This window comes from Miscanthus floridulus, chromosome 2, assembly GCF_019320115.1.
Source record: "Miscanthus floridulus cultivar M001 chromosome 2, ASM1932011v1, whole genome shotgun sequence".
In the NCBI taxonomy this organism is placed as follows: Eukaryota; Viridiplantae; Streptophyta; class Magnoliopsida; order Poales; family Poaceae; genus Miscanthus; species Miscanthus floridulus.
The window spans coordinates 167,266,769-167,338,276 of record NC_089581.1 but is presented as its reverse complement, the minus strand read 5'-3'; the positions used below and the strand labels follow the sequence as shown (position 1 = coordinate 167,338,276).

General features: G+C 47.8%; 3 protein-coding genes, 1 long non-coding RNA gene and 1 pseudogene across 7 annotated transcripts; 4 read left to right on the top strand and 1 right to left on the bottom strand.

Annotated features, from left to right (window-relative positions):
• The first annotated feature begins 9,681 nt into the window (after positions 1-9,681).
• LOC136540537 (uncharacterized) lies at positions 9,682-12,748 on the top strand. Its single transcript, XR_010779992.1, has 4 exons — positions 9,682-10,692; positions 11,140-11,216; positions 12,043-12,134; positions 12,466-12,748. It is a non-coding gene; the product is annotated as an uncharacterized lncRNA (long non-coding RNA).
• Positions 12,749-14,618: 1,870 nt separating this feature from the next.
• Positions 14,619-15,489, top strand: LOC136540536 (protein TIFY 11b-like). The gene has a single exon (XM_066532542.1). It carries the CDS (start codon positions 14,726-14,728, stop codon positions 15,278-15,280), a length of 555 nt encoding a protein of 184 aa, XP_066388639.1. The 5' UTR covers positions 14,619-14,725; the 3' UTR covers positions 15,281-15,489.
• A 7,772-nt stretch (positions 15,490-23,261) lies between these two features.
• Positions 23,262-27,619, top strand: LOC136540535 (protein WHAT'S THIS FACTOR 1, chloroplastic). Of its 4 annotated transcripts, XM_066532541.1 has the most exons (4): positions 23,262-24,479; positions 24,569-24,652; positions 26,498-27,195; positions 27,429-27,619. In XM_066532541.1, exons 1-3 carry the CDS (start codon positions 23,476-23,478, stop codon positions 26,595-26,597), a joined length of 1,188 nt encoding a protein of 395 aa, XP_066388638.1. In that variant the 5' UTR covers positions 23,262-23,475; the 3' UTR covers positions 26,598-27,195; positions 27,429-27,619. The 4 variants fall into 4 exon arrangements, with proteins under 4 accessions (XP_066388638.1, XP_066388636.1, XP_066388637.1 ...); XM_066532539.1 differs by having other exon boundaries at positions 23,262-24,652; XM_066532540.1 differs by lacking the exon at positions 27,429-27,619 and having other exon boundaries at positions 23,262-24,652; positions 26,498-27,311.
• A 2,205-nt stretch (positions 27,620-29,824) lies between these two features.
• Positions 29,825-33,488, top strand: LOC136535614 (3-ketoacyl-CoA synthase 10). The gene is made up of 2 exons (XM_066527938.1): positions 29,825-30,211; positions 32,022-33,488. Exons 1-2 carry the CDS (start codon positions 29,900-29,902, stop codon positions 33,237-33,239), a joined length of 1,530 nt encoding a protein of 509 aa, XP_066384035.1. The 5' UTR covers positions 29,825-29,899; the 3' UTR covers positions 33,240-33,488.
• A 1,279-nt stretch (positions 33,489-34,767) lies between these two features.
• LOC136537398 (probable inactive linolenate hydroperoxide lyase) lies at positions 34,768-65,727 on the bottom strand (annotated as a pseudogene).
• Positions 65,728-71,508: the final 5,781 nt, after the last annotated feature.

Below are 71,508 nucleotides of genomic sequence, written 5' to 3'. Positions count from 1 at the left end.
CGGGGCGGCGCCGATGAGAAGGTGAGCTCCATGAAAATTGCAGTTGGGAAGGGGCCTCGCTGGAGCTCTTGCGCAGCCATGGCGGGGCGGAGCTCCCGCACGACCATGGTGGGGCGGAGCTCCAGGTCGAGGTGGATCAAGGGGGCAAGCTTGGGCCGGGATTGTGGCGGCGCTCGCGGATCGGAATGGCAGCGGCTGGGCGGAGCTCTGCTGCTGCTCGGCGGCGCTTCGCACGAGCTCGGAGAGAGAGAGAGAGAGAGAGAGAGAGAGAGAGAGAGAGAGAGAGAACAGAGAAGACCAAGAAGAAGCTGCTCGCCTGCGTGCTGCTGCGCCACCACCGGACGAGAAGGCAGCCGCGCCATGGCCGGCGAGCGCGCTCGAGCAGGCCGCCATGCTGCTGCCGGGCAAGTGCGTGAGCGAGCTGCCGAGCCGCCGCCGGTCTCGCGCGCAGGGGCCAGGACGGCCTTGCCGACAACCGGAGCTGGCGCAGGCGGCGGCTATGTCCAGGCAACACACGGAGGATGAGCGAATCGACGACGCTCCACATGAGCCGCCCGGAATCGAAGAAGAATTGACAGCGCTGCACAGGAGCTGGCCGAAATCGAAGAAGATGGTGGCGTCCATGGAGTTCTCACCCAGCGTCGGTGACGCAGCCCATGATTCGGGAGGTGGCGAGGTACCTGGATGGCGGTGAGGCTGGCCGTAGCTACTCGTCGTCCGCCACTGCGGCCACAGCTCCGGCGATGGAGTTCCGGCGCGCTCGCTCTGCCTACACTGTAGGCCTCAAGCTGCGGCCATGGCGCCCGTGGAGATGTCCACGCCAGAGTATCACGAGGGCGCAGCCGCGCAGGTAAGGCCCCAGCACGGGTACGCGGCTCGTCGAGCAGAGGCCAGGGGCGACCTCCCGCGGGGTGGCTTGCTTGCGCTCCAGCCATGGAGCCAAGGCAGCCTCGCACAGTCGCACAACAGAGCCGGGGAAGAAGGGCGTAGGATCTGGGATTTCGAGAGCTCGGCCAAATTTCAGTCTTCTGTGTATCTAACAGGGGTACATCGGACATAGGGAAAAAAACTGACACGGTCAAACCAGTCAACCAACAGATGATCAATGAAAATGGACGGCAGTGCCATTTACAAAAGAAAATTTCAACTTGATGCCAGATAAGAAAGTTCAAATTTTCGAGTGCCAAATACGAAACACTGGCTTGTTTCAGTGCTAAATAAATAATTCTCCCTAAGAAGATTCAATCCAGCTGATCTTGCATCGTTGGTAATGCTATCAGGTGCTATGGAAGCATCTGAGTAGCATCTTGGCCCCTGAATCAAGCCGTCTCCGACAGCCCGAACCCAAATACGAGACGCATTCGTTGGTTTAGGTCGCGCACAAAGAAAAAGTCGCGCACCCAAAACTTCACGTTTCCAACAACGGATGCAAAAGTCCAACGCAGAAGGCCGCCCAGCCAAGCGTTGCATGCTCCTCGCCGCGGCGGCTGCTCCTCGCGACAGCCGCTCCTCGCCGTGTCGGCCGCTCCCCGCCGCGGGCCCTCCTGGCTGTCGTCCGAGGAGGAGCTTGAGGAAGAAGGGAGTGGCCGCCGGCGTTGAGGAAGAAGAGGAGCGGGGTCCGGGGCAGCCGTCGCCGTGCGAGCTAGCTTCATAGCGCGAGCTCTGGATCTGGCCCTAGCCTCACCGCGCGACTTCGGACTTGGCGTCGCTGTGCCCGACGAGATCTGGACCCGCCGCCACCGTGCGGGCGAGCTCCGGCCCCAGCCTCACCACGGCGAGCTGTTCCACCAACCCCACGGCGAGCTCATCCTCCAGCCCTACGGCGCGGCCTCAGCCCCTACCGCCGCTAGCCAAGAAGAGGAGGAAGAGAGGAGCGCACGGCCTCACTAGAGATTTGCGTCGTGGAACAGGACCGCCTCCTCCGCGTGCTCCTCCTCTCCTCCCTCCGCTCCGACCTCCCGAGCTGGAGCGGTAGACGACCTCGTCCAGCGAGTAGCGTTCGTCGGGGTCGCCGCCGGGAAGGGCTCATACCACACCGAGAAGCCCTACGCCGGGCCCCGGCTCCGGTCGCTCCACCCGAAGATTTGCATCATGGAGAGAGGCGGCGCTTACTTGCATTCTGGTTCGCTGGTACGCAAAATAGATCCTATGTTTACGTCTTCTGTTGGAGTCCATTTCTTTCACCTAAAATACTGTGGAGGACACATTTTGCGTTTACGTCGTGTTTAGCCAACTCTGTTGGAGACGGTCTAAGCTGCAAATATAAGTATTAGTAGCGAGGGCCAGATTGGTCTGATTTGGCAGTGGAATCAGCTGACGATCATCTCCAGTTGCATGTGAACCTGCAAGCGAAAACATTCCTTGTCGCCGGTTGATGTGGCTGTGATTGGTCAGACCAGCCTCCACATTGGCTTGTGGACTACTTGATTGTGAATCAACAGTAGAGACGTTGATGTCCGCCTCCACCGCGTGATGCACCTGCAAAACAGACCATTTCTTTCTTTGAAAACGCAAATCGTTCCTCGCCTTCCATATGTACCAAAGTGTGGTCATTATTCTTTGGAAGTCAGTTTCTGTAGTGTTTCTCCTGATGATGTTGGAAAGGATAACCTGCACACCATCCTGTTCAAAAGGCAGCAGAGAAGTGCGTCGAGGGGTTTTGGAAGAAAACCAAACAACTCTAGCAAAATGACAGTGAAAGAATAAATGGGAATCATTCTCAAGCAAGTTGCAAGTTGTGCAGTGTTTGCTTATCCTGGTAGACAGGTTACCAGCTCGCACTCCAGTGGCAATAGCTCTTCTGATGACCCTCCAAACAAAAGTTTTGATGTTCGGAGGAAAGAGTTTGTGGGCCCAAGTTCTTTTCAATATGTCCATAGCTTGGTTGCTGATACTTCTTGAGCCTTGACCTATGTTCTGAACCTGCACTTGAGAGTTAAGAAACTTGAAAGCTTCTTTAGCAGAGCAAACACCTTTCGCAGCAGGTTTCCAAGTGATAATGTCTGATCCATCAGAGGGGACAGTTTGAGTATTGCAGATAGCAGTGGTTGCTTGCTGATCAAAGATTTGAGAAATGAAATCATTGTCCCAAAGATGAGTTTCAGGGTTCTAGAGATCGGAAATTTTGAGGCATACTGGGAACAGAAATGGGAAGTTTAATGTGATTGTGAATTTGCTGCCAGATGAGGCACCAAGGAGTGGACCAGATACTGGAGTGACCATTGTGAATTTGGACAATGCAGTTCTCAATCAGGATATTTTTAACTTGGAGAATGGATGACCAGAAGGCAGATTTGGCAGAGGTGTTGCTCGCTAGCCAGAAGCTTGTGTTATGAAAATACTTAGCTTTGAGTATAGCAGAGAGAAAAGGATTCTTACCAGTGGCAACATTCCAAGCAGCATGGACAATAAGGCTGCGATTAACTGTAAGCAAATCTCTCACACCCAATCCACCCTCCTTAGGCCTGCAAATGTCCTTCCAAGACATGAAATGAAACGATGTGGTGGAGTTGTCCTCCTTCACCTCAGTCCACCAAAAATTTCTGATAATAGCAGTAATCTTTGAGATGAAGGTTTTGGAGAATAGGATGGTGGACATGTAGTAAATAGGGATCGAAGCTAGCACAGAATTAATGTAAACAAGACGGCCAGCATGGTTGAGCTTGTTGGCTTTGATGGTGGTTAATTTCGCCCTGAATATCTGGAGAATGAACTCATAGGCTTTAGTTCTGTCATTGTGGTTGAAGATGAGAGGGTGGCCAAGGTAAATAGCATTTGGTTCAAGGTCAGGGACTGGAAAAATAGCTTTGACAGCCGATCTGCTCTGGTTATCAACACACTTACTAAAAATGATGGAGGACTTGGAAAGATTTGGCGTTTGACCAGAGGCATTACAGAAAGATTGGAGAATTGAATTAATTTTAGTGGCTTCGTCGGTAGTAGCTTGCCCACATATAATCAAGCCATCAGCAAATAGCAGTGAGGGCCTCTTTGGTTCCAAATAAGTCACTTACTTATAAGTTAAAAAGTGAAATAAGTGATTAATTTTGTCAAACACCATCAACGTATAAGTCACCCCTGCTTATAAGAAATAAGGTGGTTCACCCCTACTTAAAACTTATAAGCCACCCTTTTCCGCGTGGGGCCCACACATTTCACTTAACAGGCATGAGCTTATAAGTCATCTACAACTAAACAGGCATGACTTATAAATCACTGGTTTTTAGTCACCTGACTTATGGAAACCAGACAGGGCCTGAATGTATGCGAGGACAATCAGGGCCAAGAGTAATACCTTGAATATTGTGATTACTTGAATGATGCTGCAAACACATTGAAAGCTCATTGACAGCAATAATAAAAAGATAGAAAGTAGGGGTGAGATCACCATTAATAAGTACAGAAAGATTTGTAGTAGCAACGGTGTCGGAGTTGGAGTTGCGCTAGTTTGGAAACGTGTGCTAATAAATCTATCTAGTATAGGTAGCAAAAATCAATAAAAATTAACCGGACCCCAGAAAAATCGTCCGCAACCACTTCACGGATCGAACGCCAATACGCCGCCAATTCACGGAGCGATCATCTCGCCCGATCGAGATGGTCAGATGGCCAACCCAGGTGTTTCCTCGTACGACCAATGGCTCGCTCGCCGCGAGGAGGAGCGCTGCAGGCGGCGATGACCGCCTCAGCGCCCTTCCTGACGACGTGATCCGCCTCATCCTCCGCTGCCTTGACACCCGCTGGGTGCTTGCCACCGCCGCGCTTTCCAAGCACTGGGCGCGCTTCCGTCGCGAGCTCCCCGTGCTCGAGTTCAAAGTCAGTGATATCCTGCCGGAGCGCTACCGTCGGTAACTCCGGCGCCGTCAGGACACCACCACCAGGAACCGCGAGAAGCTGGACGTCTTGATCAGCCGGTACGAGCGGCGGAGCATGCGCTCCATGGCCATCTCCATGAAAAGCTTCTTGGACGCGGATGAAGTTGACTACGGGCAGGGGCAAAACAATAATGCTCGTCGGAGTGCCCACGCTATGACTCTAGAGCTATTCCCAAACCACAACACTGGCCCGTTCAACCGCCTCACTGTCAAGGCCGTCGGTGATTGGGGAGTTCAAGACCTAGAGATCGTCGTGCTTGTCCCAACTTCATGCCACGACCACGACGTGAGCTTAAGGATGGCAACGGGTATATACCCGTCGGGTATCGCCGGAACGTTATCTTCCCCGCTACGAAGAATTCATCCCGTCCCCATCCCCATTAACTGTCTCGGGTATAGATTCTTGCCTATCCCCATACCCGTCGGGTATCGGTCGGGTAACAGATACCCGACGGGTACTGCATACCCGATAAACAAGGACACTTGGGGTCGTAGCTTTGCAATCGAAGACATTTCTTCTTCACCCGGGTATAAGTGTCGCAGTCTTGGAGATGCCGAGGAGAAGGAGCGAGGTTGCGAGGAGGACGAGCAAAGGTGGCAGAGAGACCGAACTGAGGAAGCGAGGGGCACGAGCGCTCGTGAGACAGGCGTGCTTGTGCTGCTGGCGGAGATGGTGGGGAAAAATTGAACGAGGATTCCTAGAACACACAAACTATATATATGACTGTTCAGATTTGGACCAAAATATCTATGTTGAGCTCCTTTGGCCCTAATACTCGCATGACAGCTCAAATAGTCGGGTTCCCCAACGGGTAACGGGGACGGGTAAACAGGGAACGTTCCCGTACCCGCTATACCCGTCGGGTATGGATTCTTGCCCATTTAGATGCCCGCGGGTAAAGATATGATCCCATCCCTGTCCCCTAATAGATCAAATACCCGTCGGGTATCAGGTATCGGGTCCCCGTTGCCATCTTTACGTGAGCTACAACTTCCCTCACCATTGTTTTGACGACGGCTTCAAATCTCCCACTGGTCTGAAGAAACTGAAGCTAACTAACTAACTGCACGCCGCTCCCGGCCCATAACACAGACGCCCCATTGCGCTCGCCGGCGGCGTTCAGTTCCCTCACCGTGCTCGAGTTGCAAGACATGCCCAAGTGGACGCGCGGCCGCGTCTACCAGCTCATCGTCCGCTCCTGGCTCGCAGATAATGGAGTTGGTCGTCAACGGTTGCACGTTCGTCTCCATAACCCTCCGCTCTCTACCAAGGCTTGAGCGACTGGCTCTCGTGGGTGCTCCCGTGGGGTTTGCCTTCGGCTCTCTGCCGCGTCTCAATCGCCCCAACCTCAGCATCTCCAAAGAATGGTGAGGGAAGTCATCCTCTGTTCCCTGACATGCGAAACGATTACTCTGGTTTTTCTTTCATCGATCCCTAATGCAGTTTCCGGGACTTGGAGAACCTTGTCGTTCGGTTCACGGGACCGGAGAATTGGGACGTGCCAATCGAGGGCTTCCCGCTGGGTAATGGGAAACGGCTGCTCCTAGCAGACATGCCGCATGCGTGGGACGTCTCATGGACATGCCGCCTCTTGGAAGCCGCGCCTTATCTTGAGACGCTGCATGTCCATTTCGCTGATCATCATCGTTATGTGGGAATGGCCGTCGATCCAGCGATTCCCAGGCCACCGTCCGGCTTCAAGAACCGTGCGCTTAGAGAGGCGGTGATCATCGGCTTCATGGGGACAGGGAAACATGTTCGCTTTGTGAGGTTTCTTATCAGGAACGGGTGCAGCACGCTGGAGAATGTTACGCTGCTGAAGCATGGACGCGTGCGGGAGACGGGGCTTTGGGACTGGGAACTGGTGGGCACGCCGGAAGAGGAAGAGTGCCAATGGAGTGATGAGGATAGGGTAGGGACGCCTTGTTGAGGGAGATACAGCAGGGTGGGAATGCTTCTTCGACGACGCGAATAGTTCTTGGATAACTTATTTTTTTATTCTTGTTACCGATACTGTATTCGTTACTTATGATTTTTTGGAACCATATTTGCTCTTGAGAAACTCCTGGAGTTTCATGTCCCAGTTTTTAGGACTCACACATATTATAAAGAGTGTAGACAAGTTCCATTCTTATGGAACTAATTTCATTTCATGAAACTTTTATTATTGTTTTTTGCATTTATACTATACCATGTCAGCTTATTTATAGCATATAAAACTTTCATGAAATCTACACAGAGACTGGCCTAATGACAACTACTGACTTGAGCGCGTAGAAAATTTGTAATTATGTCTGATAATTTGCATCGCATATCCCTTCGTCCCTAAATAGTTGTTGTTTTTGCTTCCCAAGAAACAACTTTGACTAAGTATATATAAAAATATTAATATTTATGGTACAAAATTGATATCATTAGATAGATCTTTGAATCTATTTTCATAATAAATTTATTTAGAGATATAAATGTTGCACGTATTTTCTATAAATCTAATTAATCTTATGGCACGGAAACAAAAAACGACAGTTATTTAGGGACGAATGTACTAGCAATTATGCTATACCAGTACCTAAAAAAGCTTCGAAAGCATTAACGAAAGATTTTTCCCTCCTTATGCTTTGGCTTTCATCCCCATCCGTCGCCTCTCATGTTGCCCAAGATAAGCCTGTGGACTAAACGTAACCATTCATCTAAATGAAACATGTTAGTGCACTAATTTTGTCACTTAATTACAAAAATCAAACCGGGACTTTCAACATCGCGGGCTACAACTTCTCAGACACGCCGCTGTTAGGCTCCTAGTGGCGGAGGACAGATGGGGTGGCACAACGCAACTATATCAACAGAGCTTCAAGGTTCAATTTGTGGTTAGACACGTGAGAAAACACTAGACAAAACTAGAATATAAAGGAGGAGAAAGTGACGCACTCAAATCGAGGTGTTGCGGAGGCCCTACCTAGCCATATTGAGCCCTCCACCACCGCAGGCTCCCCTGAGTTGGTCACGCCGCCTCCGATCACGTCACCGGTTATGAATGCTCAGGCACGCCGCACGAGATCTGCTGCATCGCTGCCGACGTCACGCATCATCGCACACTCGCACGCACTACATCAGGACACTGCAATACCACCTTACGTCTGTTACTAAAAGTTGACATTAACGTTAAACGGTAGGTCGCTAAAGCTTTTTCTCGGACCATCAGTTGCTAATATCAAATACTGTTATAGATGGTTCGTTGCTATAAATATTTTATTTTTTTATCGTCGGTCACTATATACCAGTAACTGAGTCGGATCATCCTTCGCTAAATAACAATATCTATTGACGCGATGTTTTTAGCCCACTCCCGCAAAAATTTGGCCCAAAAGTCACATGTGAACCCTAACCCATCCCACCAAGACCTAATACACAGCCTCTTTTTCTCTAGAGGCTTTTATATATGTGCCATTAAAAAAGTTGGTAATTACACATAGGTCATTAAAAAAGTTGACCGCACACATATGCCACCGTTCTGAATTTCTTTACTCTCCAAGCCATTCCGTCCGTTTTTCTACTTAACGGTGTCAAACCGACAGGTGAAATGACCATTTTACCCACGGTGGGGTCAGTTTGTCAGCCACCCAAACTCTATGTCGCGGTGCAGGCGGTGTGCTGCTGCTTCCCCTTCGCGGTGGTGCTAGGCAAGGTCCACGTCCTTGAGGCGCTTCACCGCCACGGCGGACCCGTTCTCCATCACCGCCTTGTACGCCATCCCGAGCGTGCCCTTGCCCAGCACCTCCGTAGAAACGCGCAGCAGGTCCTCCAGGTCGAACGGCGGGGCTGCCGCCATGGGGCTAAAGAAGATGAGCTTTTTAGACCCGGTCGACCCGCCGGTCTTCGCTACCGCCGCAATAGCCGCAGAGGCCGCGGCGTTCGGAACTACCACGGCCGCCGCAGCGCCATTGTGACCGCCTACGCCAGCTGCTGAGCCGTTCTGTCCCTTCGGCTCGACATCCATAGGCTCCATGCCGAGTTCCCGCCCCTTGTTGAAGTCCGGCGAGATCTCACCGGTGAACTTGTTCCCCATGATGTCTAGTCATCGACATAAAGAGCCGGCAGGGGTGCCTCCCGCGTCGCCGCGGCCAAGAAGAAGGAGATGGCGGAGAGCTGCAGCGGCAGCACGAGCCCCAACAGCCGCTGCGGGCGCGGGCGAGCTCAGCCCCGGACAGCCGCCGCGGGCGTGGGTGCGCGCGGGCGAGCTCGGCCCCGGCCAGCCGCCGCGGGCGCGGGCGCGGACGCGGGTGAGCTCGGCCCTTACAGCCGCCGCGGGCGCGGGCGCAGGGGAGCTCCGCCGCGGGCGTGCGCTGGTGAGCTCCGCCCCGGCCAGTCGCCGCGGGCACGGGCGCGGGGGATCTCCGAGAGAGAGAGGACAGGGGCGCGGGGGAGCTCCGCCACGGGCATGCGCGGGCGAGCTCCGCCCCGGCCAGCCGCCGCGGGCGCGGGCGAGCTCCAAGAGAGAGAGAGGACAGGCGTGGGCGAGCTCCGAGAGAGAGAGGACAAGGCGGGCGCGGGCGAGCTCCGAGACAGAGAGGACAGGGGCGGGCGCGCGCGAGAGTGAGGATAAGGATGAGAAGGGTATTACGGACGTTTTGATTGATCGGACCCACTTGTCAGGACTCTCAAACGGTAAAAAACGAACAAAACACCGACGGAATGGCTTGAAGAACAAAGAAGTTCAGAACGATGGTATATGTGTGCGGCCAACTTTTTTAATATCCTATGTGTAATTAGAAAAAACTTTAATGGCATACGTGTAAAAGCCTCTTCTCTCTGCTCCCGCTGCCCCTCCACACACGCCGTCTCCACAAGACCGACGCCCGCCCTCGCTCCCTCACCAAGACCGACGCCCGCGCCCTCCCGGCTTCTCGCCCCCGCCGGCTGCCTGGCCCCGGACGACTACTCCGCCGCCCCGCCTCCCGCCCCCGCCGGCTGCCCAAGCCCGGACGTCCGCCCCGCCGCCAGGCTTTCCGCCCCCGACCGTCGGCCCCCGCCGCCCGCCCAGACGCCCGCCTGCCGTGAGTGCCGTCACATCCGTGTCCCGGCGCCAGGACTGGACAGCCGCCTCCGCCACCCCGCCAGAAGCCGCCCCGACCGATTATTTCTGAAGATAAACTTATCGATCTGTTAAAAGGGTATAGATGCAAGTAAAGGCAATGGATGGCACCTAACATTCGATGTGCAGGATCTAATTTTGGGTTCCTGAATTCATCATCTTTTTTTGGGTGAAAAATTGTTTTCAGCCTCAAACTTGCTAGCACCTAGCAGGATCTATTCTCATTTTTCATTGCTAATTATTGGTCAATATGTCTTTGGGGAAAAATTGATTTCAGCCTCAATAGGTCACGTATGGCTGCAGTAGGTCGTGTGTGCTGCTTCAAGTGTGATAGGCGTTAGCTAAGTTATATGCTGGTTTATTTGAGATGACTGCTATTTTGTATTCTGTTAAAAAAAGCTGCTTATCTTTGCTGGATTCCACTTGTAGGCGTTAGCTAAGATATGATATATGCTTGTTCCTGCTCAAAATTCAATTTACCTTGCTAGCATACTGTTATCTTTGCTGGATTCCACTTGTAGGTCTTCTAATGTATACAGCTTAGTGAGGCAACCAGTTTGTAGTCCTCAGTGGTGCACTTAGCTCATATATAGGATACCATGCTGCTAACTTCGGGACACCATCGGTACCCTGTGCATTAACAGAAACTGTAGTGCCTCTGAAGCTCTTCTCACATGTGATTCAGCGAAGTATTCTGCACTACTGCTGCCTTGATGTTGTTTCAGGTAATCGACCATATGTGGACTGTCAACTAAAACTACCTGTACCTATTGCCAAATTGATAAGTTGTGTGTTAAGTTTTCTCTGAACATGTTTTTGCCTAGTTGTATTGGACATATTCAAAGAGTCCAGTTCTACACAAGAACTATATTTGAGCTTTAACCAAATGTTTGATGGTCTCCATGGACAAGACATGTCATTGAAAGTTTAGATTGGTCAGGTTGGATTATTGTCCTTAGGCGAGCTTAGTCTGTTAAAGAAAGAAATGACATACTTTTGGTGGTTTGGTTCTCGTCAGTTGTGATGAGCTGTGAAGTTCCCTTGAGATGTAGACAGCCACCAAGATGTTTTGATCGTATTTGCATATATGATGGTATAGTCTATAGAGTCTAGATAAACTTGAGTACCTAACCTGAACGTTGCTGTTCTATTTGCATGTACTCTATACTTAGAAGACAGCGATGACGATCAGAATGGGGATGTGGCAGTGTTGCTGGACGCTGTTCTCCCTGATGATCTCTTGGAGAAGGTTCTTTCCTTCTTGCCTGTTGCAAGTATTATAAGATCTGGGTCTGTTTGCAAAAGATGGCATGAGATTGTGGATTAACCAGCACTGCTTGCATGTTTATTCATCTCTTTAAGCTCTACTTTCTGCTACTAGATACTTTTGTCAACCATTAACTTCGCATTCAATCAGATGAGGTTAGACAGCAATGATATTCCTATTCCTCTGGTCTTGGCATTCAATCAGACATATGAATCCTCTTCGAGGAAGAAAAAGTACAAAGTATATTTTGAAAGATTATGGTAACATTTCGAGCACATCTAACTTATACCCTGTTTGCATTGCCGAACAAAATGAAACACAGAATTGATTACCCATAGATAGCGTAGATCCAATTAGATGCAATATTTTAAAAACACTGTACGTTAAGATTAGACTCTTAAGATTAAATCATAGACCTGCATCATGGGTTTTATATATACCCCCTAAGGGTGGAAATGGAGCTGATTATTGTTCCTCTTATTATCAACTTAAGTGGTAACTACATACAGAACTGTTAAGAGCGTAGTGCCCTCCAAAATAATTTCTAAACACTTTGATCATCGGAAGTGGCCTAAAAACAGTCAGAACAGCCTGAGTGAACTGCAGCAAAAGCAATGTAGCTACTATCTGCTATTTTAGGGACGCCGACTGGGACCCACCCACCTGAATTAGTGATCTAGAAGTTTATGACCGAAGCCAAAAACATGTAGAGCTTTAAGATGAAAGTAGGCAATCCAGCTTTGTTTCTGTTTCTGGTTTAAATTTTTATATTTATCGTATGCTGATTAAAATATGTTGCCAATTGCAGGTTCAGATATGCTGTGCACTGTTCAAGCTGTTGATATCCTAAGAAAGGCAAAAGTTATTGTTGCTCCAGCAAAGGCAACTGCTGCTGATGAGGTAATGCACTACTTGACTGCTCTTAGAAATACATTAATGCACTGCTTGACTGCTCTTACAAATCCATTCACATGTCTTGGAGTGAGATGATAGTAGAACAATTTTGTAGCTTCTTTTAGTGTAAAAAAAATTAAGAGCACCATTTTTCATGTCTTGGAGTTTAATTTGATGCAATTTAATTTGAGACTTGCACGGGCTCTCTACTAGTTCTCATAAGTGCATCATCTACTTCAGGCTATAAATGATGTGATCTTATAAGCGAATAATGCTCTATACATGATTTTGATCTCTGCTTTCATCTAGAGTTTCTAACTAATAATATTTGTGACAGCTGAAGGTTTGTAGCAGGCAATGGAGAAGTCAACTAAAGTAAAGATGGTTGTTCCTGGATCTTCTCAGAGGCGAGCTTGTAGCAAAGTTGTGGACATGAAAAGCAAAGATGGTTGTGTATTTTGAGCTTTAACCAAAACAGATGGTTTCCATGGACAACACATGTTAGTTTGCTTTTGTTCATCAGTTATATATATATGTTGAGACAAGGATAGCTTGATGTTAAGTGACATGATTAAATATGTACTTAGAGTTTGATAATTGAATGAGTATGGTTAATGTGATCATTTGTGTATGACGTCCTAAATATGTGTACATAATTTCAATATTGCATTGGTCCAGAATGTTTGATCCAATATATACTAGATATACAAGGTTTTATTTTTTTAACCTATTTAATTGAGGTCGATGGACTGTCAGTTGCTAAAAGTTCTTATTGTGATGAACGGTCGGTCGTTAAAAGCTCTAACATGTTGTCGGTCGCTAAAAGTTGGACCGTCGAATGGTCTGTTGCTAAAGATGATGTCCATCGTGGTATACTTATAACAACAGCTTCATTAGCAACTGCAGGGGTCGCTATAACAATTAGCAACTGACTGTCCATCGTTGTACACCTCTTTCAGCAACTCTAAATCAGTCGTTGTTTAAAGGTTGTGGTGTAGTGACGCCTGATGCCTGCCCGCACTCAGGGATTCCTTCCATGTCGTAGGATTCGAGGGTCAGTTCCTGGGTTGGGGTGAAGAGGAATCGCCGGGATCAGCCAGGGCAGAACCCCGACTGGGCTTAACACATGTTTCATCGTACACAAGGAACGTTTCCACACCGGACTGGTCCACGGGGTTGGGCCCTGACCCCGGCCATCCCAGACCAACCAAACATGCCCTTATTTGGAACCGCTGCTATGGTGGACCAGGACTAGTCGCGCCGCCATCAAGCTCCTAGATGGGCGTGCCGCTGTCGCCCCTTCGGTAGGGAGAGGATAGGGAAGAGGCGATGCGCACACACGACTGGTTCATATGTACGGCATGTTCACTGGTTGGTTTCTGGGCTGATAAGGTCGGCTGGTGCTGGTTTGTTGTGAAAGAAAAACACTATTGCTGGCTGATAAGCCATGACTGAAACCAACGAGCGAACATGCCGGTAGTCAATTTCTTAAAGCACGGGCCAAAGCCCAAAGAAACAAGATGTTTTTTGCAAATATTCTTGAACGCAGACAGCTCAGAGAGAGAGAGAGAGAGAGAGAGAGAGAGTTGTATAGGCTCTAGTAATAGGGACTTCACCACAAATGCGAGAACACCCTAGAAACAAGAGGAGAAAGTATTTGGTCAAATTTAAAAATTTACTCCCTTTTAAACTGAGATGTTTGATTATTTTAGAACAGATGCAATATGTTTTTTTTTCTATTTTAAACGAATAAAAGTGGAGCTCATGCATCCCCGGTTGGATTCCTGCTTAAAGAAGTCCCAACCACGTTTTTGCAGCGCGTGAAGCATACTTCCTACAAAAGAAAAATACAACTGGCTGCAGCTAGCCCATGGTCGACAAGACGAAAAGGCCCGCACCGCACCCTCTCCCCCGCCGAATGAACGAAAAATAGAGAGGCAATTAGACTGTCTCTAGCAACAGACTCGTTGCAGAAGCTAAATCTAAAATAGGTCTTCAACATAATATTTATAGCTTTCAACAGAGTATTAGATCTATTTTGAATACTAGGAGAGGCATAACTCAAAGAGTATCCTCTCTCTGGAGATCCATTTGTAAAAATGGTTGTATGTTATATCTTGTTGTTGGAGAAGACTAAAAATAAATATTGAACTCTTTACCTATAATGCTGTCTAAATGACAAATGAGACTTATATTTTGGACCGTGGTCGTTGAGACCGTCTCTCAGCCATTCTCTTTTATCTCGCGTCTCCCTCCGACAGCGCTGAGCGACCGTCCCACCCCACCGAACCTGCTCTGCCTCCCTCGCCGTCGCCCACAAGAATCACGTGTTCTTCGTGCCCAGCACCACGCCACCACCGCGCCTCACGTCTCCCCCACCCGCCAGTGAAAAAACGATGCCTCCCCACGTCTCCACTCCATCGAGTCAATTGCCCTGCCCCGCCCCGCCTCCGCCCCCCATCCCCTATAAAACACAAGGCTCCCCCCGGCGCCCCCATCCATTCCCACAGCACCACCAAGAGCAAGAGCAAGAGCACAGAGCAAACAGAGGCCAACGCAAGAGGACAAGCAAGCGCGCAGCAGTCGTCTCGATTGACATGGCCATGGCGGCAGCGGAGGGCAAGAGCCGGAGGTTCGCGCTGGCCTGCGGGGTGCTGAGCCAGTACGTCAAGGCCGAGCAGCAGATGGCGGCCGCCGCGGCCCCTGCCGCTGCCCCGCGCGCCCTGGCCACGACGCTGAGCCTCATGCCCGGCGCGGACGTCGGCGCCGAGCAGGAGCCGGCGGCCCCCGCCACGAAGGGGGAGGAGATGGCCGGGCCCGCCCCCACGGCAGCGCCCCTCACCATCTTCTACGGCGGCAGGGTGGTCGTGTTCGAGGACTTCCCGGCGGAGAAGGCGGCCGAGGTCATGCGCCTCGCAGCTGGCGCCGAGCGCGCGGCGGCCCCGGCCCCGGCGCCGCGCGACGACCTGCCCATCGCCAGGAAGGCGTCGCTGCAGCGGTTCCTGGCCAAGCGCAAGGACCGCCTCGTGGAGCGCGCGCCCTACACCCGCCCGTCCCCCGCGGAGGAGGCGGAGAAGACGAAGCAGCCGGCGGCCTCCTGGCTCGGGCTCGGCGGCTGCATGGACGCCGAGCGCCTCACCATCGCGCTGTGATTTGGGTTTCGCGTCCTGTGGATCGATTAGCAGTGATTTAATTCGGTGGTTTACTGCCTTCCTCAGGCTGGGATTGGTTTGTATGGAAATGGAAATGGGAGACAGAGGATTGTAGAGATGTATTCTTGTCTTTTTTTTTTCTTACGAGAGAGTTTCGCTGCTCTTGTAAGATTTGATTCGATAATAGAAAGAAGATGGAGATTGAACAATTTGTGCTTTTCGTTCTGCTCTGCGTGTATATTCTCCTGCAAAAACTGGCTGAATTCATACGAAACTTATGCCAGCAGCAACTTTTCGACGCTTAACTTGAGAGGAATAAATGAAAAACGAAACAGAAAGAAGAAAAATCCCAAATCGAGCTCCGGAATCACAGCCTCAAATCGGTACAGTCCAACACGCAAAGCTAGGAATAGTCTATTGCCGGATAATTCAAAAGTGGTCCAAACGGGCACCACGAAAACGTGCCTACAGAACCGCGTACGATACCACTACGCGTCAACAACTTTTGCTGGAGCGGCACCAGCCACCGCACCAGCGCCACCGCCACCGCCACTAGGAGGAAGCTAAACAAAAAAATTAGGAGAGGAATGGAGATTTTTTTATCTTATCTTAATCTTAGTCTCTTCTATCTAATATATAGGTAAGGGGGCTAGAGCCCTTCCCTAACCCCACCGCTGGCTCCGTCGCTGACCACCACGTCTCTCTCTCTCATGTGTGGAATGGATTATACTATCGCAACCATCGCTTGCGCTAGTCTATCGCCAGGCAAGGGGTGTTATATATGGGTGTCGTCGTGGTGTGTTCGGATACTAATAAAAAATAAATTATAGAATCTGTCAGTAATCCGCGAGACGAATTTATTAAACTTAATTAACCCGTTATTAGCACATGTGTACTGTAGCACATCCTTGTTAAATCATGGACTAATTAGGCTTAAAAGATTCATCTCACAGATTAGTCGCAAACTGTATAATTAGTTATTTTTTAGTCTACATTTAATTTAATACTTTATGTTTGTGTCCAAACAGTAGATAGGGATAGAGAGTGCTCCAGCAGACGTGCTCGACGGGAACCTTCGCCTTGGCTACCAGGTCCCAACCACTGCCACTGCAACTTGCACGCCCCTCCTATACTATTCATTCATTCAAACCGAACCAAACCCGTGCCCGTCGCGTCGCTTTCCTCCCTCCCTCCCTCCGTGGGCTCCGCCCGTCGCGACTCGTCCGTCGTGCCTGCCGGCCACCCGCGCGCGTTCCCGTGTGCTAGTTGCCAGGTAAAAACGGGAAAAAGGCCTCTCCTGTTTCTGTTTTTATATTTTTATTATGTTATAGCGGGACCGGATTGCAAAAACCGAGATAAAAACGAAATCAGAATATGAGATGATACTTAGGTGCCGTTTGGCATGGCTCCAGGGAGCTCCGGCTCCCGCCTGCTATTTCACTGTTTATTCACTGTAGTAAAAGCCGGTTTTCTCTCTTCTTTTCTCTCCCTCTCACAGACGGTCACAGCCAGCGGCTCCACCGGCGAAGCTCGAAATTTTGGCTCCGCTGGCTTCGTGAACAGTACCCCGGCTACAGTGAGAGAAGATAGTAGGAGAGAGAAAACCGGCTCTTGCTACAGTGAATGGACAGTGAAATGGCAGGCGGGAGCCGAAGCTAGCTGGAGCCGTGCCAAACGGCACCTTACTTCACAAGAAACAGATAAATATATGGATGGAGAGCCGAAAAATTAAATTAGGATCACACAATTTAATATTTTCAAGGATTTATATATAAATTCATACAAATACAGATCGGAACGACTAGCGTCCGGACGTCTAGACGGAGGCCCGCGTTCGGACACCATAAATTCATACAAATACAGAATGGAACGACTAGCTTCCGGACGTAGACGGATGGCTGCGTCAACGTCGACGGAGGCCTGCGTCCGGATGCCCCACGATTGCTAGTTTCGCCTTGGGGCCGGCGACGACGGAGAGGATTGTTTGGGCGTGGCAGCAGTGAGTAGAGGACAGGAGCACGCATGTTTCAGGAAGGAGCGTCCGAGGCGTGGATCTCAGCGGCAAAGAGGAGCTCGTCGACGACGCTGAGCTCTACAGTGTGCACATTTTGGAACGGAGCATCCGTCCGTTCATACGCTCGGGCCGTATCATTATGGAATACAAAAGTATACTAGGCAAAAGGTTCTTTAAAAAGCTGCACGAGATGGTACGGGAATTTTCCCCTCCCTTTTCATCCCTACTCCCCGGGCGAGCGCCGCTCGAGCGGCATTCCCGCGACGTGCCCAACACGCCCGCCTTGGAACGGGAGCGGTCAGAGGTGCCCGATACAGTACAGCCTCGAGTTCGAAAGGCTGTAGTACGCGGGCGAGGATCGGATGTGCACGATTCTGTCACGTTTCCGACAGCAACTCGCAAGCGGCATGTTGGGTTGGATGCGCAAATATCTCTCTCTGGGTGTTTATCCGCCGAGACATCATTAATGCTTGGGCGTCGCCCCTTGATGGGGATCTGTCGTGACCGTCACGCTAATTCAAAGCCTCAGTGAGTAATAGGAGTACTACTGCCTCGCGAAAGGGATACGTTTCTTTTTCCTTTTTTCCCCTTTTTTTCTTTTTCTTTTTTGTCAAGGTGGATGTGAATTACTACTAGGGAGCTGCACGATCGCAGGTCAGGATTGGACGGACATCGGCGGCCAGGCAAAGGTATCTTCACTCCTCACTTCCTCATCCTCAGGGTAGAAAAGAACTCCGTACGGTACGTTTTAAAAAGGTCAAACGGGCTAACAATGATGATGGCCTAATTTTTTACAATTTGATTCTTTTTTTAAGAAAATTTACGTTTGACCCTATGGAAGATGTAAATTCATCTTTGAATCCTTGGGGTCAGCGCTAGGACTCATGGCGTCGAGGTAACATATCTCGGCACCACAGATCTTGGCTTCGAGGTACCTGGCCGAGCACAATAGGGCATCCTAGGTGGCGTTAACGTGGCCGGTACCTCGGCGTCATAATACATGATGCCGAGCATGGATAACCGCGTGTGGCCGCAACCGCTCTCTCGCGCGCTCTATCTCTCCCTCTCTCACGCTCTATGTCTCTCCCTCTCTCACGCTCTATGTCTCTCCCTCTCACCACCGTCGCCAGCCAGCCCTGCCGTCGCCCGTGCCTCCTCCGCCGGCTGCCGCCCGCTCCACCGCAGCAGGCCACCGCCCGCCGTCCCCCGCGCGTCGGTCGCCTCCCCGTCCCTCTCCTCTCCTCCTCCTCCTCCTCCTCCTCCTCCGCCGCCGCCGCCGCCGCCGTCGGTGCCCGCCACGCAGTGGCAGGCCGCGTTCGCCTTCGACGCGCCGTCCCCTCCCCCCCCTCCGGCGCAGCGGCACCACCACCGCCCACCACCCTTGCCCCCACCCCATCCGCCTAGGTGCCCGCCACGTAGCCAAGGAGGGTGCGACGCCTCCACTGAGAAGGGGAAGCCAGGGAGGGCGGACGGGAGGAGGAGCGACCCGACGGTTGGCTGGCTCGCCGGCGCCATTTGCGGCGGCCACCTGGTGTACCGCCGCACTGTAGTGGAGCAAGAGCTGAGGAGCGGCGGCGAAGCAGACAACCCCAGCAGCAAGCCGTCAGGCAAGCAACGAGGTAGTTCACTAATTTCACTTGCAGCAGCCTTGCGCACTGGTAGCCATATGGTAGGAAACTAGGAACGTAGGATTGTACTAACACATTGGTAGCACATTGCACATTGCACATTGCTGTGACAAACTAGGAACGCACATTGGTAGCTATGTGGTAGGAATGCACATTTGTAAATTTCGCAAGCAATTAGTAATTTGTAAAGATGTTTTCTTCAGTGTAAATGAAGATGATATAATGGAGACTTTTGTGACTATTAGGAAGCATAAGCCCAACATCGAGAATAGTTTTATTGTCTTATTTGAACTATCCTAGATTGTTAGTTCTATCTACCGATGATGTGTTATTATAGTTATTTAGTGATGTAATTTAGTTAGCTAATTTAGGTAGATATTTATTTAGCTAATTTAGATAGATAGTTAGGTAATTTAGTTATATAGGTAGTACTTGTAGTAGATGTAGTTAGATAGATATGTGGTTTAGATTAGATACTTATTTATTTAGTAGAGAGTTGAAAACTTTTATATGTATGTAATTTAGTTATACCTATATTAGTTAAACTCGTAATAACTTTTAGAGAGCTCGGTGTCATGTATTCTGACGTTGAGGTACCGGCCATGTCAACGCCACCTAGGATGCCCTGCTGTGCTCGGCCAGAAACCTCGGAGCCAAGATATGTGGCGCCGAGACGTGTTACCTCGGCGTCTTGAGTCCTGGCATCGACCCCAGGATCTAAAGATGAGTTTACATCTTTCAGAGGGCTAAACTTAAATTTTCTTTAAAAAAAGAGATAAATTGTAAAAAATTGGGTGACGATGGCTTCAAATGATGGTGTGCAGATCTTCGTGCTGCAAATCCGCACTGCCAGACATCAACAAAAAGGCGAATGTTCCGTGGGCAGTAAGCGCAGCGGCGCGCGTGAGACGCAAGCAGAGTGTCGTCCTGTCGACAGTCGACACGTACAGTGCGACGACGCTGCGTTAGTCCAAAGGATCCACGGCTAGATCACCGCAAGGTCAAAAGGCGTTTGAATAGCAGAGGGCATCGGAGCAAGTCAATTTGCGCAAGCGAGGCGAGCGAGCGACCGGTTGCGTGATTGCGTCCTGGGTCCAGTTTATATATTTCCAACAAGAGCCCAACCGCGTGGGCTCTCTCCCTCGCCTCGCCATGTGCCAACACCAAGAATTAGGTCCCGTTTAGATTAAAAAAATTTTTGCACAGTACTCGTCACATCGAATCTTGCGACACATGTATAGAGTACTAAATATAGACGAAAAAAAACTAATTACACAGTTGGGTGAGAAATCGAGAGACGAAACTTTTGAACCTAATTAGTCCATAATTAGACACTAATTACCAACTAAAAACGAAAGTGCTATAGTAACCAAAATCAAAAAAAAATTTGATCTAAACAGGGCCTTAGTAGAAATTTAGAATCCCACACAAGCGGTGCCGTGCCGTCGTCCCCGTTGCACGAATCGGAGACTGCTGGGGGTGGGGGGCGAGGCAAAACGAAAACCCGGCGGACTGGTTGTCGTGGGCGCAGACACACGGGACGGCGGGTCGCGTTGGCGGCCAACGTGCGTGTCGTGAGCCCTGCACGGTGACTTGGGACTTGGAGGACGCTACTAAGCTAAGGGCCCCGTCTAGGGCAGCTGGTAGGCCCGTTCGGCTCGCTGAATTTTGGCTGAAAAACACTGTTCTAACTGAAATGTAGTAAGAAAAATATTGTTTTAGTTAAAAAAAAAAGCCGAACAAGTCAGGTATAGGATAAGCCGAACGGAGCACAGTCTCGGCGAGCTGTCGTGGGTGAGAGGAAATGAAACATGTGTGCGAGGTCGGTTCGGCTCGGCTCGGCTCTGCTGTAGTACGCTCTCTTCCCGAGTTCCTGGTGGGTTCCGTATCGTTGGAGCCTGAAGGATCTTCTTGTTTCCGAAAGGAAAACGAAGCACTATTTTTTGCACTACAGCACTAGCATATAGGTGTATGTATATAGTATTTAGACCAAGCGCATGTATGTGAGTATACCAACAAGCAGAACGGGAAACACGTTTGACGAAGACGAAGAGGCCACACTTGAATGGATTACAAGGCTCTGCGATCGCTTTTAGAGCCTATTTATTATGTACTTCATATTGGAGGCCTTAGGGTAGTTCCAATAAAAAAAATTAGTAGTTTCTATAACATAGGATACCGCACCAAAAAAAAGTACTGCTTTTCAACCCATGGTTTCTATGAGTAATAATTATTTTCTCTTTCTCTCTCTCAACTCTATCTTCTTCCTCTAATGGGAGTGCGACGCGAGCTCCCTAGAAACTGGTGGTTTCTCCCCAATGGCGATTTCATGGTTTTTTGGTGCATTGGGTCAAGAGTAGACCTGATTTCTTCATGAAGAAACCATTTCTATAATTTTTGCTCTCTTTCTTCATTAATTACGTTGCCATATCAGCGTTTTACCTACGTGACAAATCATTTAATGAGGATAGAAACCATCATCAATGCACCATTGGGACTGCCCTAACGAAAAATGAGCCCAAAACCCCAATATAGATATGGGCTAGTATTTACATCAAGCCATATTGTCTCTGCTTCTTCTGTTAAAAAAAGCTTGTTTTTCTCTCCCCGAGTTGTTTTTTACTGTATCCGTCTGTAAACATGATTCTAACAGTGTTGCGCATGCTCTTGCTGCTTCTGGTTGTAATCTTCTGAGTGGCTGCTATAACACTTGAGAGGAGGTTCCTCATGACTTTGAGGATCTGGTGACCAGCGATTTGGCTGGGTTAGATGAGTAATGAAAGTCCGGAAAGTTTTAAAAAAACTATCGTATGGTCTAGTTTTTCTCCTACAGCCCTAAATCCAGACGTCTTAATCTCTCAACTTTTAAAACTGCTTAAATTACTTCCTTGCTCTGATTACAAAGTGGTGTTTAAGGCAATTTCATTCTTTTTATTAGTTTAGTTAACAATCTGGTAAATAATCGATAGAGTTTTAAACCATAAAAATGTATCTAAGCTCCTAAAAATCCAATTATGAGGTAGATTGTGACACACAAAAAAAACTAGACAAATATTTAGAGCTCGTGAAAGTGTCTCTAAAAGCTTCCAAAAATTAGATTTAGCTCTAGAAAAATGAGAAAATATCAAATAAAATCTAATAAATTTCCAAAGCATTCTAATCAATGTATAAACACATTATGAAAACTTTTCACAACAAGAACATGGGACAAAGATCGGCATGAATGCATTCAACAATAAATTTATGTTGCATTCTTGCTGGTTGAATCTCATATTTTGGTCTTCGAAAGTTTTTAAAATGCATTTGAACATTAATTAATATTTTTTTGGAATATTATGTAATTTTTATATATTTTCCTCATTTTCCTAGATCTAAATCTATTTTTTGGAGGCTTCTAGAGATATTTTCATGAGTTCTTAATATTTTATTGGATTTTTCGTATCCTAAACTATCTCAAAGATTTTTCTCCTAACCTTTTGCAGGTTAGAGACTTTTTATGGTTTAAAAACCTTATTAGATATTTATTAGAGTTTTTGTAAACCAAAAAAAAAATGAAACTACCTATAAAACCACTTGTAACCGGGGAGCAGTAATTTAATTGGTTTTCGGAGTTGGGGTTAAGATGTCTAAATTTGAAGGTTGAGGAGAAAAGATGGATTATATTCTTAGATCAGCAGCTCGACCATCTTGTCCGCTTAGGTATCTATCCGCCGCCAAATCAGAGCCATCGCATACCAAGTCTAGGGGGAACCAAGGGACAACCGCCCTGTCTTGCACATCACTATGATGTAGGCCATTGCGCCACCTTCGCATCGACACATGGCAACGCACTATTCTTACTCAAAGCAAGCCATGCTTGTTCATGCCCTTCCTCTCCCTTGATCCATTTCCTTGACCTGGTTGCTTTCGTTGGATTAGAAAGGGAGCTTTAGCGATGGAGTGATTATTATGACCCACGCTAGAATGACCCACATGTTCTTTCTTCTCAATTTAGGGCATGCTTGGATGAATAAGGCTAAATTTTAGCAGCGAATTTTTGTCTTAGTCTATCTAAACATGAGGATAATAGGTGAGCTAATTTTAAACCATAGCTTCAGCTTTTTTTTTTGAGCAAAACCAAAGCTTCAACTAGTTGTTGACCAATTTATTGGTGAACCCCAACTAGTTTGGCTCCTAACTAAGAACTATCCGATCAAAACTGGGCCTTCTTGTGGGCTTCACAGGCCTTACGGCAAATGTCAAAACGAGCCCAGCAAACCCAGCAGAAATTATGGGCTCTATTTAGACCTAGCCACATCGGTGTCTTCTTCTGTTCAACGATCATCAAGAACGGCCCTTTTCATTTTTCTTCCCTCCTTCGTCTTTCCTTCGGCGTCTCCGGTCCCCCCGCAGGCCGCAGGCCGCCGCCTTGTTCTCCTCTTCTCGCCGCCATTCAGCAGCGCGACTAGGATCGCGCCCTTTGCATCCTCCTTCCAGATTAATCGTGTTACAATAGCATTGTTGCTCCTGTTTCGGCCCTTCTACTTCAGAAGTTCCTGGCCGCCTCACACGCCATGCACGCAGCATGTTCGCGCAATTGCCTGAGCGAGCTACTTCGCTGCCGGAGCCAGAGGCACTGGCTATACCAATGCCCGTACCAGCTCTCGCCAGCTCGAGGCATGACGCGTGGCCGGAGCGTGAAGGACCGGAGCAAGAAGAAGCGCGTGCACGCGCTCGAGGTGGCCACCGAGCGCTGGAAGGTGCTCTCTAAGGTGCTTGCCGTTGTCGACGCGCTCAAGAAGGAGGAGGAGCACGTCACCCCGCTCAAGCGCCTCGAGATCCTGCGGCCGCAGCTCGGCCTCGTCAAGCCGCACAAGGTGGCCCACTTCGTGCGCCGCTCGCCGCACCTGTTCGAGGTCTGCCGCGACAGCCGCGGCGTCATGTGGGCAGGCCTCTCGCGGCAGGCGGAGGCGCTCGTCGAGGAGGAAGCGCGCCTGCTGGAGGAGCACTCCCCTGTGGCCGCGCAGTACGTCACCAGGATGCTCATGATGTCTGTGGACCGGCGGCTGCCAGTCGACAAGATCGCCCACTTCCGGCGCGACATGGGACTTCCTCATGACTTTCGGACACGGTGGGTGCACATGTTTCCGGAGCATTTCAGGCTGGTCAGATTGGAGGATGGTGAGTATTTGGAGCTCGTCTCTTGGAACCCAAGCTGGGCAGTCACTGAGCTTGAGAAGAAGGCGGCTGTGTCGACTGGCCATGCCAATGCCAGTCCACCAGGAGAGCTCTCGCTTCCGTTCCCAATGAAATTCCCACCAGATTTTACTAGTTACTACAGATTTCGAGGAAAAGCTCATCATTATGTGAAAACGGGCAATACCGAGCAGTTTCAGAAGGTCACCTACCTGTCCCCTTATGCAGAGGCAAAGGGATTGACTCCTGGATCGCCAGAGTTTGATAAGAGGGCTGTTGCAGTGATGCATGAGATACTGAGCTTCATGTTGGAAAAGAGGCTGGTGACCGATCACCTTACGCATTTCCGTCGTGAGTTTGTAATGCCACAGAAGCTTATGAGGTTATTCCTGAAGCATTATGGCATCTTTTATGTTTCTGAGAGGGGAAAGAGGTTGAGTGTGTTCTTAACTGAGGCATATGATGGGACAGAACTCATAGAGAAGTGTCCATTGGTGCGGTGGAGGGAAAAGCTCCTTCAACTTACTGGTTACAGAGGGAGATTGAAGAATCTTGGTAATTTCGACATGTCTTCTGATTCAGATGATTACTTATTAGGCCGTGATGATGATGATGATGATGTATTGGATGTTGAAAGTGAAAATTCAGATGACATCTTAGATGGCTGTTCTATGTCAGATGATTCTGAGATGGATTTAGGAGATGCAGATGAATTTTGCAGAGACTGAGTTGGTGGCATGCGTGTGTAGCACAAAAGGAACAAAAAAAAGTTGTTTTTAGTTTGTTATAAAAACAAAGTTCGGCAATAACTGTTTGTGACTTTAAGCTCAGGATATAGTTGTATAATGTACCTTAGCTGCTGACATCTATGGAATTCCAAGTAACAGGTTGAGGTAGGTTGGATATCCTTCTCTCTGTACTCATATTTGGAATTCAAAATATTAGTCAAAGCTCAAACAGATCACAATGATTTGATATGGCAGGCTTGAATATTGCTTATACCATGTTCGTTAGTGTTATAACAACACCAAATCAGTGGCCCTGTGACGTTTTCTTTAGAAATAAATTGATGAGACAAAACATGCAACTACTGTACTCAAGTTATGATTTGTCCAAGATATCTTCATTAAACAGTCATAGATTTCCTTTAAGCACTCATAAGGCAGGAGGTGATGATTGATGAATTTGAAGTTCAGATATGTACACGTCTACGGTCTACCTCACTGTGCCAATGATAATCTTTGTATACAATCAATTTTTTAGTTGTAGTATTGATGAAGAAATCGTTTGCAACAATATGGCAGTTGGAGTTATTCTGCACTCCCCTTTTGTATTGACTTTGCTGTGCAAAACAAGATACACTGACCTTAATAATTACCCAAATAACTAATAAATGTACTACTGGTGCCATATACTAGTAAAAATCTATATATAATATGTCAATGTTTTCTTGGTACTTTGATATGCCATGTTTGTGCTGTATCTTGGTGATTTGGCGATTAGGTTTGCTGATCTTAGTGTAGAGCTCTTCCAGAAATTGTTTCTTTATAAATGTTTCTAAGCTTCATTTGGCTATGTTGTGCACGTTATGGTTGTTGACTTTGCTATACCTTTTCTGCCTCTCTCTGTTTATGCTGCTCTTGTTCAGCCTGTTCGCTTGTTGGTTTCAACCAGGGCTTATCAGCCAGCCAACAGTGTTTTTCTCTCACGACAAACCAGCACCAGCCGGGCTTATCAGCCCAGAAACGAACCAACCTAAACCCTAATGTATATAGACATGCATTTCAAATTATGTACATTGGACCGGAGGCTAATTTCCTTCGCTGATCTACTCCAGTACCGGCAAAGTTTGCAAACATGCATACAGTACATCCTCGTTTCTCATTTTTTTGCTTGAGAAAGGGATTAAATTTCTTTTCTCCAGTCTGGTGTACATTTTCAACAATCTGGCAAAAATAATGAGTATGTGTAGTTATTGTATTACCTGGCATCTTTCTTTTTGTCCTCCCCCTGATAATGTGTCATCCTTTACAGCAAATCCTTTGAAGGCTTTAAAACAGTATCCCATGCTGTCCTACTGTGCCAGCCATCTCTTGTATCTTGCTGAAACTTGCAAACTAGCTGTTTTGTGTGATGAAAGTAGGACTGTAGGAGCTGGTTAAGCTGTTCTTTTGTGCTAGCTGCAAATAGAAAGGAAAGAAGAGACTCTAGTGTCCCGGTGAGACAACACAATCCCTTGATGCAGCCATCTTAGTTTGCTGGTATTGTTTATGTATGTCATATTAGCTTCAAAACAACAAGCTGGTGTAGCACGTGTTCTGCTTATTTCTACCAGTACTTTGCAATATTCTTGTGCCGAAATTTCTTCTTCTTCGTACTGATCTTTTTGTCTTTTAACAGGACATATTTCGCCTCAGCATTCACTGGCTGCTTCATTGAGAAGATCCAGCACTACCTTTGCTGCAAACATGGTCACATGGCGATCGGAGGTGCGGCTTAATGCAACCACATGGGAGCAGAGACGCCCCCATTTACTTCATCCTTGGTCGTTGCCACCATGAATGTTGTTCCTACCCTACAGATCTCCAGCCAGCCGTCCATCCGTTCATCCTCTATTCCCCATTTCTTTTTGAAACAAATCTATTCCCCATTACCTGTTCATGCTTATTTGGATGGGTGCCATGCCATGCTCCTTATTTAAGGCTCGGCACTGGCAATGAGTCCTGATTCTCTAGAAGGACCTAACAATGGCGGTGCTGTTGGGAGTTAGCCGGACTGACAAAGTTGCATCCGTATTGGCATAATACTCTGGATATTCTCTCGCCGTTCAGACTTCAGATTTCGAGAATTTATGGGTTATGGGCTATGGCCTGGCGCAGCTCGTAGAACCGACCATCTTTTTAATTTCCATGGATACCGGAGCTGCGATGGATCCATATTTCGGGAGGTGCGATGGTTTTTGCTGAAAGATGGCTTTGGATGTGCACAGGGGTCTGCCATGCTGGATGTGTGGATCAATCCGATGTCCTGGACCATCAGCCCATCATCAAACCGGCATACCTCTTCAGCTGAAACTGTTGCGGCAGTACCATTAAGAGGTAGGGTGTGTGAGTCGCTGTGTCAATTTAGGAGGCTGGAAGTAGTTGCTGGGATCCTATAGACATTAATCCCGTCTCCATCATTGTACATGTTACATGAAGAAAGTATGCTTGCGTTGCGTTCTTACCAGGCAAACGGAGGCCATTCACTTATTCAACAGTCTTTTTTTTTGGCTGGTTTTATTAAGTCATTGTTATCCTCCTGATCGTGACCTATATTTTTCCCCCATCAGATCTGAGAACGGAACGCAACTGTGCGTCTTCCAACGGGGGAAGCGAGTGATGCCGCAAGCTGAACCCCCAACCAACTGCCCGCATGAATGAGGGCGCGTTTAGATCCGAAAATTTTTGTGTTTTGGGTAATGTAATACTTTCGTTTGTATTTTGCAATTAGTGTCTAATTATGAACTAATTAGGTTTGAAAGTTTCGTCTCGCGATTTCTCACCCAACTGTATAATTAGTTTTTTTTTTTCCGTCTACATTTAGTACTCCATACATATGCTGTAAGATTCGATGTGACGGGTAATACGCAAAAAATTTTGGATTTTGGGGGAAACTAAACGGAGCCTGAATGTACTACGAGAGGATAAATGTCACTAGCAGAGTGGTTAACCCTCGATGGACTGTGGTCAAGCTGTTGCTTTTTCTATGAATGAGCAGCAGGCTTGCCGCTGTCACTCCGCCTGTCAGGCTCTGAGCCTGAGTGATGAGGTCTTCGCGGACTGGCTCGCTGAATTCTGCCTTCTTCAGACAGTAATTTCCTATCCTAATGGTGTACTCCGAAACTAACTAGAGTATTTATCCACGGGTGGGTAATTCTGTAAGAACTGAAGAAGAAAAACCATGGATTTTTTTTTTCCGTCCATGCTTGATGGAATACTTGTGTAAAACACTTTTCCATGCTATTGCTGCCTGTGAAGAAATTTTAGGCGATGCATGCAGCTGGATGTCACCGTACAATTGCGATGCACCAAAGATGAAAGCCCCTTGCACGGCTCATCCAAAACGGCTTCACCGGTGAAGCCAGAAAAACTGGCTTTTTCCGGCTTCTAATTCATTTTAACCCCGGTTTATAAAACGGCTTCACGCTACAGGACTTCGATTTGTACAAAATAGATGAAGCCGAAGCCGGCATAAGCCATGCCAAAGAGGCCCGAAGTCACCCGCAACCAGTTTGGCTCATCATCCAGCTGCTGTGCCACCACCTACTTAAGAGGCCGTCCGTGGGATCAGATCGTACCCTCTTGTTTATCTACTGCATCAGCCAGGGAATCGGAGTGAATGAGGTGGGCAGCAGGCGAGGCTAGCTGGGAGCAGAGAACAGACAGGGCCAATTCATTTCACGCTCGAGAGGTTAGGTGCAGGCGCTAGTGTGCAGCATGATGCCCAATTGCAAGCACCGTCTCGACTCCACCGGCCCATCTGCCACAGTGCCACCCCTCCCCTCCCGAAGAAATTTATCTCCACGCGGGACGTGCACTTGTTGGGGGATCTCAGTTCGCAGCTAGCTGCTCTCGCCTAGCTAGCAGGGAACTTCCAGTGCAGGGATGTCTCACTCTCACGTCGTCGAGTGTCAACTGGCCCTGCTGATTAACTAAAGATAATATCTATCTATCTATCAGGGCCACTGTTTTTAATTTCAGTGCAGCGATGTCTCACGTCGGCTTGTGTCAATTGGCCTGATCAAAGCTAATTTCAGTGCAGCGATGTCTCACGTCCGCTTGTGTCAATTGTGTCAATATGTATATCCGGGACACCATTTTTAATTTCAGTGCGGACTTCTGTTTATCTCCAGACTAGTTTTACGTGATTTGAGGATGGAGTGTACACCATGCAATGGGCGAGCTCTGAGTGTTTATGTTCATACTGTATTTAAAAAGAAAAGAATACGAGAACAAGTATATACTCCCCTGTCCAAAATAAGTGCACACCTCATATAGAGGAGTCATTTTAAATTTAACTTCAATTATATATCTCAATAGATTTACTATAAAAAGTTATATAATATAACTAGTCTTATAATACTTATTTGATATCATGAATATTAGTATTTTTCTATATATTTAGTCAAACTTGAGATACATTAACTTCTCTAAATACGTGATGTGTACTTGTTTTAGGACGGAGTGAGTATGCGTCATTTTTTTAGCGGAATCTCGGCCTAAGGGTTTGTTTTGAACCCAAGAATTTCATAGAAATTAAATTGTACAGAAATTTAACAAGAATCAATTCATTTTTACTTGTAAAACACAAAAAACACAAGGACATGCAAAAATCCCGGCGTTCTATTCATTTTCTGGTGTACCTGATCATGCCATGCAGATGAAAGCAAGCAAAGCATGCGTATCTCTTCTGCCCACGAGTAGCAAACACGTTATGCATGGTCACACGCAACAGGTGCAAGAGCATGCCTGCAAGCCCCGTTATGCATGCATGGAGGAAGGCCGGGCCCGGGCGGGAGCTCCCGCTTCCCCCCTCCATCAGAATAGTCCGTGTCCGTCCCTGCCCTGCCCTCTAACGGCATTAATCGCCGCCCACCCACCCGCCATCTCCTCCCCTACCCGGCCGCTCCCGCTGCTCCTCCTCCTCTCCTGCTGCTAGTACTACTATATATCAAGGGACTAGCTGGACCCTTTCCACCCCCCCTCACTTCTCACTACCACTTCTCCGATCCGATCCATCCCGCGACTGCGACCAGCCACCATGGCGCGGGAGGAGCAGGCGCCGCAGTCGGTGAACCTCAAGTACGTGCGCCTGGGCTACCACTACCTCATCAGCCACGGCGTGTACCTGGCCACCATCCCCGTCATCGTGCTCGTGTGCGGCGCCGAGGTGGGCAGCCTCAGCCGCGACGAGCTGTGGCGCAAGGTGTGGGGGGAGGCCACCTACGACCTCGCCACCGTGCTCGCCTTCCTCGCCGTCCTCGCCTTCACCATCTCCGTTTACATCATGTCCAGGCCCAGGCCCGTCTACCTCATCGACTTCGCATGCTACAAGCCGGCCGACGAGCTCAAGGTGCGTGCGCGCATGCCTACATACTCTTGCTCTTATCTATCAATATTAGCTATATATGATTTGCATGCAAAGAAATATGATACTCATGCTGCTAGATGTAGTAGTAAACATGCTTTTCAGGCCTGTTTACTTTCTTCCTTAGCCTGACTTACTTTAATTTCTTTTATTGTTGATATAATTAAACTCCTAGTACTACTTACCAGTTACCACACATTTGATAGTCATGCTGCTCACACGCACATGCATGTACAAGGAACATACTACGCCACATCTGATCTACTTTTATATGAGATAAATTATTGGATCAGAGTCAGGCTATGACATCTCTTGTCTTGGGATAGATGTTTTATTTCCGGCTGAATTATATGCATGTGTAAGTGGAACACGTAATTATTGTATAGCTTCGATCCTTAGAAGGGAGGTTATTCATGAGTCCCAGAAGTGAACATGTGATCATTACTAATTGAGTTGTTGCATCTTACTATAAGGGCATCTAATACTTGGTCAAGCATGCATGGTGCACTGTGTGCCCATACCTATTTGCTTGGTCCCGATCTATTACTACAAGATTGTGCACATTTTGTGAAGGAGACAAAAACTTGATTATGGGTAGCAGTAGCAGGATCAGTGAAAACATGGGCTGTAGCCTGTCACATCGGTGGACGTACAATCTAATCTACACGCTTACCACTACATACCCGTACCTGCTGTAGTAGTAGTACAAAGTACCATTGCAGGGCCGTGCTGGGCCTTGGTTACAGCATCGGCCAGCTGCCACCAATTGAAGGCCCATAAATGTTGCAGAAACTTCAGACAGTGGCATCCATAAATACACCGACAGAGCACATCCACATGCCTCAAATGAAAACCCTACTCTCTCATGAGTTTATCCTTCCAACCCCTCCTCCACCCATCAACCAGCCTCTTCGCTGATTGGTTTTCGGGCTGATAAGCCCGGCTGGTATTGGTTTATTGTGAGAGGAGAGGAAAACACTGTTGGCTAGCTGATAAGCCATGACTAAAACCAACAAACGAATAGGCTGGTTATCTGTACATTTTTTTTAGCAAAATCAACATATATAATCAGTCATCATCAGCATGTAATGTGCCTGAAAGACTTTTTAGAGTCAGCCTTTTTTAGAGTCAGCGCTAAGTTTGCACTAGATGGATACGACTGGCCCAATGTTATTACAGTATGTTCGGTTGACTGGTTTATATTGTTGCTGGTTCGTGAAGAAGTACTGCTGGCTGGTCTGTGTGAGAGAAAAATACTGTTCCGGCTGAAAATTTACGATCGTTTACGACGAGCCACAGCCAAACGAAAGTCGATGGCATCGCACGCAGTGCATTAGAGATGAGCAGTGGGCCTCGGGGCCCACCGGTATGAATGGGCCGGCCGGGGCAGGTAGGATAGCAACGGTTTCCGTTGGGTTGAGGTCACAGGTCATTCGGTCACACCCATCACGAACGGTTGGGCGCTCGGTCCATCGGCCCAGCAATCAATGAGCAGTAATCCAAACGGGTGTATATTATTATTATGATTAATGGATAATAAAGATCTCAGTATGATGGTACTCCTGTTAACAGATTATTAGGCTCTTTTGAAACGTGGGACTGTTTTCCTGAATTCTACGCTTTTTTCTAGTGATGAAATCGAACTGACTTTCATAAAATTCCAGAACGATTTGTGGAATTCCTCTGTTCCAGAGGCTAACAGAATGGATGGATCGGCATGCAGTTGTAGACGATGCAGTGTATATATAATAATCATGCTGTGAAGTGATGGTTGTGTACATGTGCACACGTGCAGGTGTCCAAGGCGGAGTTCATCGACCTAGCGCGCAAGTCCGGCAAGTTCGACGAGGACAGCCTGGCGTTCCAGTCGCGTCTGCTAGCCAAGTCCGGCATCGGCGACGAGTCGTACATGCCGCGCTGCGTGTTCGAGCCCAACGCCAACTGCGCCACCATGAAGGAGGGCCGCGCCGAGGCGTCCACGGCCATGTTCGCGGCGCTGGACGAGCTCTTCGACAAGTGCCGCGTCCGGCCCAAGGACGTGGGCGTGCTGGTGGTCAACTGCAGCCTCTTCAACCCGACCCCGTCGCTGTCTGCCATGATTGTGAACCACTACAAGATGCGCGGCAACATCCTGAGCTACAACCTGGGCGGCATGGGCTGCAGCGCGGGGGTCATCGCCACCGACCTGGCCCGCGACATGCTGCAGGCCAGCGGCGCGGGCCTGGCCGTGGTGGTCAGCACGGAGGCCGTCTCCTTCACGTGGTACCCCGGGAAGCGGCGCTCCATGCTCATCCCCAATGCCTTCTTCCGGGCCGGGTGCGCGGCGGTGCTGCTGTCCAACCGGCGCCGCGACTTCCACCGCGCCAAGTACCAGCTGGAGCACGTGGTGCGCACGCACAAGGGCGCCGACGACCGCGCCTTCCGCTCCGTGTACCAGGAGGAGGACGAGCAGCGGATCAAGGGCCTGTCCATCAGCCGCGACCTGCTGGAGGTGGGCGGACACGCGCTCAAGACCAACATCACCACCCTGGGGCCCCTGGTGCTGCCCTTCTCGGAGCAGCTGCTCTTCTTCGCGGGCGTGCTGTTCCGCCACCTGTTCCCGTCCAAGGCCTCCACGCCGCCGCCGCCGACCACGCCCGGGGACGCCTCCGCCGCCGCGCCCTACATCCCGGACTTCAAGCGCGCGTTCGAGCACTTCTGCATGCACGCGGCGAGCCGCGATGTGCTGGAGCACCTGCAGAGCAACCTGGGCCTGCGCAACGCCGATCTGGAGGCCTCCCGCGCCGCGCTGCACCGCTTCGGCAACACCTCCAGCAGCAGCATCTGGTACGAGCTGGCGTACCTGGAGGCCAAGGGACGCGTCCGCCGCGGGGACCGCGTCTGGCAGCTCGCCTTCGGGTCAGGCTTCAAGTGCAACAGCGCGGTGTGGCGCGCCGTCCGCCGCGTGCGCCGCCCTGCGCGCAGCCCCTGGCTCGACTGCATCGACCAGTACCCGGTGCGAATGGACGCCTAGTACGTAGCTGCAATAGCTGCTGCTTAATTCAGATCTATCTATTGCTCGCTTCGCTTCGCTGCCAGTGCTGCATGCACCGATGGATGGCTGCTTAATGGTATAGGGTGCGTTCGATTTGCATGCATGTAACTGATGATGCATGCATGCACCAAGTGTTGGGTTGTTAAGTATCCGGTCCGGTCCTATGTGAACTTATGTACGTGCAATTTTAATGTGTTTTAATATCATAAGATTTGACGCTTGACAATAGATGCTGCTCTTGTCCATATTTAGTTTTGATTGATCCAGCTCGGATGCTTCTGCACTTGATATGTACTAGGACTAACAACTGTGCCAGTGCAAACGTGTAAACCCTATGTCCCTAGACGTTTGTCGCCACGATTTACGTGTCGATAACTTTGATTTGATTTATAGAAAATACGTGCAACACTTCTATTTCCAAATAAATTTATTAAAAAACTAGATTCAAATATCTATCCAATGCTACTAATTATGTATTATAAATATTAATATTTTTTAATATATATTTAGTCAAATTTGTTTCTCGAGAAGCTAAAACGATAAATATTTAGAGACGAAGAGAGTACTATGTTAAAAGTGAAAGTGCCTACAACGCCTCAAGGGGTGTGAATAGGTTAAATCAGAAAATCAGCTAGCTCGTATTGAACCTCGAGTTCGGAAATTTTGGTCTAACTCAGAATTTCCAACCCCTGTCCTAGGCCTCGAATTTCCGGACCTAGGAAATAAAGAGCGAGCTAATCAAGTAATGATCAATGATATGAAGAGCTAGAGTTGCCACACAAGTAGATAGTCGGCAGAGTGTGTTCAGCTCGACACAGACACTATGCCAGAAAAGCTAATTAGTGACGCGTCCAGAGGGTCTTTAGTGACGTGGAAAAGACGCGTCACTTACGTTGCGTCCGTGATGTGGACAAATTAGTGACGCGTAAAAATATGTCACTGATGTGAAGATACCAGCGACACGTATTTAATACACGCGTCACTGATCTTAGTATAGTAGCAACACGTACTGAGAAAAAGCGTCACTGATAATGAGGTATCAGTGACGTGCTGAGAAAACAGGTCACTAATAAGGGGATATCAGCGACTCAGCACTGAGGATACGCATCACTAGTAACGATGTATGAGCGACACGCAGTGAGAATACGCGTCACTAATGAGGTATGAGCCACTAATAAGGAGGTATGAGCGACACACACTGACAGTACGCGTCACTGATAATTAGATATCAGTGACTCATGTCAACCTAACGTGTCACTGATAGCATATAACAAGCGACGCATGTTAATAAGACACGTCTTAGATAGGATCGTAAGAGTGACGCGTCTACTTTTTAATGTCACTCATATTTTTCATCAGAGACACGTACTGTTCATAGCACATATATAGAGTTAAATACACTGGCGGCCCTTAAACTTATAGCTATATGCCACTTAGGTCCACGAACTCTCAAACTCGAAATCCAGCTCCCTGAACTTGTTAAGTCGTGCATCGCAGGTCCATGCCCCTACATGTAGCTGCTGACTAGGATAAATTTTATAAAAAACACCTCCCTCTTCTTCCCCTTCCAGAAGCGCGTCAAGCACTGCTCCGGTGGTTGGCTCCACCACTCCTCTACGCGCAAGCAGAAGCACCAGCAGCTCAACTTGGAGGTGCTTAGGCCACCAGAGATGCGCCAAAACAGCTCGGTCGAGGCGCCCCACAAGTGACGCCACGAGTGCGTGCGACAGAGGGAGCAACATCCTCGGCACTCGCCTCGTGCAGTCGCACGGACCAGAGCGGGCGACGGCGGTGCCGACGGAGGGTGCGGCGAGCGTCTGGTGCCGCACGTGCACCGCCACGACCGCCCCACGTGCTGCGGCCTTACCTACAGCGGGCAGTGTTTTCCTAAACGTTAAACGGTAAACAGTCGGTCACCTACCGTTTAGCCATTATTCGGGCAAAACGTCCTATTAAACGGGCTAAACGGCCAATTAAACAGGGTAAACGGGTGATTAAACAGAAACGGCGCACCACCGTGTAGCGTTTACACAGTGTTTAAATGGGCTAAACGACCATTTAGGCGAATAGCTACAGCACGTGGAGTCCGTGGCCAATGAGATGGAGCAGCACCGCCGCGAGCTACAGCAGTTCGCCAACGCCGACATGGGCGCGACCACGGGTAGTACCGCCGAAACAGCTCGGCCAGTAGCATGCACGCTGTGTCCACCACCACCTCCTTGGCGGTGTACTATTTGTTCCCAGGCACCGGCTATGCCATCTCCGGCCCGTTGGACCAGAAGAGGTGCTATAGCAGCTTGGCGTCGTCGTCGCCGATGAATCGCTCTGGCATGAACTCCTCGGGGCAGTTGAACACCTCAGGGCCCCGCATCGCCAGCGGCTAGTACACACATAGCACCTCGCCCTTGGACACCTGGTACGTGGTGCCACCGTGGGATTGCAGCACGAAGTCCCTACGCGTGTGGCCGAACTGCAGCGGGACCGGCGGCTGCATCCGGAGCATCTTGTACACCGTGGACCGCACTAGTGGCATGGACTCCCAAACGACGGTGAACCCGAACCCAGCGTTGGCGTCTTTGTCCATGGTGCACTACACCTTGTCCCATAGGCGCAGGCGCAGCCCCGTGGCATTGGCGGCGTCACCAACCTTGGTGACGAGGAAGGGTTGGAAGATGGAGAAGCCGCCGAAGGCGTTGAAGCCAAGCACGAAGAGGATGTTGTTGATGGCATCCTTCTTGTCGATGTCGTGCTGCATCTCAGCGTAGGCGACGGTCTCAGTGCCATGCTTCTTGACAAAGCGGTAGAGCAGGTAGTAGCCCGACCAGATGAGGAAGGACGACGGTGGGAAGGAGTGGATGAGCAGCTCCTCCAACGGCTGGATGAGGCCGACCTTCTAGGTGGGTAGGATCTGCTGCGCCAGCCACGGTGTCTAGCATGGCGCCGACACCGATGCGGAAATCGATGGGTCAGCTATGGGCGCTGCGGTGGAGGAGGTCCATGGTGAAGGTCTTGATGCGCGCGTGCTCGGCCTCCTCGGTGTCGAGGTAGACGCCGACATGGGTGTGTAGGGTCGAGATGGCGGACTAGAGGGAGGGGGAATAGTCCTTTCTAAAAATAATCACGTCGGCTAACCGAAACAAGTGTGGAATTAAAACTATCGGTCTAGCCAAGACTACACCCCCTCTATTTATGTTCTCTAGCACCTTCTAAAGATACTAATTAAGCAACAAAGGTGCCGGGCTAGCTAGAGCTCACCTAACCAGTTCTAGAAGCAAGGTCACACAAACCTATGCCGCTAGTACTTCAAACAACAAGGGAGCTCCTACACAAGCTAGTAAGCAAAAGCACAAAGCCACCTAAGCTCACTAACAATGCTCAATAACAAGGCAACCAATGCCAAATTAGAGAGCACAATTACTTAGCTACACAAACTAAGTAATGTGACTAACAAGGTTACACAAACCAAAATAGCCACGCAAGAGAGCTACTTCTATGCTACACAAGCAAGAAGGTAACTAGTAAGCTACACAAGCTAACTAATTACAAGAGCAACTACACAAGCACAATATATGTAAAAGTAATTACAAGCTTGTGTAATGAGGATGTAAACCAATGGGAAGAACAAGGTTGACACGGTGATTTTTCTCCCGAGGTTCACGTGTTTACCAACACGCTAGTCCCCGTTGTGTCGACTGCTCACTTGGTGGTTCGGCGGCTAATTGGTATCACCCGCCAAGCCCGCACGTCGGGCACCGCAAGAACCTATCCCAAAAGTGAGAGTGGCTCAATGACACACTCAACTAGAGTTGCTCTTCATGGCTCCCGCGGGGCGAGCATAATGCCCCTCACAAAGCTCTTCTCCGGAGCACCGCACAAGCTTCTTGTGGGCTTCAACGGAGACCACCACCAAGCCGTCTAAGAGGTAGCAACCTCCAAGAGTAACAAGCATCACCGGCTTGCAACTCGATCACCTAGTGCCACTCGATGCAACTTCACGATGCAATCGCACTAGAATCGCTCTCTCACACAATCGAATGATCACTATCAAGTATATGTGAGATGGAGGGCTCCCAAGCACTACTACATAAGCCACCAAGGCTCTAGTGTGCTCAACTATCGGCCCAAGGCCGACCATGGCTTCTATTTATAACCCCATAAACAAATAGAGCCGTTACCACTTCACTGGGCAAAAGTCGGGACGATCAGACGCTCTGGTCCGATCGACCGGACGCTGGACCTTAGCATCCGGTCGTGCGATGCACGCCACATGTCCCCTTCTTCAAATGTTGTTCGCTCGATCTCAATGGTCATCTATTGACCGGACACAACAGCTTGAACTGACTGGACACAGCAACCCCAGCGTCTGGTGATTTCCAGTAAGGTACCAAACATGACCGAATGCGTCCGGTCGGTCACGATCGGATGCAGCACCAGCGTCTGGTCACTTCTAGCTTCTCTGCTCTGCCTGCGTCATCACACATCACCCTGATCAGATGCACACAGTCAGTGTCCGATCACTTCCAGCACCAACGTCTAGTCGATGACCAACGCCTACACGCTGTCTGTCGCCATTGACCGAATGCATGACCCTAGTGTCTGGTCACTGCGTGACCAGCGTCCGGTGCACTCTATGAGACCCTATCTTTTCTGTCTAGTGCGCCGGTGGCACCGTCGGACTATCCGCACTCTACGAGCGGACACTCCATCGGTGGAGTTTCAAACCCTTCTCACCTCCGTTCCATCGCCGAGTTGATCCACATCAACTCTAACTTCATCTCCTTTGTAAATGTGCCAACACCACCATGGTATGTGTGTTAGCATTTTCACAATCATTTTTCAAAGGATTAGCCACTCAACTTACCACGCCACTCAATCCTAGCGATGATGCAAAGTTAGATCACTCGAGTGGCACTTAGATGACCGATATGCAAACAAGTTTGCCCCTTTTGATAGTACAACCATCTATCCTAAACCCGGTCATCAACTTCTCTACACACCTATGATCGGTGAAATAAAATACCCTAGGTTATACCTTTGCCTTGCGTATTCCATTCCATCTCCTCCAATATTGATGCAACACATGCACCATCATGATCAACAATGATATGATCCACTTCATGTCATCACGTGATCATATTGGTTCATCGATCTTGACATCACTTGCTTTTCACCGTTGCCTTTGATTATCGGCGCCAAGTCTTGCTTAAGCTTCACCGCCACGCGGTCCATCGCTCCAAAGTCTCTGACTTGCCCTTCACGCTTGCAACCGGTCCATCAAGCCAAGTCATGTCTTGATCTTCTCCACCTTGATCACATGACTTAATGTCATGTCTCATTTGCAATGAACTCCTTCATCATCACATGTGTGAGCTTTGCAACATCTCCAAGCCATTTTCACCTTCATGGCATATGTTGCTCACATACATGTATATGTGGACTAATCACATGTGTATCTCACATAAACACAATTAGTCCACCTAGGTGTAGGGTCGAGATGGCGGACTAGAGGGAGGGGGAATAGTCCTTTCTAAAAATAATCACGTCGGCTAACCGAAACAAGTGTGGAATTAAAACTATCGGTCTAGCCAAGACTACACCCCCTCTATTTATGTTCTCTAGCACCTTCTAAAGATACTAATTAAGCAACAAAGGTGCCGGGCTAGCTAGAGCTCACCTAACCAGTTCTAGAAGCAAGGTCACACAAACCTATGCCGCTAGTACTTCAAACAACAAGGGAGCTCCTACACAAGCTAGTAAGCAAAAGCACAAAGCCACCTAAGCTCACTAACAATGCTCAATAACAAGGCAACCAATGTCAAATTAGAGAGCACAATTACTTAGCTACACAAACTAAGTAATATGACTAACAAGGTTACACAAACCAAAATAGCCACGCAAGGGAGCTACTTCTATGCTACACAAGCAAGAAGGTAACTAGTAAGCTACACAAGCTAACTAATTACAAGAGCAACTACACAAGCACAATATATGCAAAAGTAATTACAAGCTTGTGTAACGAGGATGTAAACCAATGGAACGAACAAGGTTGACACGGTGATTTTTCTCCCGAGGTTCACGTGTTTACCAACACGCTAGTCCCCGTTGTGTCGACTGCTCACTTGGTGGTTCGGCGGCTAATTGGTATCACCCGCCAAGCCCGCACGTCGGGCACCGCAAGAACCTATCCCAAAAGTGAGAGTGGCTCAATGACACACTCAACTAGAGTTGCTCTTCATGGCTCCCGTGGGGCGAGCATAATGCCCCTCACAAAGCTCTTCTCCGGAGCACCGCACAAGCTTCTTGTGGGCTTCAACGAAGACCACCACCAAGCCGTCTAAGAGGTAGCAACCTCCAAGAGTAACAAGCACCACCGGCTTGCAACTCGATCACCTAGTGCCACTCGATGCAACTTCACGATGCAATCGCACTAGAATCGCTCTCTCACACAATCGAATGATCACTATCAAGTATATGTGAGATAGAGGGCTCCCAAGCACTACTACATAAGCCACCAAGGCTCTAGTGTGCTCAACTACCGGCCCAAGGCCGACCATGGCTTCTATTTATAACCCCATGAACAAATAGAGCCGTTACCCCTTCACTGGGCAAAAGTCGGGATGATCAGACGCTCTGGTCCGATCGACCGGACACTGGACCTTAGCGTCCGGTCGTGCGATGCACGCCACATGTCCCCTTCTTCAAATGCTGTTCGCTCAATCTCAACGGTCATCTATTGACCGAATACAGCAGCTTGAACTAACTAGACACAGTAACCCCAGCGTCTGGTCATTTCCAGTAAGGTACCAAACATGACCGAACACGTCCGGTCGGTCATGATCGGATGCAGCACCAGCGTCTGGTCACTTCTAGCTTCTCTGCTCTGCCTGCGTCATCACACATCACCCTGATCAAACACACACAGTCAGTGTCCGATCACTTCCAGCACCAACGTCTAGTCGATGACCGACGCCTACACGCTGTCTGTCGCCATTGACCGAATGCATGACCCTAGTGTCCGGTCACTACGTGACCAGCGTCCGGTACACTCTATGAGACCCTATCTTTTCTATCTAGTGCGCTGGTGGCACCGTCGGACTATCCACACTCTACGAGCGGACACTCCACCGGTGGAGTTTCAAACCCTTCTCACCTCCGTTCCATCGCCGAGTTGATCCACATCAACTCCAACTTCATCTCCTTTGTAAATGTGCCAACACCACCATGGTATGTGTGTTAGCATTTTCACAATCATTTTTCAAAGGATTAGCCACTCAACTTGCCACGCCACTCAATCCTAGCGATGATGCAAAGTTAGATCACTCGAGTGGCACTTAGATGACCGATATGCAAACAAGTTTGCCCCTTTTGATAGTACAGCCATCTATCCTAAACCCGGTCATCAACTTCTCTACACACCTATGACCGGTGAAATAAAATACCCTAGGTTATACCTTTGCCTTGCGTATTCCATTCCATCTCCAATGTTGATGCAACACATGCACCATCATGATCAACAATGATATGATCCACTTCATGTCATCACGTGATCATATTGGTTCATCGATCTTGACATCACTTGCTTTTCATCGTTGCCTTTGATTATCGGCGCCAAGTCTTGCTTAAGCTTCACCGCCATGCGGTCCATCGCTCTAAAGTCTCTGACTTGCCCTTCACGCTTGCAACCGGTTCATCAAGCCAAGTCATGTCTTGATCTTCTCCACCTTGATCACATGACTTAATGTCATGTCTCATTTGCAATGAGCTCCTTCATCATCACATGTGTGAGCTTTGCAACATCTCCAAGCCATTTTCACCTTCATGGCATATGTTGCTCACATACATGTACATATGGACTAATCACCTGTGTATCTCACATAAACACAATTAGTCCACCTAGGTGTAGGGTCGAGATGGCGGACTAGAGGGGGGGGTGAATAGTCTTTTCTAAAATTAATCACGTCGGCTAACCAAAATAAGTACGGAATTAAGATGATCGATCTAGCTAATACTATACCCCTCTATCTATGTTCTCTAGCACCTTCCAAAGATACTAATCAAGCAACAAAGGTGTCGGGCTAGCTAGAGCTCACCTAACCAATTCTAGGAGCAAGGTTACACAAACCTATGCCACTAGTACTTTAAGCAACAAGGGAGCTCCTACACATGCTAGTAAGCAAAAGTACAAAGCCAACTAAGCTCACTAGCAATGCTCAATAACAAGGCAACCAATGCCAAATTAGAGAGCGCAATTACTTAGCTACACAAACTAAGCAATGTGACTAATAAGGTTACACAAACCAAATTAGCCATGCAAGGGAGCTACTTCTATGCTACACAAGCAAGAAGGTAACTAGTAAGCTACACAAGCTAACTAATTACAAGAGCAACAACACAAGCTTAATGTATATGAAAATAATCGCAAGCTTGTGTAACGGGGATGCAAACCAATAGGAAGGACAAGGTTGACACGATGATTTTTCTCTTGAGGTTCACATGTTTGCCAACACGCTAGTCCCCGTTATGTCGACCGCTCACTTGATGGTTTGGCGGCTAATTGGCATCACCCGCCAAGCCCGCACATCAGGCGTCGCAAGAACCTACCCCGAAGGTGAGGGTAGCTCAATGACACGCTTTACTAAAGTTGCTCTTCGTGACTCCCGTGGGGCGAGCACAATGCCCCTCACAAGCTCTTCTCTGGAGCGCCGCACAAACTTCTTGCGGGCTTCTACGAAGACCACCACCAAGCCATCTAGGAGGTGGCAACCTCCAAGAGTAACAAGCACCACCGGCTTGCAACTCGATTACCTAGTGCCACTCGATGCAACCTCACGATGCAATCACACTAGAATCGCTCACTCACACAATCGGATGATCACTATCAAGTATGTGTGAGATGGAGGGCTCCTAAGCACTCTCAAGCATGGATATAAAGTCCCCCAAGGTGCTCAGCACTAGCCATGGCCGAAGGCCACTTCTATTTATAGCCCCAAGGGCTAAACTAGCCGTTACCCTTTTACTGGGCGTTTTTCGGGTCGACCGAACGCAGCATCGGACGCTGCACCGGATGCACTGATCGCGAATACCAGACGTGTCCAGTCGCTATACCGGACATATTCGGTAGCTGTCTGACCGCCACGTGTCCTACCGTTGCCTCAAATAGCTCTCTGACAAGACGACCGGACGCTCAGCACAAAACGATCGGACGCTCAGCCACTGCGTCCGGTCGAGTCTAGTAAGCCTCCAGGGCCGACCGAACATGACTGTTAGAAGCTGACCAGACGCTGAGCCTCAGCGTTCGGTCGAGTACAGTAAGCACCCACTGATGACTGGACGCGTCCGGTCACACCGGATCGGACGCTGCCAGCGTCCGACCGACTGCTTTGCCGAACATTGCTTTTTCTGATTCACACCAGACGCGTCCGGTCGCTGAGTACGTCGCCAAATACCAGATGTGTTCGGTCACTCTATAACCAGCATGACTAACTCGTTTTCAACTCTATCTTCTTCACCCTTGCTCAAATGTGCCAGCCACCAAGTGTATCACCTTGTGCACATGTGTTAGCATATTTTCACAAACACTTTCAAGGGTGTTAGCCACTCAACTTGCCACGCCACTCGATCCTAGCGATGATGCAAAGTTAGATCACTCGAGTGGCACTAGATGACCAATATGCAAATAAGTTTGCCCCTCTTGATAGTATGGCCATCTATCCTAAACTCGGTCATAAACTTCTCTACACACCTATGACTGGTGAAATGAAATGCCCTAGGTTATACCTTTGCCTGGCGAGTGATAGCGCAACAGCTTCATTTACTTTTCCTGGCGCGGTGTAGAGCGTACTCGTCTTGCGTTTCAATTATTCACCATCCCGTCTCCCGTCATGGCTCTGCACCCCGACGTGTCTATTTGCTTACGCCATTATCTTTCTCTCCCTCGCTAGCATCCTGTCTGAATTTAAATGGGAGCACATGGCTCTATCGTGCCCATGCCCCTGCTAAGCGCCACCATCCATTTGCCCGCTTTGTCGCATCATCTCTGCCTGCTTTGCTTGTTTTTGTCTGACTCTGCCGAGCCTCGCGTTGCTCCCCCTCTCTCTATTTTTCTGCTATCTCAGTCTTGTCTTTGTTTGTCTCTGCTTATCTCTACGGTCTGCCTCTGTTGTACCGTCGCGCTATTGTCGTTGTCACAGCGTCATGGTCTACCTCAGCATTCCGCCAAGCTGAGTCGTCTCGTCCTTGCCTCGGCTGCCTCTGTCTGGCTCTGCTCCTCTACTTCCCTTTTTCTTTTCTACTAGGCCAGCAGCCCGGAGCCCTTATCACTAGGCAAGGCACACATGTGAGCCCGTAGCACCAGCTTAGGCCGCGCTCGCCATCGCTCGGCCACAGCACGCGTAAGCGTAACGAGCCCCGCTACTGACCACGCTGCCCGAAGCACTACAGCGCCTTGCCATGGCCAGCCCACTGCTGCCCAAGCCTCCATCGCCAGCCTCGCCTCCTTCATATGCGCACGAGCCCACTCGGTTCTACGATGGACCTGTAGCTCCGACAACGCTGCCCTTCCTTTTCCTTCCCCGTGCGTGAACCGCCCTAGCATTGTCGCACCACCGCGCGAAGGGCCATGCCGGGGGTCGACTCTCGGCCACGCCCTTCTCTTCGGCCGAGCTTCTTCTGCGCAGCACTTGCCGTGCCATGCTTACCGTGCGGCCACGCTGTGGCCCACTGCTCCGAGCGCCCTCTAGCTAGACTGCATCAGCGTCCATCGTGTAGTCACCATGTGCGCGAGCGCGCCTGAGCATGCGCCGTCCCTTTCTTCCCCGCTCTGGACCGCAACTGCCGTGCCGCCTTCCCAACCGCGGCCGCGTGTGGCCGTCGTGCTAAGCCACCGCTGTGTGGCCACCGCGACTGGAGCGCCATTGTTGCCGGCTTGCCACCGCCATAGCTCACACGAGCAGACTGACGTGGGCTGGCTCAGGTCTTGCCACGGCTAGGCCATGGTCACGGGGGCCCCCGTGGCCCTAACCAGCGGGTTCCCATTGCCGTCATGCCATCCCTAGTCGGGATTGACTGCTAGTCGGTGATTCCCCATTCGTGCTCTGCTTTGAGAATGAAGAGAAGGTGAGAAATGAGAATAGAATTAATGCAGGGTTCTTATTGCTAAATACGTGACTCATATGAATAGTACACGTTGGACTGTTGGTTAGTTTTGAGAAAGCGTAGGGTCCTTTTTGTGTATTCGCTAGGTCAGTTGGGCAGGCCACGTTGGGTCGGTCGGCTGCCGTCGCGCTGGGCCGGCTTGTTTGGGCCACTAGCATGCGAGCCCCGCCTAGGTCTCTGGCCGGCCTGCTCTCGCGCCCTGGGCCATCCCTCTTGGGCCGACCTGCTTCCGCGCGCCCACGTGGGCCGTTCGCGCCGTTCCGCCGTCACTGGGCCACGCCTGGCCAGTAGGCCACGCGCGCGTCTGCAGTCCAAACCGAGCCACGTAGGCCCTTTTTGTGTTGATTTTCATTGTATTAATTCAGTGTTATTAAAAAATTGAAAATAAATCATAGAAAAATCATAAAAATGCTAAACCAGTTTTGTTGAGTTTCTAAAATCATGATCTATCTAATAGTGTATTTTGTTCGCATAGATTCGGTATGTTTTAGGGTTGCTCTAATTATTTTAACATGCTTAATATTGTTAAAAGGTGAACTTGTAGGAATTTCGATGATAAATCGGTGATAGTATTGACTATGAAAACTTTACAGTAAAGGACTAATATTATTAGTTGCTCACTGTAATTTTTGTAGTACCAGAATAATTAGTTTGCTAGATAGATAATGATGCCCTATTTCGAATAATGATTAAATAGATAGAACAGGATAAAGAAACACCATGGAGTTGTATAACTAAGACACTTGTTGGGGAATGACACCTTTCTCAACAATGTTGATACGTAGATTAGTACGTTAGTCATTAGAACTAGCTCGTTAACTTGAAAGGCGTAAATCGTATTTTACGAGTTACAGTTGTAGTTGATTAATTATGTCTTTGCATTGCATCGCATTGCATATCATAATAGGGACTTCGATGGATCGTGGAGTTATCGGGAGTTACTGGGGAAATTGTGCTTTTAGAGATCGGTCGCCATGATGGAATGCTAACTTCTGATTAAATCTTACCCATGCAAGCTCCGGTGCATAACCCCTACTTTTCTACACTTTAAATTATATTTGTGCATTAAGTTTTAAGGAGTTGAATGAAACCCACTTGCATATATATATATCTTTATCCTATGAGTCTTAGTAGTATGATAGGATCATGTAGATTGCTATGCTATAAGACTCCGGTAGAAGTTGAGTGCTTGTCTGTCACTAGTGAGAGATAGAAAATATATTACTATATTATTATCATTTGGAAAATATAAATGGTGGAAAGAAAAAATAGTGACTGAGCGGGGATATGGTTTGTGTATTGGTGGGTGTAAGAGGTTGTGTCCTGCGGTCAACGGGACATAGCTTGGTTACATAGTTTTTTCTGTCTATGTCGGTTAAGGACCGATCGTTGCATAAGACTCTAGGCAAGTCAAAGACTTATTATCCTGAGCACATACTTCGGTATGGGTGCTTGGAAGACCTGTTACTCTCTTGTCATGGATTCTGGCTCTTTCCAAACCAACTGTCATGGTGGTTTTTGGGTTAGGAGGTCCTTGCACCGCACTGAGTCTGGGAGTACTCAAGGGTGGGGGCTTGGAGTCCCAGTTTGGACGGGGACCTAGACCCCATGACAGGAGGGTAGTGGGTTGGTCCTGCTTGTGCCTAGGGTACAAGCAGGGCATGTGTTTTTAGGGTACCCAGCTGAGGGCATTGATTCGCGAATCACCGGCGTTCCGGTACGGCTTGTCTGCGGCCTAGCACCATAATAAGAATTGAAAGATAAAAGATAGAAAAAGGAAATATGATTGCTTACCACCTGCTTGAATGTAGCACATGTGTTTACATAGAATGGTTAGTTAATGAACTAACGCACTGCTAATAAAAATTGAATATAAAAACGTACTTTTAGTAATGCTTTCTACAGATGCAATAAACCCATAAGCCAGATAACCTTGCATATCCTTGAAGTCTTTTCTTTCCTCTTGTCGGGTAAGTCTTGCTGAGTATAATTGAGTACTCAGGGTTTTATTCCCCCTCTTGCAGGTGATAGGTGGATGCTAGAGCTGACTCTTGTGTGTGGACTCCTCCTGGTGGGCTCAGAGAGGATTTCCTTTACACTGCAATCGTAGTTTTTATTTATAATTCTCACTAAATATTTTTATAAATGAAAGTTTATAATCTGTTGTCATAATTTACATATCAAGGCTTCTTCATGCCATGAATAGATGATTATTTCCGCTGTAATTCTAATCACATGTTTATATTCCGTTGTTACATTAAATTGTTCATAACTCTGATAATATGATTACATTCCGCTGTTATAATAATAAATATTATACTCTAATATTGTATTAAAAGTGATGTAAGAAATGGTTAAGATTGATGTAAGCTTTATTCTCTCATTTGTGATCCTGATGGAAAAATGTAGATTTTCAGGTTCTCCCTTGGGGTGTGCCCGACGGAACCGAGTAATTTGGTGTTCTCCCTTGAGTACTTAGCGTCTAATGGAAGACGGGTACTCCTAGGAGGCATTAGATTAGGCGGTTCTGCCACAGGTGGTATCAGAGCATAAATAAGGAAATAAAGCTTTGAAAACATTTTCTAAAATAAAAATTTGACAACAGATTCTTTTCAAAGAATAGGACGTCTTTATGCGAAGTTATATAAGTAGCCCTATTACTATGTTTATGTATCCAGAATAGATGGCACTCTGCTAACTTAGGTAGGCTTAATCAATTTTTCTACAGGTACACTGACTCGAGCATAGTCCGATAGTATCGATTAGCTACAGGGAGAGAGCGATGTGCCAAAAATATGAGAACAGTTGCCCTATATACTAGCAATAGTGGAAGGACATATAGGACGTACATCCATGCATATACTGTTTGTGCATTGTAGCACTCATTTTACTTGTAGATACGCTATCCATAGGTGTCACGAGTGTCATATTGTGCACGACTGACTCGTTCCTTTTATAGAGTTACCACTGAATTGTGGCTTCGTGTTTCACGTTCGCCGTGGTTCACGCCTGTCGTGACCCATGTCTTTCTATACCTCCTTTCTATGCTCTTGTCAAACCCTTACCCTATAGTCGTACTATTCAGTATTGGCCTCAAACATTGCTCACCTCGAACACGTGGAATTTAGTTGATTTATTCGTAAGTGATCCCACGCACGAACCCTGGTGAACCATGTTAGGACCACTGAATGCTCTACCTTTATAAGTAGAGCCTGGCTTAGCCATTGGTATCACCACTTGGCACACTTTAGCTCGTCTAGCTTTTTCTTTGAGCAAGCTTTCCACTCAGCCTTCCTTGCAACCACCACTAGAGATGGTAGGAGCTTGGGTTAGTAGTTACTATCTGAACATTGAGGGTTTTCCTAGAATTCTGCATGCCACCCTACAAAAGCTTGAAGTCAAAGATCATCCTGAGTATGAGGGTCGTGAGTATGAGGAGCATGGAACCGAGCGGTGTGAGGTTACCGTCTACATCGGGAAGAGTGAAGAGTTCCCCGACCTCACTGAAGCCTGGAATGTGACCACAACTGGGTTTCGCTTCATCGACACCTACCAGGTTGTGGCTCACAAAGCCTTGTGGTACCTTTCTAGATCTATGAAAAGCCCATTGCCCGTACCCCCATGAGGTTCTTTCCACCTTTGGATAAGAATCGGCGGGCATGGAGGGCTCGCATGGAGGCTTTGCAAGGACAGGATGCACAAGAGGACAATCCAACCATGGTGCATCTGACCACGTACCTACTTGCTCTAGATGAGCAGTATGATCAGCAAGCCTTAGAGCTAAGGACGTGCCTCCATTGAGCCAAGGAAGCTAAGATCTTATCTAGGATACTCTAGGTGCAGCTTGCCGAAGCGCATGCCAGTGCAGTAGCTGTAGAGAGTCGGGAGACTGCCATGTTGGAAGCTCTGAAGCAGGCTGAAGATTGGCATGTCCATCAACTAGGTGAGGCCTTCCTTGTCACCAAGGCCAAGCGGAGGATGCTGGTGGTGGAACGGTAGGATCCCTTGATCGTGGAGGGAATCCCTGTCCACCCACCAAAAAGAAGAAGAATTGGTGCTGCAGTGCCGCCAGCACCCCCACCCTCGAAAGTGTTAGAAGTAGAACCCTTGGTTCCTCTCACTTAGCCTTTACCTAGAGAAGAGGTAGATCCATAGCCAGGGCAGTAGAAGAATCCACCGAGCCCAGGAATGAAGATGTGTGGTTCTGAGTAGATTAGCTGCCTTGAGATGTTGTATCCGTAGTAGTAGTGCTTTTTATCGCCGTCCTACGGTATTGTACTCTTACCATTGTTGTCATCCGTAGTTGTTGAGGTCGTCCACCAGTAGGGAAGGTGAATGATGCGTCGTGAATGGAAAATTGAATGCCTGTATGTTGTACCTATATGAGACCATTGGAATATGCATTTTGTTATTTCGCTGTGTTTATTGCATCCATCTACCCTTAGGTTTTGTGAGACATGCTTAGAGTTATCATGGGTGATATTAAGCGGGTTACAAGAGAAGTTACTATTCGGATGCCAATAGACTAGCCATGATTGGATCACATAAGACGCTGCATCGACTAATTGTGGATGTCCCAGTAGAACACTTGAATTTCTTTAAATCAAATCTGCCATTGGATTTGCCTTATTGTTTGAATCTTGCAATACTCCTCTTATTCTGTGGTCTATGACCCCACCGCCTTCATAGCGTGTAAGTTGGTAATGGTTGCCTGGTTAAAAGCTTATGGTGCCATGACAAAACCAAGGGCTCCCTATGGAACAGCTACCACATGGTGACGTTGCTCGGCATGCTCTGGTATCGAGGTTGTTGACCAAGTACCTTTACCAAGTTATACCGCGGTACCGTTTTTCTACAAAATATTCTCCTTGAAATATGTAGGTGTTCAAATGGGAAATCCACAACGGGTTGATGAAATAGTGTTCTATCAAAGTAAACAAGAGGAGGTGATTTTGGCAGAAGCGTGTATGTCGTGCTCTCAGTTCATACAGAGGTTGGTACATATGGTGGGTAAGAAAGGGAAAGAAGAAGAAGAGTAGTAAGGAAAGTTAGCCTCGAGTAGTCGGGAGCGATTGTAAAAGCCTAAGTGAAAGTCATGTCCTAAGCCCTGTGTTTAGTTGACCACACTATGCATGCTGAGTTATTTTGCTGTGTGCCCTATGGACACCATCTGTGTCGGGCCCTTTAACCCCCATTCTCCCATGGTTGTGACATCATGCCACACTCGCCGTCTTTGTGCACTATGCGTTTCTCCTTTTCCCCAATATCCGGTCGGCTCTCGACCCCCATGCCTCGTCCCTCGTACTGGACCCCCCTTTCCCCTCTCCTTTTTCTTCTCTTGGGGACCCGGCCGCCTGCACGCCTGCCTTGCTGAGCGGACCCTCTCCTCTCCTCTCCCTTATCCTCTGCCCGCTCATGCAGGAAGCGCACTATGGCCAAGTTTATCCCCATAGCATGAACCATCTATGTATCCTATCCATGCCACCTCCACTTCCGGCGTGTTGCGCCCCACCTCCGTTCGCCACTATAAGATCCCCTTGGTCCTTGCTATTCTTCTTCTTCATCCCCATTCCCCTCGCATTTAGGGTAGAGGTACGAGACCCAATCATCATCCAAAGAACTAGGCTCATCAGTCTGAGGTGATGGTGTAATCTAAGAAGAAGAAGGATTTGGTTTTCGAAGAAGTTCAAGTCTACCTTTGGTTAGTTTGGTTTTAGGGTTTACGATATTTTACTTCTCAGTCTCCTGTTCCTGGATCTGTTGGACCTACGCCATGTTTTGGATAATCATCTTCCTGCTATTTCTCCATTGCTCTCGTCTATCTCACCTTCTAGATTAAGTCTCGATTGTATTAGGTTGCTCTTGGCCATGTAACTTTAAATTCCTGTATGGTTTAGCATCCAAAGTCGTGTAATCTTTCGTGTAATCCCTGACCTATGAAATGTAATCGCGTTTCCCCTCTTCTGCTTCTTGCTTTGAATCTCGGGATGAGATTATTTTTAGGGGGGTTGGTTGTAACACCTCTGGTGTTATGAGCTCGTTTAACACCGAGATTTAGGCCTAAGAAAATTTTCGAAACGAGTTTCTCAGATTTTTTATTTAAAACATACTTGATGTGATAAGTGAATTTAGTTTGACTTGGTTTTGTGGACTCGAATCAATGCCAAGTTAAATTACTCAGTGTGTAAAGATATTTAGGAATGTCGAACAACAATTCTAGCCAATAGATAGTGAACGGTTTGTTCTATTAGATTAAGCAAGAAAAGCAACTTTTATAAATAAAATAAAATCCATTAATAAATAGAACAATATATATATATAGCCTTGGTCTAAGTATAGACTTGTTTTAGTCCCTATGATAAGTTGGTAACGTACCAGCGACAGCTATCCATATGGCCGCTTCACAAAGTTAACATGATTGGTGCGAAAGCATGTAACAGACGAGTGATCGTGCGGCAGCTTCATTTACTTTTCCTAGCACGGCGTACAACGTACTCGCCTTGCGTTGCAATTATTCACCATCCCGTCTCCCTTCGTGGCTCTGCACCCCGGCGTGTCTATTTGCTTGTGCCATTATGTTTCTCTCCCTCGCTAGCGTCATGTCTAAATTTTAATGGGAGCACATGGGTCTGTCGTGCCCACACCCCTGCTAAGCGCCGTTTGTCTGCTTCGTCGCATCATCTCTGCCTGCTTTGCTTGTTTCTATCTGACTCTACCGAGCCCCGCGTTGCTCCCCCTCCCTCTATTTTTCTACTGTCTAGGTCTTGTCTGTCTATCTCTGCTTGTCTATATGGTCTGCCTCTATTGTCCCATCACGCTATTGTTGTTGTCACAGCACCATGGTCTGCCTCAGCGTTCTGCTAGGCTGAGCCGTCTCAACCTTGCCTCTGCTACCTCTGTCTGGCTCTGCTCCTCTGCTACCCTTTTTCTTTCTACCAGGCCAGCAACCCAGAGCCATTACCACCAGGCAAGGCACACACGTGAGCCCACAACATCGGCTTAGGTCGCACCCGTCATCACCCGGCCACTACACGCGCAAGCGCAACGAGCCCCGCTGCTGACCGTGCTGCCCGAAGCACTACAACACCCTGCCATGGCTGGCCCACTACCGCCCGAGCCTCCATCGCCAGCCTCGCCTCCTTCACATGCATGCGAGCCTACTCGGTTTCATGATGGACCTATAGCTCCCACAGCGCTGCCCCTCCTTTTCCTTCCCCATGCATGAATCGCCCTAGTATCGCTGCACCGTCGCACGGAGGGCCATGCCAGGGGCCAACTCTCAACCACGCCCTTCTCTCTGGCCAAGCTTCTTCTACACAGCTGTCGCCGTGCCACGCTTCTCGTGTGGCCATGCCATGGCCCACTGCTCTGGGCGCCCTCTAGCCGAACCATGTCTGCATCCGTCGCACAGTCACCATGTGCGCAAGCACGCCCAAGCATGCGCCATCCCTTCCTTCCCTGCTATGGACTGCAGCCACCGTGCTGAGCCCTGCCTTGGCCTGTGCCTTCTTCCTCGAGTGCGCACGCCACCGCTGCGTGGCCACCATGACTGGAGTGTCGTTGCCGCTGTCCGGCCATCTGGAGCCATCACTGCTGGCTTGCCGCCGCCATGGCTCGAGTGAGCAGGCTACCATGGGCCGGCTCTGGTCTTGCCGTGGCCAAGCCATGGTCGCGCAGGCCCCTGTGCCCCTAACCAGTGGGTTCTTACCGCCATCGTGCCTTCCCCGATCAAGATTGACCATCAACCGGTGATTCCCCGCCAGTGCTCTGCTTTGAGAATGAAGAGAAGGTGAGAAATGAGAATAGAATTAATATAGGGTTCTTATTGCTAAATATGTGACTCATACGAATAGTATATGCTAGATTGCTGGTTAGTTTTGAGAAAGCATAGGGTCCTTTTTGTGTATTCGCTAGGTCAGTTGGGCAGGCCGTGTTGGGCCAGTCGACTATGAAAGGTCCTTGTGTGGTTTTGGTAATTGAGTGACAACCTAGGTGGACTAATTGTGTTTATATGAGATACACAGGTGATTAGTCCACAGGTACATGTGTGTGAGCAACATATGCCATGAAGGTGAAAATGGCTTGGAGATGTTGCAAAGCTCACACATATGATGATGAAGGAGCTCATTGCAAATGAGACATGACATTGAGTCATGTGATCAAGGTGGAGAAGATCAAGACATGACTGGGCTTGATGGACCGGTTGCAAGCGTGAAGGGCAAGTTGGAGGCTTTGGAGCAATGGACCGTGTGGCGGTGAAGCTTAAGCAAGACTTGGCGTCGATGGACGAAGGCAACGGTGAAAAGCAAGTGAAATCAAGATCAATGAACCAATATAATCATGTGATGATATAAAGTGGATCATATCATTGTTGATCGTGTTGGTGCATGTGTTGCATCGACATTGGAGGAGATGGAATGGAATACGCAAGGCAAAGGTATAACCTAGGGCATTTCATTTCACCGGTCATAGGTGTGTAGAGAAGTTTATAACTGGGTTTAGTATAGATGGCCGTACTATCAAGAGGGGCAAACTTGTTTGCATATCGGTCATCTAGTGCCACTCGAGTGATCTAACTTTACATCATCGCTAGGATTGAGTGGCGTGGCAAGTTGAGTGGCTAATCCTTTAGAAAATGATTGTGAAAATGCTAACACGCATACACATGGTGGTGTACACTTGGTGGTGTTGGCACATTTACAAAGAAGATGAAGTTGGAGTTGATGTGGATCAACTTGGTGAAGAAACAGAGGCAAGGGTTCAAAACTCCACCGGCGGAGTGTCCGAATGCTGGCATCCTACGTTTGGTCAGTGGTAGCAGTGAGCGCGTAGGCGTCGGTCTTCGACCAGACACTGGCGCTGAAAGTGACCGGACGCTGGCAGGGTGCGTCTAGTCAGGCTGACGTATGGTGACGTAGGCGACACAGAGAAGTTGGAGAAGGACCGGACATTGATGTTGCGTCCGATCTTGACCAACTGAACGTGTTCGGTCATGACTAGAACCTTACTGGAAATGACCGGACGCTGGGGTCCTACGTCCAGTCACTTTGAGCCGCTGCGTCCGATCATCACTTGACCGTTGAAATCAAGCGACTGAGGTTGAACGGAGGCAACACATGGCGAGCATCCGTTGACCGGATGCTGAGGTCCTACGTCCGGTCGATATGATCGGAGCGTCCGATCGTCCCAAAATTTGCCCAGTGAAGGAGTAACGGCTAGTTTAGTCCGTGGGGCTATAAATAAAAGGGGGTCTCGGCCATGGCTAGAGTTGAGCACCTTGGGGGACTTTGTGTCCATGCTTGAGAGTGCTTGGGAGCCCTCCATCTCGCATATGCTTGATAGTGAACATTCGATTATGTGAGAGAGCAATTCTAGTGCGATTGCATCATGAGGTTGCATCGAGTGGCACTAGGTGATCGAGTTGCAAGCCGGTGGTGCTTGTTACTCTTGGAGGTTGCCACCTCCTAGACGGCTTGGTGGTGGTCTCCATCGAAGCCCGCAAGAAGCTTGTGCATTGCTCCAGAGAAGAGCTTTGTGAGGGGCATTATGCTCGCCCTACGGGAGCTGCGAAGAGCAACTCTACTTGAGCGTGTCATTGAGCTACCCTCACCTTCGGGGTAGGTTCTTGCGGCGCCCGATGTGTGGGCTTGGTGGGTGATGCCAATTAGCCGCCAAACCACCAAGTGAGCGGTCGACATAACGGGGACTAGCGTGTTGGCAAACATGTGAACCTCAAGAGAAAAATCATCGTGTCAACCTTGTCCTTCCTGTTGGTTTGCATCCCCGTTACACAAGCTTGCGATTATTTTCATATACATTAAGCTTGTGTTGTTGCTCTTGTAATTAGTTAGCTTGTGTACCTTACTAGTTACCTTCTTGCTTGTGTAGCATAGAAGTAGCTCCTTTGCGTAGCTAATTTGGTTTGTATAACCTTGTTAGTCACATTGCTTAGTTTGTGTAGCTAAGTATATACGCTCTCTAATTTGGCATTGGTTGCCTTGTTATTGAGCATTGCTAGTGAGCTTAGTTGGCTTTGTGCTTTTGCTTACTAGCATGTGTAGGAGCTCCCTCATTGCTTGAAGTACTAGTGGCATAGGTTTATGTGATCTTGTTCCTAGAATTGGTTAAGTGAGCTCTAATTAGCCCGACACCTTTGCTACTTAATTAGGATCTTAGCGAGGTGCTAGAGAACATAGATAGAGGGGTGTAGTCTTGGCTATACCAATAGTTTTAACTCTGCACTTGTTTTGGTTAGCCGGTGTGATTAAGTTTTAGTAATGACTATTCACCCCCCTCTAGTCGTCATCTTGACCCTACAGGCTACCGTCACACCGGGCTAGCTTGTTTGGGCCGCTAGCCACGCGCCCTGTCTGGGTCTCTAGCCGGCCTGCTCTCGCGCCCTGGGCCTTCCCTCTTGGGCCAACCTGCTCCCGCGTACCCACATGGGTCGTCCACGCCATTCCGCCGTCGCTGGGCCGTACCTGGCCAGCAAGCCGCGCGCGCGTCTGCAGGCCAAACCAAGCCGCATAGGCGCTTTTCTTTTTGTGTTGATTTTCATTTTGTTAATTCAATGTTATTCAAAAATTGAAAATAAATCATAGAAAATTTATAAAAATACCAAACTAGTTTTGTTGAGTTCCTAAAATCATGATCTATCTAATAGTATATTTTGTTCGCATAGATTCGGTATGTTTTTAGGGTCGCTCTAATTATTTTAACATGCTTAATATTGTTAAAAGGTGAACTTGTAGGAATTTTCATGATAAATCGATGATAGTATTGACTCTAAAAACTTTACAGTAAAGTACTAATATTATTAGCTGCTCACTGTAATTTTTGTAGCACCAGAATAATTAGTTTGCTATATAGATAATGATGCCCTATTTCGAATAATAATTAAATTGATAGAATGGGATAAAGAAACATCATGGATTCTAGCTCTTTCCAGATTGACTGTCATGGTGATTTTTGGGTTAGGAGGTCCTTGCGCCGTATTGAGTCCGGAACTCAGGGGTGGGGGCTTGGAGTTCCAGTTTGGATAGGGACCTGGACCCCGTGACAGGAGGGTAGTGGGTTAGTCCTGCTTGTGCCTAGGGTACAAGCAGGGCGTGTGTTTTCGGGATACCCAGCTGAGGGCATTGATTCACGAATCACCAGCATTCCGGTACGGCTTGTCTACGGCCTAGCACCATAATAAGATAAAAGATAGAAAAAAATATGATTGCTTACCACCTGCTTTAAAGTAGCATAGGTGCTTATATAGAATGGTTAGTTAACGAACTAACGCACTGCTAATAAAAATTGAATATAAGGACGCACTTTTAGTAATGCTTTCTCCAGATGCAACAAACCCACAAGCCAGATAGCCTTGCATATCCTTGAAGCTTTTTATTTTCTCCTATCGGGTAAGTCTTGCTGAGTACAATTAAGTACTAAGGGTTTTATTTCCCTTGTTGCAGGTGATAGGTGGATGCTAGAGCTAACTCTTGTATGTGGTTCCTCTTGGTGGGCTCAGAGAGGATTTCCTTTACGCTGCGATCGTAGTTTTTATTTATAACTCTCACTAAATGTTTTTATAAATAAAAGTTTATAATCTGTTGTCATAGTTTACATATCAATGCTTCTTCATGCCATGAATAGATGATTATTTCCGTTGTAATTCTGATCACATATTTATATTCTGCTGTTACATTAAATTATTCATAATTCTGATAATATGATTACATTCCGCTATTATAATAATAAATATTATACTCTGATATTGTATTAAAAGTAATGTAAGAAATGGTTAAGATTGATGTAAGCTTTATTCTCTCATTTGTGATCCTGAAGGAAAAATGTGGATTTTTGGGTTCTCCCTTGGAGTGTGCCCGATGAAACCGAGTAATTTGGTATTCTCCCTTGAGTACTTAGTGTCTAATGGAAGACGAGTATTCCTGGGAGGAATTAGATTAGGCAGTTCTACCACACCTAGCCTCGGTGGCGGCTCGTCGTTGCCTCGCGGCCAGCCAAACATCGATTCATCTCTTAAACAACCCCGGCCAGGTCGTTAGTGACGCGGCTTAACAGGAAGAGTCACTGATATGTATAAATATGAGTGACGTGTCTGGACAATACACGTCACTTTTGTTACTAGTGACGCGTTTTGTTGGGAAGAGTCAATAATATCTCTCCATATCAGTGACACGTCTACGTAAAATGCGTCATTGAGGTTAATAGTGACGCATTTTGTTGGATAGAGTCACTAATATTTATCTATAACAGTGACACGCCTAGTTAAAACGTGTCACTTCTATTATCAGTGACGCGTTTTCTTGGGACGAGTCACTGATATCTTGTCATTAGTGACGCGTCTTGTTTCTTAGGCATCGGCAACAACTTACCAGCGACGCGTGTCGTTTACCCACGTCACTAATGTATAATTACTGACGCATTTCAATTTTGAGTCACTAATTAATGTGTCTCCTTTGTGCTGTTTTGGCATAGTGAAAGCCCTAGAAACTTCGATATACAAATAGATCAGACAAACCAAAACAAAGAACTAGGGCAAGAACACGTGATTTAATTCATGGTTCGGTCACACCACAAAGGTGTACCTACGTCCCCGTTGTTGATAAGACTACAAAGGAAGAGTCTCTTTTAACTCCCCTCTTGCCAAGACAGTCATGAAGGCTAACCCGGCACAAGTTCACTAGAAAAGATGGTTAATACAAAATTATCGGTGCTCACCATAGATCGGGAGCTCTGGGCAATGCCTAGCCGTCCATAATTTGCAACAGATCAACATCCAAGAATAACAAGTCCAAATCAAAGAACCGGCAAGTTCACGAGTGCTCAAAGATCTAGAAAATGGAGTTCACAACTTTTCTCACACCCCTTAACCAATTCTTTTCACCAATTGAGGAGTCAATCACAAGACACACAAGAGATGGAGAAAGGGGAGCTTGAGATGAAAGCCTTTTGTGTTATTGGCATGTTTCAAGTGCTAGTGGTGTGTAAGAGTTGTGAGGAGAGAAAGGTGGATATATATATACACACACACGCGCACACACACACACACTCCACATTGAAAGCATCTAGGCCCCTAGTTGGATTTCGGTGATTAATGTCAATACAAGATTGCTATGACTAACGTGTGTTTTGCAGAGGCAATTAAGTTAGGTCATGGTAATGGAGATCGATTGGGCAATCGAGGTTGTCATGCCCCTACGATGGAAATCGTTTCAGTTTTCAAAGGATGGACGACAAGGTTAAGGATGACTAGTTCTAAGTGTCGATTGGAGTTGGAGAGACACTTAGAGTAGTTTAGGACTTTGTTTTTCCTTTGGCTGTACTATGAAGGGGGTATGAACGGGTAGCTTGACCTAGTTGAGTCTAGTAAGTTAGGTGTGGTGCACACTTGTTAAAACTAGCTCTAGGTAGCTCCTATGAATGCCTAAGATCCTTTGGAGCAAACTTCATTCACATATGTTCGGAAGTTGGAAGTGAATGGAGGGTCAAATACTGACTGGACGCTGGCTCCGGTGCGACCGGACGCTGGCCGCAGGGTCCGGTCAGTTCATTTGACCGAGAAGATCAAGTCTGGTGTGACCGGACGCTGGGAGGTCATGTGACCGGACGCTGAGGGCCAGCGTCCGGTCAACTCCAGTAAGGGTCCAGACTTGGAAAAGTGTGACCGGACGCGTCCGGTCAGTGTGACCGGACCCTGAGTATCCAGCGTCCGGTCATTTACAGTAAGCATCCAAGAGCGACCGGACGCGTCCGGTCGGTACTGACCGGACCCTGACAGCGTCCGGTCATCACTTGAATGCTAGTTCGCGGGTTGAACTGACCGGAGCGTCTGGTCATCACGACCGGAGCATCCGGTCATCCCGCAGAAGCTCATAACGGTTAGTTTTTCAGGCTGGCTTATAAATAGAAGCTCCACTCGTGAGTGGAGTATCCTTTGCTCATTCCAATAGCTGAGAAACACGTTTGTGAGTGCCAAGAAGAGCAAGATCCTAGTGAGGTGTTTGTGATTTGAGAATCCAAGAGAGTAGCCTTACTAGCAAATCAAGAGTAGCAAAGTGTGCATCCATCTTCTCATTAGGCTTCGCGTGGTCAAGTGAGAGTTCGTGCTTGTTACTCTTGGTGATCGCCATCACCTAGATGGCTTGGTGGTGATTGGGAGTTTGGTGTTCACCCGACGGAGCTTGTGGGTGACCCAACTCAAGTTGTGAGCGGTTTTGGGTGATTCGCCGCGATGGAGTGTCGAGGAATCAACCCGTAGAGAGCACTTGATCCTTGCACGGATCAAGGGGGAGCTACACCCTTGTGCGGGTGCTCCAACGAGGACTAGTGGGGAGTGGTGACTCTCCGATACCTCGGCAAAACATCGCCGCGTTCCTTTCTCTCTCTACTTACTTTGAGCACTTACTTTGAGTATTTACTTTGAGCAATTCAATACTTGTTTTACATTCATAGAATTGCTTGCTAGAGTAAGTTTGGAACATAGGTTGAGAGGTTGTTGTGCATTAGTTTGATATAAACACTTTTCTAGGCACAAGGGGTTAATTGGGCTATCCGTAGGATTTGATTATTGCAAGAGAATTTAGAATTAGCCCAATTCATCCCCCCCTCTTGGGCATCTTGATCCTTTCAATTGGTATCAGAGCCTCATGCTCACTTTTTAAGCTTAATTGCTTAGAGCAAGATGTCTCACGGGGATGGACCTCCTCCTATCTTTGAGGGAGATGATTTTCCATATTGGAAAATCCGCATGGAGGCATACTTAGAAGCTCTAGATGTTGGAATTCTTAGAGCCGCCTCTCAAGGGTTCCCCGCACCTAGGAATGCCGCACAACTTCAAGGCGATGAAGTGAATTATGAGAAATGGAATGCAAAGGCTCGCAACACCATTTTTAGAGGTCTTTGCAAAGAGGTGTTCAATCGTGTAAGGAACCACAAAGACGCCCATGCTCTATGGTCGGACGTTTGTGCGCTCCATGAGGGAACCAAGAGTGAGCGTGAGGAGCGCTATCATCTTGTGATTAAAAAGCTAAATTCTTTTGAGATGTTTCCCAAAGAAAGTGCTAATGAGATGTATTCTCGATTAAATGTTCTTGTAGAGGAAGTCAATGGGCTTGGACTTACTCAAATGTCACCATCCGATGTTGTGAGAAAAATCTTGAGTGTCCTCCCCATTGATAAATATGGGCACATTGTGACCATGCTACATCAAGGTGATCTTTCCACCGCTACACCGACACAAATCTTGGGAAAGATCAATGCTCATGAGATGTACATGCACATCACACCACAAGATGGCTCATCCTCTACAAAGAAGAAAGAGAAGGACCTAGCATTCAAAGCTAGCCAAGACAAGGGCAAAGCAAGACTTGAGTATGAGAGCTCAAGTGATGAAGATGATGAAGAAAGCCTTGCCCTCATGGTGAAGAAGACCACCAAGATGCTAAAAAGGCTAAACAAGAGTGGCATCAAGTTTGATGGCAAGAAGAAGAAGTTCTTCACTAGCTCAAGAAGAAAGTCAATCTCCGAGATGGATTGCTACAATTGTGGCAAACTTGGTCATCTAGCTCATCAATGCACAAAGCCCAAGAAAGACAAGTTCAAGAACAAGGGCAAGAAAGGTGATTCAAGTGATGAAGATGAAAAGAAGAAGAACAAGCCATACAAGAAGAGAGATGGCAAAAAGAGGGAGTTCTACAAGAAGAAGAAGAGTGGCAAGGCCTATATTGTCGGTGACTGGCTCACGGACATTGATTCATCAAGTGGATCATCCGATGATGATAGTGACGATGAAAAGGTGGCCGCCATTGCTATTGATCTTGCATCTTCACCACCACCATCGCCATCATCCTCTACACACCTATGTCTTATGGCCAAAGGTGAACGCAAGGTAACTAAGAGTGATGATAGTAGTGATGATGAACATGCTAGTGATGATGATAGTGATAGCGATGATGATGACTCACCTACCTATGATGATCTTGTCAAAATACTAAGAAAATATACTAAGATCATTAGAAAGAGTAGAGCTATAAATAAAAAACTTGATGCTAAAAATGACTCACTCTTAGCTAAATGTGACACATTAGAAAAGGCTAATGATGAGCTCAAAGAAACAAATGATTCTATATCATCCAAACTCAAGGAGCTCAAATCTTCTAAGAAAGAGCTTAAAGATAAAAATGATAAACTTGAGTGGGTGCACAATGAGCTTATCACTAGTCACAATAAGCTAAAAGATGAATATGCAACTCTAAAGATTAATTATGATGCCCTTATTATTGCACAAGAATTCTTACCAAATGAGCCACATGATGCTACTAACCATGTTGTTAAGATTGATATAGCTACCTCATGTGATGATTTAATTGATGAAAGCATTGAGCATGGATCTAGTAGCAAGGGCAAGCAAGTGGTTGAGTGCAATAACTATGATGAGTATGTCAAGCTCAAGAGTAACAATGAGAAGCTCATGAAAGATCTTGAAGAAATGAAAAGTCACAACACCATTGTGCTAGAAACTCTTGATCATGACAAAGAGGTGATCCTTGAAAATGAGAAGTTAAAAGAAGAAGTCAAGAAACTCAAGGAGGAGAAGAACAATGATCTTCTCAAGGAAGAGAACAAGAAGCTCAAGATGGAGAAAGAGCATCTCAAGGTGGGATTGAGCAAGTTTGCTAGAGGCAAGCATCTCCAAAGTGAGCTACTCATGAATACCGTCATGAAGATGGATAGAAGTGGCATTGGATATATATGGCAAGTGTAGAGAAGAAGAAGGCTCAAGCTCAACATCAACAATCAAAGCCAAAGCCAAAGCCAAAGAGATGTTTTGAATGTGGACAAGAAGGCCACTTTGCTCATGAGTGTCAAACTCCACCGCCACAACCCTTGCCCAAGCATGCTAGACCCTTTGCTTTCAATGCTCACTACATGCTTAGAAAAGATTCGAGTGGAAAGATGAAAGTCATGTTCTTGGGTCCCCCCAACAAGAGTAGGCCTAAGAAAATTTGGGTGGCTAAGTCACTTGTTGAGAAGGTGAAGGGCCCTCAACAAGCTTGGATCCCTAAAGCTTGAATCTCTTGTGTGTAGGTGAACTACAAGACCGGTGGAAGTCATTGGGTTATTGATAGTGGTTGCACTCAACATATGACCGGTGACCCTCGTATGTTCACCTCACTAGATGAAGAGGTAGATGGACAAGAGAAAATAACATTTGGAGATAATTCAAAGGGCAAGGTTAAAGGATTGGGTAAAGTGGCAATATCAAATGATCATTCCATCTCCAATGTACTCTATGTTGCTTCATTGAGCTTCAACTTGCTATCCGTTGGGCAATTGTGTGATCTTGGCTTTCAATGCTTATTCACCGAGAAGGAGGTGGTTGTGTCCGAGGTAGATGACAATCAAGTGATATTCAATGGATTTAGATACAACAACTTATATCTAGTTGACTTCACCTCCGAAGATGCAAACTTGAAGACTTGCCTATTCACCAAAACAACACTTGGGTGGCTATGGCATAGAAGACTTGCTCATGTTGGGATGAGCTCACTCAAGAAGCTTATGAAGAATGATTTGGTGAGAGGGTTGAAGGATGTGAAGTTTGAAAAGGACAAGCTTTGTAGTGCATGTCAAGCCGGCAAGCAAGTTGCAAACACTCATCCAACCAAAGCTTTCATGTCAACCACAAGAGTGCTAGAACTCCTACACATGGATTTATTTGGACCAACAACATACAAGAGTTTGGGAGGAAATCTCTATTGTCTTGTGATTGTGGATGACTATTCAAGATATACATGGGTGTTCTTCCTTCATGACAAATCCGAAGTTGCATCTTGTTTCAAGAAGTTTGCCAAGAGAGCTCAAAATGAATTTGAAGTGAAGCTCAAGAAGATAAGAAGTGACAATGGCAAAGAGTTTGACAACACAAACATAGAAGCTTATTGTGATGAAGTTGGAATCAAACATAAAGTCTCCGCAACCTATACTCCTCAACAAAATGGTGTAGTTGAGAGGAAGAACCAGACTTTGATCACTCTTGCAAGGACAATGCTAGATGAGTACAACACCCCCGAAGCTCTATGGGCGGAAGCAATCAACACCGCATGTTATGCATCCAATCGCCTATTTCTTCAAAAGTTCCTTGTCAAGACTCCATATGAGTTGCTCAATGGGAAGAAGCCAGACGTCTCCTTCTTTAGGGTGTTTGGTTGCAAGTGCTACATCTACAAGAAGCGGCAACACCTAGGGAAGTTTCAAAGGTGTTGTGATATAGGTTTTCTTGTTGGTTACTCATTGAAGTCCAAAGCATATAGAGTATTTAATCATGCCACCGGCTTGGTTGAAGAAACATATGATGTAGAATTTGATGAATCTAACGGCTCCCAAGGAGCACATGAGAATCTTGATGATGTAGGTGATGAACCATTGAGGGAGGCTATGAAGAATATTCCGGTGGGAGACATCAAGCCAAAAGATGATGAAGATGATGTACAAGTCATTAATCAACCCTCTTCATCAAATGTACCACAAGATGGTGAAAAAGTTGGGAGAGTAGAAAATGAAGATACTCATATCTCCCATGAGCAAATGGTGGTACAAGCACAAGATGTTGATGCTCCACAACCTCCTCCTCAAGTGGTCAATAGAAGAAATACACCTCTCCTACAAGATCATCCACAAGATCTCATCATAGGGAGTCCAACAAAGGGGGTGATGACTCGATCTCAAAAACTTACCTCATTTATTACTCATCACTCTTTTGTCTCTTGCTATGAGCCTACCAAGGTAGAAGAAGCTCTCAAAGATCCGGATTGGATCAATGCCATGCATGAAGAGTTGAACAACTTCACTCGCAATGAAGTTTAGAATCTTGAAGAGCGACCAAAAGGTGTAAGAGTCATTGGAACGAAGTGGGTGTTCCGCAACAAGCAAGATGATCAAGGTGTTGTTGTGAGGAACAAGGCAAGACTAGTAGCAAAGGGGTTCTCTCAAGTTGAAGGTTTAGATTTTGGAGAAACCTTTGCACCGGTTGCAAGATTAGAAGCCATCCATATCCTTCTTGCATATGCATCACATCATGAAATGAAACTATATCAAATGGATGTGAAAAGTGCATTCTTAAATGGCTTTATTAATGAACTAGTCTATGTTGATCAACCTCCCGGGTTTGAAGACCCTAGATATCCTAATCATGTTTATAGGTTGTCCAAGGCACTATATGGGCTTAAGCAAGCCCCAAGAGCTTGGTATGAGCGCCTTTGGGACTTCCTTATTGAGAAGGGCTTCACCATTGGGAAGGTCGACACCACACTATTCACCAAGAAGCTTGATGGGCATATCTTCATTTGTCAAGTATATATTGATGATATCATCTTTGGATCATCAAATGAAGACTCATGCAAAGAATTTGGTGAATTGATGTCTAAGGAGTTCGAGATGTCAATGATTGGTGAGCTTACATTCTTTCTTGGTTTTCAAGTCAAACAAATGAAAGAAGGCATCTTCATCTCTCAAGAGAAATACATAAAAGATCTTCTCAAGAGATTCAAGATGGATGAATGTAAGCCAATCAAGACCCCAATGCCTACCAATGGACATCTCGACCTAGATGAGGGAGGTAACTCGGTTGATCAAACTCTCTACCGTTTCATGATTGGTAGCTTGTTATATTTAACCGCATCTAGGCCCGACATCATGTTTAGTGTGTGTATGTATGCTAGATTTCAAGCTAGTCCTAAGGAAACTCATTTAATTGCCGTAAAAAGAATCCTTAGGTATCTTAAGCACACACCAAGCATTGGCCTTTGGTATCCCAAAGGAGCTTTATTTGAATTAATTGGCTATTCCGATTCGGATTACGCCGGATGCAAAGTTGATAGAAAGAGCACATCCGGAGGGTGCCATTTGCTTGGTAGATCACTTGTGTCTTGGTCCTCCAAGAAACAAAATAGTGTGGCTTTGTCCACCGCCGAAGCGGAATACATTGCCGCGGGTGCTTGTTGTGCACAAATATTATACATGAAACAAACTTTACTAGACTATGGAGTAGCTCTAGAGAAAGTACCTCTTTTGTGCGACAATGAAAGTGCGGTAAAACTTGCAAATAATCCGGTTCAACATTCTCGCACCAAGCATATAGATATCCGCCATCACTTTCTAAGAGATCATGTAGCTAAAAATGATATATCACTAGAAGGTGTAAGATCCGAAGATCAATTAGCGGATATCTTCACTAAACCGCTAGATGAGGCTACATTTTGTAGATTGCGGAACGAGCTCAATGTACTTGATTTTAGTAACTTCACTAAAAATTGAGCTTGTGTTGTCCCTTGCATTCATTGTAATATACAACATGTTTAATTTGTGGCAATGCATATAGGGCTTGTCTAACATAGTTAAGATAACCGCCGAAAAGCGTGTGAAGAAGCTTAACCTTGGATCAAACTTGACAAGCAACTAGACTTACTTACAAGTATTACATATGCATGAATGTTGTTTTGTCGTTTTGTTCCATTTGCCCTCTTGTTGCCTATTTTCTTAAAAAGAATTATAGCCTAAGGCAAAATATTTTGAAAAATATGAGGGTTTGAGAGAGGTCGCTCACATCAGTCCCAATTGGTGTTTATTTGGATCTTATTCAAGTTGGGACTTGATTGGGAACAGGTAGCGCGAAGGAATGTTGAAGGATTGCTGTAAAAGGTGCACCGGACGCTGCACTGGACGCTGCTGTCCAGCGTCCGGTCAGTTCACAGGAGGTGAACTACTGATGAAGGAGTGACCGGACGCTGCGTCTGTGCGTCCGGTCAGGAAGGGCTCAGCGTCCGGTCGATCGGAGGATGACAAAGTTAAACTGACCAGACCTTGGCTGCGTCCGGTCATGGACCACCGGACGCGTCCGGTCGCGATTTCAGAGGATTCGGACCTCTCTGGAATCGACCGGACGCTGGGTGGTAGCGTCCGGTCGCTACCACCGGAGCGTCCGGTCAGTGGATCTCGCGCGTCAAGGACTCTTTTCCCTTTTCCTTTTCTATCGCGTTTTGGGGGTTATTTATCCGAACCTTCGGTTCTTCTTCCTTGACCTAACCCGAGCCACCGTGAGCCCGCAGCCAAGCCGCCACCTCTTGCCTAGCCGCGCCGCCGCAGCCGCCAGCCCAAGCGCCGGGTCGCCGCCGTCCCTCGCGCCGACCGTCACGCCACCTCGCCCGGCCCCCACGCCAGCCTCGCACCGCAGTCTCGCGCCTGCCCAGCCGCGCGTCTCCGTGCCCCTGCCCCGCGCCACCGCCGGCCAGTCGCAGCCACACATCGTCGTCTCGCAAGCCACCGCCTGCTCAGCTCCTCGCCGGCCTTCTCGCACCCAAGCTCGTTGTTCCATCGGTGCCAAGGCTGAAAATCCTCGCCAAGTGATCTTGCCCTATCCTCCCATTGTTTGGTAAGGCAAATCTTGTGGTTCAATCTTGATCTCCAATTGTGACCTAGATCAAATTCTAATTACATTGATTCCCCATTGCATTCAGGGCGTTTGACCTAACCCTAACCGGTTCCGAGATCCCCCACGTGACGTCTTATCTACTCTCGGTTCGCTGATCGTCAGGTAGAAAGCCATTCAATTTAATTTCGCATCTACATTGCTTTCTCTGCTAGGTCTTCGCATCTATTAGACATATGGTATTTATTTGTATATCCATCTATTCTATCGTGCAGCGAGTCGGTTCCGTTGTGGTTCAATTGGTAGTTGGCAGTCAACTCGGAGCCAAGCTCGCGAGTAAGGATCGAGGCCAAGCCTCGAAAGCGACAGTTTGACAGTTGATCTTCATCAGCGTCAGTTCACCATCTTGTCAGCTCAGATGGCTCGCACCAAGAATGTTGGTGGTGGCCCAGGTGATGATGATCGGAGGCCACCGCCTCGTCAGCCAGCCGGATCCAAGGGAAAATCAACCAAGCAAGTAACATCCAAGAAGCGGAAGTACCCCGACGCAGAGACAGCCAGAGCAGCAGCTGTTGTAGAGGCCGCAGAGCGTGCCGAGAGAGGTGCCACCCATAGGGGAATTGTCATCGCAGATCAGCCAGTTTCACCCGCAGTCAGAGCTACGATTGAGGAGGTTGAGCGTCGTCATGGTAGTCCAGCTGGGACTGCCACGTTTGCAGGACGACGGGTTGCCATTGAGGAGGGTCCATCAGCACAGCAGCAGCCTCCACCAGCAGAGCCTCAGCTAGCCCAGGAGACTCAGGAGAGTCAGGAGACTGAGCCGGCACCTCAGCTACGCCGCTCGAGTCGTACCAGTGCTGCAGTTCCACCGAGGCCAGCTACACGGCGCAGGGGTTCACGCCCTCTGCCCAGACCACAGGGTCTGCCTCCAGTGGTTCACCTCGACTTGAGGGCTGCTACCGCCAGGCAGGTTCAGCAGCTGCGGTTTGTTGAGTTTGAGGTTTGGTTCCCTCCGAGGAGGGATGAGAGAGCAGCTGAGGGGTTCTACACGCTACTGCAGGAGGATTTCTACAATGCATATCTAAACAGTGGGGCAGTGTTCAGATCATAGAGGGTCTGTCCGATAGAGTCCATTGTGGCAGCAGCCGGAGAGGGCATTCGGCAATACTTGTCATATTTGCTAGGACTGTCAGATCTGATTGGACAGACAGGGATATATGTACCTTCTTGGGTTCGTCAGTTTTATGCCTCGCTCTACATTGATCCTCATCACAGATTCATTCACTTTGCCTTCCACGGCAAAGACTATAGAGTGACGAGTAGCAGGGCCAGAGAGATACTGAGACTACAGGAGCAGCCTATAAGGATGCATGAGGTTTGCTATGGACATCAGGAGCCTCCCAGGCGTCCTCATGGAGGGTTGGTGCCCCCTACAGACTTAGTGCGCCATTGCTTCAAGGAGCCGTTTGGTGAGGGGTCGAGCAGGAACCCCAGTGACTTGACTCCTATAGCGAGGATACTAGAGGCCATCATCAGAAGGACACTGCTTCCCAGGTTGGGATACAGGGAGGGCCTGACTCGCTTACAGCTCTGGCTTCTCAATGCCATCATGCAGATGATAGTGTTTGACATCTGGGACCTCCTTCTTTCAGAGATGGAGGATACTATAGCTGAGGGATTCAAGGGTCGCAGGCAGCTTTCCTATGCTCACTGGATCACATTCCTCATCCGCAGAGTTGTGATTGATAAGCCCCCTGGCATGATGGATGAGTATACAGGTGCCACTACAGAGTTCCCTGCTTACAACCTATCATAGAGGATCAGACACGCCACTCCTCCGGCACCCAGACAGCCTAGCCGTCGTCCCGACGTGCCAGAGTCCGCAGCTTAGCAGGACGAGATCATCAGAGGGATTGCAGCCACTAAGGAGGCGGAGCTAGAGGCACAACAGGAGGTGAGTGAGTACAGTGACAGCTCCGACGACGACTACCAGCCTATACCTCAGATGCCTCCACGCAGACACGATGCAGAGGCCGGTAGCTCCAGTTCTGCTCCACCTGCTCCACAGATAGACCCCGCTCTCATTGCTATTCTTGAGCGGATGCAGCAGGATCAGACACGACAGGCACAGGAGACAGCTACAAACTTCGCTCAGTTTCAGGCTCGTCAGGACGAGTTTCAGCGGCAGCAGCAGCTCCTTCAGCACCAGCAGTTACTTATGCAGCAGCAGCTCATGGGATTCATGCAGCATGTAGTGACAGCCATTGGGATTCCACTGCCACAGACTTCGCCCCAGCTTGCACAGCCTCCTACCACCTCGACGACTCCAGCAGTACAGCCCATCGGGCTTCAGAGTCAGGGACAGCCTCCAGCTCAGTTTACTTCACCTCCTGTACAGGTGTCCCAGTGGTTAGCTTCACCTGGTGTAGCCCCGCAGTTCACTCCTTATCACACGGGTTTCTCACTAGAGCAGACTTCCTCGCTATTCGTGCCTAAGTCGTCAGTCTCTAGGAGTCTTGGAGCATCATTCAGCGAGTTGACCGGCATGCCTACTCCGCCTCACATGCATACTGCCGGTCCGTCTACAGCAGCTCCAGCTATCATGACTACTCAGAGGCTCCTCTCGTCTGTCGCCTCGTCAGATCCTACGACAGACATACTTGCAGCTTCACAGGCAGCACCAGCCCCAGCTCAGACCCAGACCGCTTCAGCGACACTTCCTGCTTCAGAGGGTCAGTCAGTTCAGAGCTCAGGGTCAGATGATGATGGCGCCCAGTTCCACCTTGCTCCACGTACTTCAGCGCCCGACTCGTCCGCTGCAGCCCCGCCGACCGACCCCTAGGTTTTGGTGTTTGACGCCAAAGGGGGAGAGGGTTTGAGTATGTAGACTTAGGGGGAGCGAGTTTTAGGGGGAGCTAGTTATCTAGTATTAGCTTATTATATACACTTGGAGTTTTATTTGTGTGATACACTATTTCTCATGCATTCGTGTGTTTTCTTTCATGCATACTATTATATATACATGTGATAGTGCTATCTACTTGATTGTGATATTTGACATGTGTGATTTCTACTTTGCTTTATCTATATGTCATATCACTTGTGGAATGCTCATTTGCTTTTGCTTCCGCGTTTTTACTTCGAAGCAAATGAGCTTTGTTATTAGTACTCATGCTTAATTCATATCCTTTGAGTACATTGTGTTGGCTTGGGTCATATAAGCTTGACTAACTCTTTTGTTCTTATTGACAAAAGCTTATATGAACCAAGCCCGTCAAAAACCTCACTCCATAACATACTCGAGGTGGTATTGTCATCAATCACCAAAAAGGGGGAGATTGAAAGCATCTAGGCCCCTAGTTGGATTTCGGTGATTAATGTCAATACAAGATTGCTATGACTAACGTGTGTTTTGCAGAGGCAATTAAGTTAGGTCATGGTAATGGAGATTGATTGGGCAATCGAGGTTGTCATGCCCCTACGATGGAAATCGTTTCGGTTTTCAAAGGATGGACGACAAGGTTAAGGATGACTAGTTCTAAGTGTCGATTGGAGTTGGAGAGACACTTAGAGTAGTTTAGGACTTTGTTTTTCCTTTGGCCATACTATGAAGGGGGGTATGAACGGGTAGCTTGACCTAGTTGAGTCTAGTGAGTTAGGTGTGATGCACACTTGTTAAAACTAGCTCTAGGTAGCTCCTATGAATGCCTAAGATCCTTTGAAGCAAATTTCATTCACATATGTTCGGAAGTTGGAAGTGAATGGAGGGTCAAATACTGACCGGACGCTGGCTCCGGTGCGACCGGACGCTGGCCGCAGGGTCCGGTCAGTTCATTTGACCGAGAAGATCAAGTCTGGTGTGACCGGACGCTGGGAGGTCATGTGACCGGACGCTGAGGGCCAGCGTCCGGTCAACTCCAGTAAGGGTCCAGACTTGGAAAAGTGTGACCGGACGCGTCCGGTCAGTGTGACCGGACCCTGAGTATCCAGCGTCCGGTCGTTTACAGTAAGCATCCAAGAGCGACCGGACGCGTCCGGTCGGTACTGACCGGACCCTGACAGCGTCCGGTCATCACTTGACTGCTAGTTCGCGGGTTGAACTGACCGGAGCGTCCGGTCATCACGACCGGAGCGTCCGGTCATCCCGCAGAAGCTCATAACGGTTAGTTTTTCAGGCTGGCTTATAAATAGAAGCTCCACTCGTGAGTGGAGTATCCTTTGCTCATTCCAACAGCTGAGAAACACGTTTGTGAGTGCCAAGAAGAGCAAGATCCTAGTGAGGTGTTTGTGATTTGAGAATCCAAGAGAGTAGCCTCACTAGCAAATCAAGAGTAGCAAAGTGTGCATCCATCTTCTCATTAGGCTTCGCGTGGTCAAGTGAGAGTTCGTGCTTGTTACTCTTGGTGATCGCCATCACCTAGACGGCTTGGTGGTGATTGGGAGTTTGGTGTTCACCCGGCGGAGCTTGTGGGTGACCCAACTCAAGTTGTGAGCGGTTTTGGGTGATTCGCCGCGACGGAGTGTCGAGGAATCAACCCGTAGAGAGCACTTGATCCTTGCGCGGATCAAGGGGGAGCTACACCCTTGCGCGGGTGCTCCAACGAGGACTAGTGGGGAGTGGCGACTCTCCGATACCTCGGCAAAACATCGCCGCGTTCCTTTCTCTCTCTACTTACTTTGAGCACTTACTTTGAGTATTTACTTTGAGCAATTCAATACTTGTTTTACATTCATAGAATTGCTTGCTAGAGTAAGTTTGGAACATAGGTTGAGAGGTTGTTGTGCATTAGTTTGATATAAACACTTTTCTAGGCACAAGGGGTTAATTGGGCTATCCGTAGGATTTGATTATTGCAAGAGAATTTAGAATTAGCCCAATTCACCCCCCCTCTTGGGCATCTTGATCCTTTCACACATAATTCTAGCCATTACGTGTACTCTAGTCAGGTATCGAAAATTTCGATAGAGATCGGAAATTCTAACCCTTAAAGCATTTTGAATCTGTGTGTAATGTTTAATGAGAGAAGTCAGTGGAACTTCGAAAATTCCAAAAACCTCAAATAGACCAGAGGACCCCTGATTGGAAATTTTCTAAGAAATTCCGACCTTGCTCAAAAATTATGATTATTCTTGGGAATTCCAATCCTAAACAAGTACTCCAGCCGTCCTAAATTATAAGTCATTCTAAGAATCTTGGAGAGTAAAAACATCTCAAATCTGACCAAATTTATATGATAAGATAATAACATTAATAATGCTAACTAATTATCATTAGATTATTCATCAATTATATTTTCACAGTATATCTATTTGATGTAAAAAATCTTTATAATTTTTTCTATAATTTTGGTCAAACTTAAGATGCTTTGACTCTCTAAGATTCTTGGAATGACTTATAATTTGGAATGGAGGAAGTATATGTTTTTTTTGTTAGTGACCTATCAGCACTTAGACACTTGCAAGTCATTCGAATTCAATCCACCTTAATAGTATGGCATATCTACTACTCAAATTCACAATCAAAAGAATTTAGAATAAACAACATAGGCTTCAAAATACATCCAGGTAACAAGTTCCATACGTGCCAAGGATAATCAAGACGATTTAATCAACACATGTGGCAAATAAAATACTCCCTCTGGCTTCAAATGTAGGTCG

Coding starts and splice junctions, on each gene's coding strand:
- LOC136540536 (XM_066532542.1), top strand. CDS start 14,726: ATGGCCATGGCGGCAGCGGAGGGCAAGAGCCGGAGGTTCGCGCTGGCC.
- LOC136540535 (XM_066532538.1), top strand. CDS start 23,476: ATGCACGCAGCATGTTCGCGCAATTGCCTGAGCGAGCTACTTCGCTGC.
- LOC136535614 (XM_066527938.1), top strand. CDS start 29,900: ATGGCGCGGGAGGAGCAGGCGCCGCAGTCGGTGAACCTCAAGTACGTG. Junction 30,212..32,021: donor AGCCGGCCGACGAGCTCAAG/GTGCGTGCGCGC, acceptor GCACACGTGCAG/GTGTCCAAGGCGGAGTTCAT.